The 71,806-nt window shown below is 34.1% G+C and overlaps 7 protein-coding genes across 11 annotated transcripts; 5 read left to right on the forward strand and 2 right to left on the reverse strand.

Moving 5' to 3' along the window:
* Positions 1–287: 287 nt before the first annotated feature.
* LOC121237854 (squamosa promoter-binding-like protein 13A) lies at positions 288–4,168 on the reverse strand. Of its 2 annotated transcripts, none has more exons than XM_041134755.1 (4): positions 3,797–4,168; positions 2,866–3,347; positions 1,820–1,953; positions 288–1,129 (listed from the first exon to the last, which is right to left on the reverse strand). In XM_041134755.1, exons 2-4 carry the CDS (start codon positions 3,276–3,278, stop codon positions 507–509), a joined length of 1,170 nt encoding a protein of 389 aa, XP_040990689.1. In that variant the 5' UTR covers positions 3,279–3,347; positions 3,797–4,168; the 3' UTR covers positions 288–506. The 2 variants fall into 2 exon arrangements, with proteins under 2 accessions (XP_040990689.1, XP_040990690.1); XM_041134756.1 differs by having other exon boundaries at positions 2,866–3,374.
* Positions 4,169–7,123: 2,955 nt separating this feature from the next.
* On the forward strand, positions 7,124–10,576 carry LOC121237868 (SUMO-activating enzyme subunit 1B-1-like). The gene is made up of 10 exons (XM_041134774.1): positions 7,124–7,335; positions 7,517–7,568; positions 7,673–7,868; positions 8,136–8,215; positions 8,303–8,419; positions 9,092–9,142; positions 9,590–9,656; positions 9,832–9,935; positions 10,022–10,126; positions 10,212–10,576. Exons 1-10 carry the CDS (start codon positions 7,253–7,255, stop codon positions 10,326–10,328), a joined length of 972 nt encoding a protein of 323 aa, XP_040990708.1. The 5' UTR covers positions 7,124–7,252; the 3' UTR covers positions 10,329–10,576.
* A 4,524-nt stretch (positions 10,577–15,100) lies between these two features.
* LOC121236636 (pentatricopeptide repeat-containing protein At2g13600-like) lies at positions 15,101–18,028 on the forward strand. The gene is made up of 2 exons (XM_041133073.1): positions 15,101–16,949; positions 17,107–18,028. Exons 1-2 carry the CDS (start codon positions 15,285–15,287, stop codon positions 17,293–17,295), a joined length of 1,854 nt encoding a protein of 617 aa, XP_040989007.1. The 5' UTR covers positions 15,101–15,284; the 3' UTR covers positions 17,296–18,028.
* A 5,493-nt stretch (positions 18,029–23,521) lies between these two features.
* On the forward strand, positions 23,522–26,029 carry LOC121237314 (pentatricopeptide repeat-containing protein At1g79080, chloroplastic). Its single transcript, XM_041134004.1, has one exon. It carries the CDS (start codon positions 23,905–23,907, stop codon positions 25,609–25,611), a length of 1,707 nt encoding a protein of 568 aa, XP_040989938.1. The 5' UTR covers positions 23,522–23,904; the 3' UTR covers positions 25,612–26,029.
* A 3,855-nt stretch (positions 26,030–29,884) lies between these two features.
* Positions 29,885–36,608, forward strand: LOC121237789. Of its 2 annotated transcripts, none has more exons than XM_041134666.1 (3): positions 29,885–30,285; positions 32,542–32,706; positions 36,289–36,608. In XM_041134666.1, the coding sequence occupies exons 1-3, from the start codon at positions 30,039–30,041 to the stop codon at positions 36,321–36,323; spliced, it is 447 nt and encodes a 148-aa protein (XP_040990600.1). In that variant the 5' UTR covers positions 29,885–30,038; the 3' UTR covers positions 36,324–36,608. The 2 variants fall into 2 exon arrangements, with proteins under 2 accessions (XP_040990600.1, XP_040990602.1); XM_041134668.1 differs by having other exon boundaries at positions 32,542–32,607.
* Positions 36,609–37,611: 1,003 nt separating this feature from the next.
* LOC121237788 (O-methyltransferase MdmC-like) lies at positions 37,612–44,490 on the reverse strand. Of its 3 annotated transcripts, none has more exons than XR_005934975.1 (10): positions 44,400–44,490; positions 43,302–43,703; positions 43,082–43,135; positions 41,211–41,294; positions 38,974–39,099; positions 38,711–38,778; positions 38,401–38,470; positions 38,065–38,129; positions 37,910–37,987; positions 37,612–37,816 (listed from the first exon to the last, which is right to left on the reverse strand). XR_005934975.1 is itself a non-coding variant. In XM_041134665.1 (10 exons), exons 2-10 carry the CDS (start codon positions 43,641–43,643, stop codon positions 37,766–37,768), a joined length of 939 nt encoding a protein of 312 aa, XP_040990599.1. In that variant the 5' UTR covers positions 43,644–43,703; positions 44,400–44,490; the 3' UTR covers positions 37,612–37,765. The 3 variants fall into 3 exon arrangements, 1 of the variants encoding a protein (XP_040990599.1); XR_005934974.1 differs by lacking the exon at positions 44,400–44,490 and adding an exon at positions 44,105–44,344 and having other exon boundaries at positions 43,302–43,707; XM_041134665.1 differs by having other exon boundaries at positions 38,065–38,124; positions 38,395–38,470.
* A 1,009-nt stretch (positions 44,491–45,499) lies between these two features.
* On the forward strand, positions 45,500–47,443 carry LOC121237837 (heme-binding protein 2-like). The gene is made up of 2 exons (XM_041134728.1): positions 45,500–45,836; positions 46,834–47,443. Exons 1-2 carry the CDS (start codon positions 45,571–45,573, stop codon positions 47,267–47,269), a joined length of 702 nt encoding a protein of 233 aa, XP_040990662.1. The 5' UTR covers positions 45,500–45,570; the 3' UTR covers positions 47,270–47,443.
* The last annotated feature ends 24,363 nt before the right edge of the window (positions 47,444–71,806 follow it).

Here is a 71,806-nt window from a genome sequence, read left to right on the forward strand (position 1 = left end):
ACCTCTCAACATCTCTTGATGTGGCATTAAATGATAGGTTCACAAGTTAAACATAATAAATAGTCTCTAATTATTTAATACCACGTGATGAGATGATGATGGTAAAAGAAATGATGAGTAGCATTACTCTTTTATACAAGGGAACTCAAAAGTCAAAATCTCATGTTACATGGGAATAGGGAGCTATAGAAGTATACAACTAACAGGATTTGATAAAATATGTTGCCATCATGGGTGAGTAAACATGGAACTTTAGAAAGGGGAAAACAAAACAAAGGAAACTTGAATTTTCCACACAATCAGCTCAGCATCAAAATGCAGAGCCATGGTATTTACTCACATAAACATAAGGATAGTATAATTACTTTCAATAGTATAATTACTTTCACGGATCAAAGGAATTTAATAAACAAACATCTTACATTTAGAGAGAAGAAACCTGCAATTGATCGACCCCAAAAGAATCCAGAATCATATTGCAAGAAGGTAAAATCAGAATAATGTCTTTACTCCCAATTGAAGGGAAATGTTTGAGGGGTTTCATTCACTTGTGATTCCTCGGATCCCATGTGAAACCTTCCACGGCAATGAATGTTACTGTCACTGCCACTGGACATCAGAACTGAATTCATGGGGTCTAAGCTGTTTACATGTAAACTTGAGCCTAGGGGCTGCACCAGGGAGACTGAGTTAGGATGCACTTCGTGGTTCAAAGCGTGCCCAGATGACTGTGCCTGAGGTGATGACAGAAGAGAGAGAGCACAATCCGAATCATGGACTTGTGTCGTTAACCTGTCACCAAACATTTTGCTCCTAGCCGCACCACTTTCTGATAAAGCAATGGTCTTCAGAAGTGGCTGGCAGACAGGAGCTTCAAGAGATGAATGGTGGTTTAGCATGGTGCTGCCGCCCTGCAAGAATGACCTTTGCTTCCCTCCAAGATGATTGGCGCTGTGAGTACTGGGGGAGGATCCAAGAAACAGTTTTTCTTTATCTAGTAGCCATAATTGTTGCTGCTGGTTATGAAGTCTGGCATCTGCTGCACTATTGAGAACTCCAGCCCAGGCTGGGCTCACCATGGTGGTGGAGGGATATACATGTGAACTGGAGAATGGTGTCAACTGGATGCCTGAAAAAATAATTAAAGAAAAAAGAAAAGAATAAATATATTTACTGAGAGAAGTTTATATTGTTAAGATCATCTACAGTCTTTTGGTGCTCTTCTCAACATTACTATAGTATAGGTTCCTAATAGACTGTCAACAACCGGTCAAAATCAGTTTGGGATTAGAACTACCTTCGTTTGTAAGCTGAACTTGAAGCAACTTTGAAGAGGAACCAACTATAAAAACAACGTTAAATGCTAATATCCATGTGCATTTCATAGTCATGCTGGATTGAATAAATTCATGAATATTTGCAGTTAAAATGATTTCCAAAATGGGGAACTTTTTGCCTTTAGAAGTAGTTTAAAAGAGCTACTGTGCAGTTTGAAAATCATATTAATAATCATAATTTTCTCTAGCAGGAAAAAGGAAAACAATAGCTGTCTTAGCAGAGATTGAAATAGGCATCTAGACATGACTGTAGTGGCTACTAGCTCCTCAACTTACCATTAGTCAAAGAAAATAATGGAGCACTCAACTGGATGTTCAACACAAACAGTTCTAGAGGATTTTTTTTTTTTTCCCCTTCATAAGAGTTCTAGAGGAAAATATTAGTCCCAAAAGCTTAATTGTGTATGTATGTGCATGCATACCAGCACACATTTCTACTTCAGTGCTGACAACGGGTTCAATCATCTATTGTCAAAGCTAACCTTGGTAATTGGACAAGAAGTTCCCAGATCGAGACAGGGGTTCTGGCTGAGGCTTTCTCCGCCTTCGATTGTGTCCATCAAGACGTTTTCTACAGCTTCTCTTTCCCTCATCAAATTCCTCCAGCGAATGGAACCTATGAAAAGAGTGGTGGAAGCTCAGGAACTAGGCTTGCAAGGAGTAATGGAGCAGTCTAGAAGGTTTCTATGCATAATAACTTAAGAAATGGAGTATCATTGAGATATCGCCTAAAATTTATATTCATCACATTTGCACAAGAGGAACAGTGTGAGGAAGAATCCAGGCTAGTCATCTGCAAAGATCTTATGAAAATTTTGATAGGAAGCTTCTGGTTTCTCATTAATTTCAGCTGCCTTTGTCATTGCCTCTACTTTTGAGCATATAAAATTGAATAATAATTTATGTTAGAGGGTGACCTTTTGTTGGATGAGCCATCTACAGGCATGAATAGATAAAGAGCGTTAAGGATAAGTCACAGCTAGCATATAATGAGAAGGTTTTAAGGCCATGTGAGAGTGCTCCTAGACACAGCATATGGAAAAAATATATATATAAATAAACTCAGCTCCTCAGTGGCTCTTTCACATGATATAAATATATTTTTCTTTCAGTTAGCAATCTCTGTGTACTAATCTACTCTTTATCTTGCTATTATATGCAGAAAGGATGCTTCTGTCCAATTCTTGCTGCTTAAGATTACACCTCTCAAAGAAAGTAACACCAGATATCCCTAAAAGCAAGAGACCGCAAGGTGCAGTTCCGATGCTTTTTTTTATAAGCCTCAAGTGACAGGTCGAAGATCTTAGATAAGTTCAGATGCTTTTAATTAGCAAACACTCTAGATCTGAATGATAGACAAGGACACAAAAAGCTACCAGAAAAGGAAGAATACCCAATTAACAAAAAGTAGATTATAACTCATTGGCCAAAGGAATACACATTCCTAAAACAGAATTCAAGTAATCAACTGCACAGCTGATGTGACTTACACAAGCTGGAACCACATATACCATCACTCGTATAGTACCTGCTGCACTGCTGGCAGAACCGTTGCTTACGGCCACAAATGGTTACTTGTGGAGTCTTCGAATGGAGCTCGCAGACCTTGTGGCGCCTATGGTAGTCCCTACAATTACTGAGGTCTGAAGTGCACCCATCAACTAGGCACGACACTGGCTGGTTACCATTGTTAGCTGCTCTTGCTCTCTTTGATGACCCAGAAGCTGGAGATGATATTTTTGAGACTTCGGGCTCCTTCCATTTATTCAGTAGCTCATTGGCCGAATTACCCAACTGTCCAAGCTTCAAATCTACTGAAAACTCCACTTTACTGGTCCTGTGACCACCAAAGCTACTTGACCCGCCTACCGTTTGTGTGTTGGGAAATGTTTCTCGTTCTAGTTCTGTCAAACCCCAAGGTGCTTTCAAGTGCCAGTCCATACAAACTCTCTTACTTCTAGATTTCTTCTACTTCTCCACACACCTGATCTCCCCAACCTTTTAAAGCTTCTGTTTCCACTATGAAATTGAGTCACCCTTGGAGAAATTATTACACAACAGCATCAAATTGAAACAGGAGCAACAAGTCAAGAATTGCAAATCATTTGGGGAATAAGCATTGTTTTAGGAACCCAAACAATCGAAAATATGACAAAAATGAATTTGCATACATCTTTATGGGGTAGCTTGAAATTGTATCAAATTTCAAACAAAGCAACAGTAGAAAGTAAAAAATAAAATCTAAAATAACTATAAATAGAGCCGCAAAGCTACAAGTGCAAAAGGAATCTTTGAAAAATCACCATTTTTAGCTGAAATAAAAGGCCAAAAAATAGTTTAATACAAGAAACTATATCAGAAACAGAAAGTTTACGTTTTAATTAAAAAAAACAAAAAATTGCAAACAAGGGTAAGAACTAGAATAAAGAAACAAGAGAAAGAAGTCACAGAATACTTACAGGCAATCACAGCAAAGGAAGAACAGTTTGCTCTTTCCAGCCACTCATTCACTAACAAGGATTGCAGCATTTACAACCAATGAAGTAGCTAGTAAAACCTGAGGCTGTGCATATTAAGCAGAATAGCTCAGTAGTGAGGAAGTATCATCAAGTATGTGAGGAGCTCCAATGGGGGGAAGGGGAGGGGGGGGACCAAGAGGAGATTAGATTTGTTGGGTTTTCTAAGTTAACTTTATAGCTTTTTTAGTATTTTCTATTCTCCATACTTAGGGTTTGTTTCTACTATGGGTTGAGAGAAGAGAAGGCCAATGGGGGCTGCCTCCCTACCCAGTTGGTTGCTTTCAACTTTTGTGAGCCAGGGGAAAGAAAGTACAAGAGATTGATGCTTAAGATAAAGCATGGTGACATTGTGTTTCACATTTCATGTCATGTCTTCTCTTTTTTTCTTTCGTTTTTTCTTTTTTCATATCTCTTTTCCATTTTTTTTAAAAAAAAAATGTTAATCAATTTAAACATATTAAATATAAAATAATTTTTCTCATCAGCTATTATTTATTATATACATTTCATACTTTATAAAAAAATATAAAAAAAAAATAAAGTACAGAAAATATATAATAAATAATAACTAATATATAACAAAACTTTTAAATATATTATCTATGTAAAATTTTATCAAGTTCTCAAATTTTTTTTAATAAAATATTATTTACCAATTTATAAGTATTAAAAGGGAATCTTGAGGCTTGCCTCAAAGACTTTTCGTGGAGAGTGGAGAGTATGGCCAAGCCTACCTTAATCATTATTTATGGAGGGCCCCCATAAAGTACGCTGATTATTTTGCTGGCTTCTCTTGATGGCAACGGATAGCTGCTTGGGACTGTTTCAGCTGATTTTTTTTAAATCTTATCCACGTGGCACCAACTTATTTGTTAAAAGAAATCCATTCAAATTGGGCCATTTATATTCCAACGTGCTCATGGCTCACGTCATATTTTATTGGCCTCTACCTCGTATCATGCGTTACTGAAATTAGGATTCACATTTTCAAGATTTTTATTTGAATTTTAAGATATAGTGGGTAAAAGAGAAAGACATATAGAAGAGATTTGATAATTTAAATTGGGAAATAACCTAGTGATAAAGTGATAAAATCAAAATAATTTTATAAGTTAATTTGATATAATTTGTTAGATAATAAAATTATTTTTATTATAAAATAGATCTAACAGATCAGATGAAATCAGGTCAATCTGATTACTTTCATTGCTCCTCATTACTCAAAAGTCATATTCAAAGTCTTATTTCAACATGCTCGGAACTCAGGACATATTATCGAGTTTATGGCCCATATATACGTAATTCATTTGGCACATGACTCTTGACTGGTTATTAGGCATATGTCCATGCCCATGACATGTTATCATACTTTACCGTTCATGTCATGTTTTCTAGGACTCATTTCTTTAGCATTTATTTAGCATGGTTGTGTTTGTCTTGAAAGGTGAAAACTGAAGAGATTCATTTACATTATAATTATTATTTGAATATGCTTAGACTCAATGTGCAAGATAGACTTCAATTGATTCGGAAATAAAGCATGCATATCATGAGGCCATGTTCAACTTCCTTTCGTAATACTTATATTAAGGAGAATTTGAATCTCAACTACCTACTTGAAAAAGATATGTCCTAAACCACTAGATGATGGGGCATACTTGCCTGACCACCATCATACTGTTAAGATATAAAATAAATAATAAAATTTATTTTTTTTAAAAGTGATACTATGTGAAATCACTATTTATCTCAAAAATTTAAATTTATGAAAATATGTAGATTTTATTATTTATTTTATATCTTAATACTCTATATCACGTGCAGGTCAGACTCTCTCTCACGGATGGCCCAATACGTGTAATATTTAATTAAATGAGGTAGAGTATAAAATCATAGTTTGAACTTAGAACATCTGCTCTAATATCATGTGTAATAATCATTTATCCCAAAAACTTAACCTTATGTGAAAAGTTATATTTTATTATTTATTTTATATATTATCACAAATTATTTTCACAGTATGAACATCTTTTTGAAACTTTCAATATAATGTGATATGCATCTACACTATTGGTTGCTTTAAATTACTTTTTCTATGGTTAAGATTAATATTGATGGTGTAGGACTAAAGGTAGTATTGTGGACTGTCAAGGAGGCACAGAAGCAGCTTATTCTTTTTAGGAACAATTCACTTACTTCAATGTCCTATTGGCATGTTAAAAGTCCCATGTCTGCAACTTCTTCACACAAGAAGATGCAGACACAAAAATTTAGTCATGCAAAAGAACTTTGGACCACGCGTACATGTCATCCCCCCCTTTTTTTTTTTTTTTTTTTTTTCCTAAATTGTGGGACTAGGAGTGAAAAAAAAATATATTTGGATAGGTTTAGGAACGGTCCAGTTTGGTTCGAGTTCGGTCCCCATTTTCACGTTTTGAAAATAGGTTTGAACCAAATCGGACCAGAATATATATATACATTTATTTATATTATATTATATGCTAACTTATTATAACACAAATTTTTAATCTTAAACATGATTATTAATATTAAGTTATTAATATTAATCAAACCGGACTGAAACTGAAAAAATCAAATTGAACTAGATTGAAATTGAAAAAATCGAAAGTTTCAATTTCGGTGATAAATCAATCCATATCTACTTTTAGATTTCCAAAATTGTGTATATCGGTTCGGTTATAAAATATATTCAAAATCGGACCAAATCGAACTAGTTACACCCATATGTGAGACAATAACGTGTGGGCCCCGATAATTAAGATTAACAAAATATTTGAGAGGAAAATTTTATTTCTTTTAAATAATTTATGATTATCTAATTTTTCTCCGTACCTTTTAAAGATTTTTTTTTTCTTTTAAAAAGAGAGGAATAGACTTGAGATAGTTAAAAAAATGACACAAAATTTTAATGATACACTTACAATTATTTTACAACTCATTTTAAATCAACTAGTGTAATTTTGATATTTTATAATTTTTAATTTTACATAAATACCCTTCGTTTCAAGTAGAGTGAGAAAATAATTATAGATTAATTATAAATTTATTATTATAAAAACTCCCAAAGCTTTAAGTTATCATCTTCATTGCAAATACTTGAAATGGATATAATTGGGCTGGATTTAACCAGCCCAATAGTCTCTTTTTTATAATTTGTAATGAAGGTCCAAGGAAAAGAAGGCCCAAATGGTAAGCGAGTGAGCCCAGAGTTTCCAAAACCGGATCGTGAGTTCTTCTCGCTACGACGCTGCTGCTGCTGTTCCTTTACTTTACCCTTCGAGCTATTCTGGGGTTTCAATTCCGATTATCAGGGTTTCCTTTTTGGTTCCGCACTCGTTGGAGGCTTTGAATTCGTGGAATAGGCTGCAGTAAGGAATGGACGGCGAGGTGTTGACGGAGCAGGAGACTGCACTCTATGACCGCCAAATTAGGGTTTGGGGTGTTGATACACAAAGAAGGTAATTATATGTGTGTGTGTTATTTATCTCTGCTCATGTTTTTTTTTATTCAATGATATTAAATATTACAGTGTATGGTTTGCTTTTCTTATCAATAATTTGTGTAACAATTTGTTAATTTTCGTGTTGAAATATTTAATTTGAAGTTTCTCTTTTTTCTTTTTTAATTTTCTTGCCCTAGACTGAGCAAAGCTCATATATTGGTATGTGGAATGAAAGGGACTGTTGCTGAGGTAAATCTGAGTTTCTTTAACAATTTTCATGGAACCGTCTTCGATGAAGCTGGCTTATTTCTCTCTCAGTAATTTTAGTGTCAATTCGATATTTTTATGGGTAGTTTTGCAAGAACATTGTTCTAGCGGGAGTTAGTAGTTTGACATTGGTGGATGATCGGGTCGCGACTGAAGAAGCTATCTCTGCGAACTTTTTGATACCTCCTGATGAGAATGCGTATGGTGGAAAGACGCTTGCCGAGCTTTGTTGTGATTCTTTGAAAGACTTCAACCCGATGGTTCGTGTTTCAGTAGAAAAAGGTTTATTCCTTTTTGCTTTTGCATCCTTTTAATATTTTTCAGTTCTCGTTCAACTTGCTAGTGTTATAGTTGAAGATTCTTATCATGTGTATAATATTTGTACAAAAATTTCCATGTTAATGAATTTACAAACTCCGACAGCATCAACTTGGTTTAACTAATGATCTACATTTATTGTTACTTGGTGGGTACAAAAGATTATCTACATTTATTGGTGCAAGTAAATGTGAAAAATATATTATTAAAACTCAATTTCCAATCTTGCAGGTGACATTTCGAGCTTTGGTGGGGATTTCTTTGATAATTATGATGTCGTAGTTGCCAGTTGTTGCTCCCTTGCAACCAAAGTACTCTACAAAAACATGATTCCTTTAATATGTATTCATTGCTTCTGTATAAGTTTCTTTGACATGTTCCAAAACTCTCGGCTGCAGAAATCAATCAATGAGAAATGCCGGAAGTTATCAAAGCATATAGCATTCTATACAGTTGATTGTAGAGACTCTTGTGGTGAAATATTTGTCGACCTGCAACACCATAGATATTCAAAGGTGATCATCTTACTCCATCTAAATCTTCACTTTTCTCTGTTGCTAGGGGTCGTTTGTTTGTTTGTTTTTTTTCCTCTGTATTATTGTGTTATTTTAGCTTCACTTTGTTCTGTCACTATTTGACTTCAAACGTAGCAATACCAAATTTTGTTTCACTGTGGGTGCTGCTTTGTTGGCTTAATTTTCTTGCTTTATGTACATGGCTGTTTTATTTGTTTTATTAACTGTTGATTTGGATGAAAAATAACACTAGCATGACTGCTACTGTTTACTTATTTGAAAAAAAGGCATTAGTGCATGCCATGTCTGCTGCATCAAACAATTTTAACATTTACTTCTTTTTATACAGTGTACTCATATGATATCTCTGGTGGATATGTCACTGTGAGCTTGTTACTTTAGATTGGTATTCAAGCCCTAGGAGTTAACAGAAAATGGAACCTGACTCTCTGTACTAATATCAAGAGTCTCAACTGAATTGCTATGGCTCTGGAATGGTTAATAGCTCATATGATAGTGCTAAAATGTTTCTGCTTGACCCATGCTTCGACCAGTATTTTGTATGCTTTAGCTTTTTAGCAGCTTTACCATTTAATTTTTTTTTTTTAGATTTTATGCTCATTGACAGAAGCAGTACTTATTTTAATGCTTTTTGTTATAATTTCTTGGCAGAAAAAACTTGACGAGAACATCAAGTGCCAACTTCAGTATCCAAGTATCGAGGTATGGCTTTATGGTTCTTTCCATTGATGCTGTTGAATTACTCTATCTACATACCCTACTCGTACTACATCCCATTTTTCCAATGAGCTTTTATTTACCCATTCATTAGTATGGAGGTGGAGAGGGGGGATTTATTGTAAAATTTGAATCTAACCCTAACGTTCCCATTTGAGTGCCATGCGATCGCCACTCTACACCAACAGCTGTGATTTCTTTAAGCTTCATAGACGTATCCTAACATATGAACGTACCAGGAATAAGGAGTCAGGGCCCCTATATGAAGTTGAAACAGAATAAGTTTATTGAATAAGATGTATCAGTTTATATTGAATAAGTTGAAACAGAATAAGTTTATTGAATAAGATGTATCAGTGTTTAGCACTTTTTTCTGACTACAGCTAATGCGTGCTTCAGAGAAAGTTTCTGATTATAATACTTCCATTGCAGGAAGCGATTTCAGTACCCTGGCGGGCACTTCCAAGGAAAGTGACAAAGCTATACTTTGCCATGAGAGGTCTGGTAAATTATATAATTGTAGCTTCTAAGTTAAATATAATGAAAAAAATTTATGTTGCTTATCATCCCCCTTATTTTGTTTTCACTTGTGCATTTGAGATTGGCTTTAATTGGTACAAATTGTCTACATCCATAGAATGGTAATGACTAAATTATCCTCACTCTTGTTCCAGTGATGGAAAGGTTTGAAGAGGTTGAGGGGCGTAATCCAGGGGATGTTTCAAGTGCAGATCTTCCTGGTATCCTGAAGCTGAAAAAGGAACTTTGTGAGGCAAATGTATTATACTTGGAATTTGTTCTTTATTTTTTTTTTGTAATCACATTTTTCATCTTCTCACCCTTGCTTACATAATTCTGTGGCAGTCACTGAATGAATCTCATGTTCCTGACAAACTCCTTGAAAGATTGGTAATGGGTACTAGAGAATTCCCTCCAGTTTGTGCCATCATTGGAGGAATCCTTGGACAGGTGCCATATCAAGTTACTTTGTTACCAGTGTGTTTTCAGAATGTTTAACACATTGTTATGACATTTTTCATCATGATATTCATAGGAGGTTATCAAAGCGATCTCAGGCAAAGGGGAACCCCTAAAAAATTTCTTCTTCTTCGATGCTATGGATGGAAAAGGCATAATAGAAGACATTTCAAACCCTGAGAGTGGAAGTTGATCTGCCTTTCTGAGGGAAGCTTTTGAAAGAGAGGTATTACTAGAAGCATTTGTGATAGCTTCTTTGCAGTTAATTGGAGAATTTCGGTCACAGATTTACACAGATTTATCCAAGAAACTAACCCCTTCTGGAGGATATATTGTTGTTGTTCCTAACGTTTGAAGCTTAGATTGTAGGACATACTGATATTTCTGCAATTCTTGCACTGACTTTTTAAGTTATGACACTTTATGGCTGACATTTTCATATTCTTAATGTGCACATTTAAGTTGTATATGTGTATTAAGAGCTGGAAAATCGATCTATGGTGCGTGCTAGTAGTCCTGTGAAAAGTTTGAGAGGCCATTCTGTTTTACAGTTTAATAAAAACACACCGTGAATAGTAAGTTGCCATAAAGTCACCGTTCATTTGCTCAATTTGTCCTGCTTGAAGGGAATAAGACCATGTTAATAATATTTGTATTTTCTTTCTTAACTGATGCCCTACTTGAATATAATACATACTTGTAATTTGACTATTTTCGTATGTATAAAATCATTGAAATTACCAAGTATAAAACTATTATAGGCAATGACAATATATATAAGGGTTGATACAATTCATTTGTGACGAGAACCTTTTAAGCTTCTAAAGTTTATGAATTGTAAAATTCTATTATAAGTCGGGGTGTAAAGCATACAATCTATTTCATATAAAGGTAGTGTTATTCAGCCCCCTTCACTTAGTCCCCTTAAGTGTACCTTTAGTATATTTTGATTTTGTTCTTTTTTTTTTTTTTTTTTTTTTTAAAAAAGAGTAATGCTATTCATCATTCAAATTTTAATCATCCTTTCATCATCTTATGATGTGGCATTAGATGATTGGAGATTATTTATTATATTTCATTTGTGAATCTATCATCTAATGCTATTTCATGAGATGATGAGAAAAATAATGATGAATAGATTTTTTCTTTAAAATAAAATAAAATGCTTTAGCGGTAACTTTGAGTAGTATACTTGACGGGACTAGCTAGTATTTTTTTTCATGTAAATACTTATTAGGTGTGTTCTATACATCGATTTGAAAATAAAATAAATCTTTATGAATTAGAAATGGAAGATGTGGCTTTGCAATAGATGAGATAATTTATACTTGACATCATCCAAAGACTCCCAAATTTGTCGGAATTTTAAGAACGTAAAATGAGAGAGATAAATATAAAAAGTAGTTCTACAGCATTTAAGATCTTTCAAAGTGATTTTCTCTAAAACAATTAAATGCTAAACAAATATTGTAAATCTTATTTCATGTATTCACCTCTCTATTTTAAATTTTAAAATTCACACAAAAATGTTGAGGGATAAGTAGAAGGAGTCCTACTTCCGAACAAGAGGGGGGGAAAACATAAAGGAGAGGACAAAGTGTTTTATTTTTATTTTTATTTTTAAAAAGATGAGGGCAGGTGAAAAACATATCACCTAGGCTATTAATACCAACGAAAAAGGAACTAAAAAACTAAAAGCAAAGGGAATTCTCAGATCCGAGTAACAAAAAGGGAGAGCATTTAAGATTGCCTGGTCATGCTTATCATCATTATTTTATCTGTAAATTCAAACCTGATTGATGGGTCTAAATTCCTTCCGTTACTGAAAAATAGAAAAAAAGAAAATTTACAGATAAAAAAAAATTATATAAATAAATTTATAAATTGACATCGTTTCATTAAATCTATTATATTTAATTTATAATAAAAATAAATTTATAATCTGACGTATCACATTAAATTACATTAATTTGTAGATTTATTATTGTATAATGTCTATATAGATAAAGTATTTTTCAAAAAAAAAAAATTTCAAAAATACGAAAAACCAGAACGTGGGTGGTTCTTATCCCGCTATAATCTGATCCTCGTATTCAAATCAAAATCAAAAAACCTCTTTACTTCTCGATTCAATTCAAAAAGCCATCTTTTACGTGCGATATCGATACAAAAGCAAAGATAGAATGAATGAAAATGGAATATCGTGGGACCCCACCATGAATGACCACTCTTCTCATATAGTAGAGAAAGAAGACGATGGAGATAATATTAAACTGCACCAGAAGTTCGAGGTTTTGCAGCAAGAATGGGAATCCTACATCCAGTCTATCCCCAGAACAGTACGTAGATATTCAACAGATAATTCGGCAGCCATGGCTAAAGCTGTTGATCAACTGCTTGACAGCTCCCCAAGAAACCTCATATCTTCGCTTCAGCAGAAATTGTCTCCTCCGAAAGGAGGGTACTGGAAGATAAGGACAAATAATTTGGCAGCAGAAGAGATGCTTAGAGAGCGAAGATCGGTGATCGAGAGCGGAAGGTTGAAAGGGCGGCGTCTTTTTCAGGCAGTGGAGGATGAAACTGAGATGGGTTTGCGAGCTGGGAGATCATCAGATGATGATTATGATCAGAAGGTATATAAGTATGGTAGGATTAATGGTATTAATTTGGTTCAAGAGATCAGTACTGAATTAGTAAGATCGGTGCCTTTTTATGATTCTGATCATGAACATGATGAATCTGGTGTGAGCAATGAACTGCCTGGAGGTTGTTTTCCTTGTTCTTCTTCTTCATCTTCATCATCATCATCTCCTTCTCATCAAAATGTGGAAATACAAGCAGTGGAGGAGGAAAAGAAAGTGCAGGAAATGAGGAGAGTTGCTAATTTTGGCGGAAATGGTAATATTAATAATGGGAGAAGCTGGATGGTTTTCATGGGTTGGTTTGCTTTTGCTTCGATTATATATGCAGTTTTCATTGCCCCAATGAGGATCTTTGGTGGATATGGAGATCATGAACATCATGAGATGTTTCTTGTTCCAACATGAAATCAATCTCTCTCTCTCTCTCTCTCACTCATTGTAATTCCTGTGAATTTTTCGTTTTTAGATGGTGAGTACTGATGCTAGAGAAGTTATACTTTTGATCTTCGATCTTTATCTATGGATGCGGATGAATTGAATTTCTCTTTCAATTTACATTCATTATTTTGAAATCGTACTTCAAAATTCAGTAGTACTTGGGAGTTTCAAGAAACCAAGAAAAATCCAGCACATATGTTTCTGATCTCTTCTCCTTATCATAAACAGTAATATAATCTTTACCTACAACGTGCACCTATCCATGCATCAATCATTTTTTAAAACAAAAATATCTTTAGTTCTGATTTCTAATAATAACTCTGATTTTATTTCAATTTTCAACATCAAGCATGCATGCAAAACAAACTGATCAAATTAGCCAGAGCCTAAAATTGACTCCGTCAAAGTTCTAAATTCTGAAATTTTTAGAATCATATTTCACTCGATCCTTGTTGGGGTAAATGTATAGCACCAGGTACAGTCCACCATAAAGCTTCATTAGGAAGCAAGAGGGAAAATAAAACTTAGATAGGCAAGAGCTGAAGGAAGAAGGCAAGTCGGACACACAAAGAGTGAGGTGATATGAAACTGTTTTTCCTCACCACTCTCGAAGGCCTCAATAATAGAGGATCTCATCGGATGAAAATGATTATCATCTTCAACTTCATGATGAGAGACTTCATGGATATTATTATTTTCTTTAGGCTCTATTATACATTAAGATACAAGAGATCATGAGAGACTGTAAAATATTTTTATCATAGTCAATTTGCCCTCCAAACGATCCCTAGACGTAGATATTTTGTTAAATCACATAAATCTGCGTATCTTTTTATTTATTTACATTTTATGTATTTTTTTTCTATTTATTACTATGGATATAGGTACGGACGTCGTACCGATACCCCAAACCGTCATTATGGGCTGCAAATCCCAATGCGTGAAGCTCGAACTACTATTGTGGGCCGGAGATGATTATTTCTCTCGTTCCAACATGGTGTGCAATTATATGCAGTAAGACCCCATACACAAATCATACCATCCTTCCATCCACACACTCTAGTTATTATAGAGATAGAAGTCGATTGTTTGTGACATCCCAAGTGAAACATGACCTGCATGGCATTGTTAATATGACCAACATTGATATATTACAACAACCATAAGAAAGAAAAATGATGGGCTTGAGCCCGTCCCGTACGTAGCATTAACAATGTTACATTTTAGGTGTTACGACTAGAATTTCTCATTCGGAAAATGTAGAATCTCTCGTATGCAATAGGTGAATTTTTGCATGCATATTGCAAAAGATTCATGATTATATTTTTGTCGCAAATTCAATCGAAAAATATTACATTTCGAAAGAAATTTTATAGAAGTAAATCCATAAATTAATATGATATATATTAAATGAGTAATATTACTCATCATCTCAATTATCATCATCCTCGCATGATATGACATTAGATTATTAGAGATTATTTATTATATTTTACTTTTGAACTTATCATCTAATACTACAGCATAGGATGATGAGAAGATGATGAATAGATTTTTTCATGTTAAATCTATTTTATAATAAAATTAATTTTACAATCTAACATACCACAAAGTTATATAATATGTGAGTTTCCTTACGTGAGATATTATTTCTCAATTTAACAATTTGTAGAGTCATAGACAGCTGGAAAATCTAAAGAGAAATACTTTCGTCATAAAATAATTATACAAAAGTAAATCTATAAATTGGGATAACTTGATGTAGTACGTCAAATTATAAAATTAATTTTAGTGTAAAATAAATCTAATGAGTATCGTAAAATCATATCAATTTATAAATTTATTTTTATATAATCTTTTTATGTCTATAACAGTTCTCAAATCTAAAACATTCTCTAAATTGTCATTGGTAGGCTGCTCTAAGTGGCGTCGTTTCTTCTTCTTCTTCGTCCTGAATTTCTGTCAGTTTCCTTCCAGCTTTCGTCTATAAGATCGACGCTTTCAAGTTCAAGTCTTGACAAAGGCTCGAGCACGAAAAACAAAACTGGGTGCTAAAACCATAGGATCATATGGTTCCAAAGCTTCCTACCAACCTTCCCAGTCAGCTAGGCCTTAAATTCATGAAGGCAGCATGCGATTCTGGTGATTTGCCACGCGCGCGCAACCTGTTCGATAAAATTGGCGAACCAGACCTACGCACGTGGACTGTCTTAATCTCAGCTTACACTAGACATGGACTTCCTAAGGATTCTATAAAGATTTACTCTTTATTGAGAGCACGGGAAATCAATCCCGATAAGCTAGTACTTCTGTCGGTCGCAAAGGCATGTTCCACTTTGAGGGACACTATAAAAGCCAAAGAGGTTTACGAGGATGCGATTCGATTCGGGTTTCATTCAGATACGTTATTGGGTAATGCGTTGATTGATATGTTTGCTAAATGTAAGTGTGTTGAAGATGCGAGACGGGTTTTTGATGATATACCAGTGAAAGATGTGGTTTCTTGGACCACTTTGACGTCTTGTTACGTTACTTGTTGCCTACCTCGACGAGGTTTGGACGAATTTCGCGAGATGGTGTTAAATAGAGTGAGACCGAATGCGGTGACAGTTTCTTCTATTCTGCCAGCGTGCTCTGAACTCAGAACTTTGAAATTGGGAAGAGAGATTCATGGGTTTGTAGTGAAGCATGGAATGCAAGAGAATTTATTTGTTTGTAGTGCGCTTGTTAGCATGTATGCTAATTGTCTAAGCATGAGGCAAGCCCAATTGGTATTTGATAACATGTCTCAACGAGATATTGTGTTGTGGAATGTAATCTTAACAGCATACTTCTCAAACAAAGAATGTGAGAAGGGTCTTGATTTATTTTATAAGATGAAATTCGACGGTGTCCAATTGAACGATGCTTCATGGAATGCTGTTATTGGTGGATGCACACAAAATGGGAGAACTGAACAGGCGCTGGAGATGCTTGGACAGATGCAAAATTCTGGTTTCAGACCTAATCAGATAACTATTACCAGTGTCTTACCAGCTTGCACAGATTTTGAAAGATTGGGGACTGGCAAAGAGATTCATGGCTATATCTTTAGGAATTGGTTTATTGAGGACTTAACGACCACAACAGCTGTGGTTTTCATGTATGCTAAATGTGGTGATTTGGAACTCGCACGAAAGGTCTTCAGTCTGATGCCAAAAAAGGATACTGTTGCTTGGAACACAATCATCATTGCAAACTCTATGCATGGGAAAGGAGAAGAAGCCTTGTTGCTTTTTCAGAAAATGTTGGACTCAGGAACCAAGCCTAATTCTGTTACTTTTAATGGTGTTTTGTCTGGTTGTAGTCATTCACTACTTGTTGACGAAGGCTTCTTAATTTTTAATTCAATTAGAGATTACTCAATAGAACCTGATGCAGATCACTACTCCTGCATAGTTGATATACTTAGCCGAGCTGGTCGCCTGGAAGAAGCATATGATTTTATACAGAAAATGCCTTTAGAACCAACTGCTGGTGCTTGGGGAGCATTGCTTGGTGCATGTAGAGTACATAAGAACATGGAATTAGCAAAAATTGCAGCAAACCGGCTTTTCGAGATTGAACCTAATAACCCTGGAAACTATGTACTATTATCCAATACTTTTGCCTCTGCCAAACTATGGGACGAAGCCTCAGAAATTAGAAACTTGATGAGAGACAGAGGAATTACAAAAGAACCAGGCTATAGTTGGGTCTAGGTATAGCCTGGTTCTAGGTGAGAAACAGTGTTTAATGTTTAAATATTAATGATAAGAAAAATGAACAGTCTGTAAGTGATAAGATCTGTAAATCTTTGGACGATTTATATGAAAAAAGGAGATTGTCTTGGTATGTAATTCCCAACACTGAAAGCTTCATGCTGCCTTTGGAATACTTAATTTGATTGGGATATCATCAATTTGTGTCATTAAGAATTTGAGGATATGTGGAACTGTAATAATGCCATTATTAAGACCAAGACTGTTTTATGCAAATCATGGTCAAAGATCAATGGGTATGGCCATTCCAGGGATGCGAATTGTTCATCACACTTTTTAGTAAATTTCCAACTCCACCTAATGGGAGATATGCTATCCAGGAGGGGCACACGTGGCAGAGGATCGAAGCGGTTTCTAGTTAAAGAGATAATAGTGGAGAGCATGAGGAACAGCCCATCTTGATCTGCATATGCTTGATTTCAAAGTAACTGATGAAGTGTCAATTAATAATTAGAAGCTGAATATAGATTTTGGGATGATTTCGAGTGTGACTAATGGATGAGAGCAAGAAGGTTAGTTTTTGAAACGAAAAGAGTTATCATATAACTTTGCTGGACTAGCTTATTAGTAGAATCATTAGCCTAAACTTTCATGGCAGCAACACTGCTTGGCTTCCAAGGTGGTTGGGTGAGAGCTGGTTGTCTAATGTACTGTCAACTGCCACACAAATCTTGAAGTTCTGAGGCATACATTTGACATGAGAGGGGATCTTTCTAACTAGGATTCCATTTCCAAGTTGACTAGACTGTAAAGCTCTAAATTCTAATGGCAGCAGCAGCAATCGGGTTTAATGATGTAAATCACGAATTTTCTTTTATATAAGTGGCATTCTTTTGATGTTCTCGAAATAAATTGTGAACGCTTAACCTGAATGTACTTAACTCCTAAACAAGCTATGATGTTCTGGGGTCATTTGTATTACCTCAATGTAATTGACTATACTGCAACAATGCAGAAATGTAGTGTGAATTCATTATTAGCTGAGAAAATGAACTGCAGTAATTATTTTCATATTACCCTTTTTCTTGATCAATTGAGGTTTGAAGGTTCTTTCTCTCTCATTATGACTGAGTTTTTTGTCTTCCTATATTCATTGTGCTTTTAAGAATGTGTTTGTTTTTAAATTTTATGACAAACTGTTCATTCAATTGCATCAATGAAAAAAGATCTCCAAAATCTGCTAGTTGTGTCCCCTTTACTAAGCTTATGTTCTGTTTCTCTAGGGAGGATTTGATTCAGTGATGTTAACCTGAAAATTCAAGGTAAAATTCTACTCTTATGAAGACTTGCCCTTTTTGACTCTTTGATGGAGCATTTGGATTTCATTCAACTTGGTTTGTGAGATGAAGTGTAGCTGTGGAGGTTTCCGATCCAGGATTCTCCACAATGAAGCTTGCAACCCAGAGGGAGGATGGTACAGTTTGCTAGTATTTTGTTGAACTTGCTGCATCAACAAATGGCTTGATAAACACAAGAGAACAGCTTTGTAGGTAAAGCTCCTCAAGCACCTAGTGAACCTAATTGATGTTGGCTATGGTGGGAATGTTTTTTTTAAGCTGTTGATTTATCATAGCCATATTTATTTTAATTTCCTTTTAGTAATCAGTTATTGCAGTTACCATGAATAAATACTTAGTGCTAGAGATATGTTTGATAGAGAACGGCTTGGTATTGTGACTATTGTTGCTAAAAATTCTTAGTGTGATAGTTTATTGTTGTTGGTTAAGAGTGAAGGCCACAAGTTGGGAATAGGGTTTTATAAGGTAAAAAATCTTGACAATATTTGTTACCTCAAGGTCATCTTTAGCCATAAGACAAAGATTGGTCAATTCTTCATTGCTTGCTTTGCTGTTCGAGCTACTAGAATCATCATTCCATGTAGCTTTCATTGTTTTCTTGCCTTTTTTTCGATCTTTCTTTAGTAGAGGACAATTCGCCTTGATATGTCCTGGCTTATTGCATTTGTAACAAGTTAAAGAGTAATTTTTACTTGTATCTTTCTTGGAAAACTTTTTGAAAGATTTCCTTGAATGAGCTTTATTTCTCTTTAAGAATCTCTTAAATCTCCTTATTAACATTACAATTTCTTCATATTTGTCTTTAGTTTTCTCATCTTCATCACTTTCACTTTCATGAGGAATAACTTTAAGGAGTGGTTTGGATTCAGAGATGAGTTGAGATGGTTTGTGAATAGTAGAATAAAAGTTGAATTATTTATTAAATTTTGTGTGGAAATTTGATAAAGTTGTTTTGGGATTTGAAAAGGTTGAATTGTTTATTATATTTTGTGTGGGAATTTGAGAAAATTGTAATGATGAGATGAGATGAGTTGAGATGAGTTGATGTGGGTTTTAAATGCAAACGAGGCCTTGTCAAGCTCTTCTTTAGCTGTTCTTCTACTTTTCCTATTTTCAATGTGTACTCATGGGTAATAAGTGACCCGATGAGTTTATTTACCTCGAGTTTCATAAGGTCTCTAGTTTCAAGAATCACCATCACTTTTGATTCCCAGCATTTTGGCAGAGAATTGAGAATTTTTCTTACTATCACCAAGTTGGAATAAACCTTTCCGAGAGTTGTCAAGTTGTTTATAATGTTAGTAAAACTAGTGTACATAGTAGAAATATATTTATCATCATTCATTTTAAACATTTCATATTCAGGAGAAAGAATAAAAAATTTTGATTCATTGACTTGTGAAGTTTCTTCACAAGTTACTTCCAGTTTATCCCAAATTTCTTTTGCCAACTTACAAGTTATTATTCTATTGAACTCATTTTTATTGAGAGCACAATATAAGAAACTTATAGTCGTTGAATTCAATGTTAGAGATCTCTCGTCTTCACGATCCAACTTTTCTTCTTTTTTAACCTTTGCTCCATCAACAACTTTTATTGGGATATAAGGTTCGTTTACAACACATTTTCAAATTTCTCGACCTTGAGCCTGAAGGAATATTTTCATTCTACCTTTCCAGAATGTACAATTGTCTCCACAAAATAGTAGAGGTCGACCACTGGATTAACCTTCACCGAAAGTAGATGAAATGTTAGCGATAAGATCTTTAACTCAAAAGATAGTTAATTTGACAAAAGAGCATCTTGCTCTGATACCAATTGTTACCCAAATGACTAACACAAGAAGGGGTGAATTTGGTTGTTTTTAAAAAAATTAACGATTATAAACCAAATACACAATATAAAATGTAAATAAAATACGAAACAACAGTAAATCTAAAGAGTAAGGGTAAGGAGAAGCAAATTCAGTATTTTAACGAGGTTCAGCCCCACTGCCTACGTCCTCGCCTCAAGGCACCCCTTGAGAATTCCCAAATTCACTATTTAACCTCTTTCAGGTGGAGATAAAAACTAATTACACATTTGAGCAGTACCGCTTCAAAGAATCTATGTAGAACACCTTCTATATTTACAATCACTTTACACGTAGTGATTCAACTATTCCTTTTATAGAACTCCTACTACATGCACAATGGTTATTGTTAAGGATCCTACGGTAGCAGGACTCTCATCCAAACAAACACAATCCATTAGCAAAAAAATTCAAATAGATGAGATGCTACTCAAAAGAATTTTATATTTTAAAACCAACTTGGAATATAGAAATAAATTTGTATTGGATAATCACCCTTAACTCTATCAGGTGTTTGCATCACATTATATCGACAACAGAAATAGAATTGTTACAGAGGATATGAATGTAAAAACCAATTACATCTCAAAGGATATGACTAAGACTATATTTAAAATACAAAATTTTGTTGCGTAGCATCTCATCTATTTGAATTTGATTACTATATTTTGGATGAGAGTCCTGCTACTGTAGGATCCTTAACAATTATACACACCATTTTATTGATACAAGAGCTGATAATGGGTAAGCCATAAGAAAACACTCCTTAATGAGCAAAATGAAATAATACAACGCAAACTATATCTCTCTCAAAACGAACAAGTATTAAGGCTCAATGCTTAGAGAAGAGAGATTGAAAACTTTTGATGAATAAATGTTGTAAAACTTATAATTGATGTGTAGTGTTATTATTTTGAAGATCTCAAGTGAGGTATTTATAAACATATGAGACTTCCTTTTCAAATTTCAAAATATTCAAATGTCAAAAAGGAGCACCATTCATTTTTCAAAGACTTATATAAAAGTTTCTCATGTTTGCAATTGTCAAAGACAATATTATTCATTTTTTAAAATTTTCAAACCAAATCTTCTATTTTTTGTATATGTCAAAAAAAGTATCAATCACTTCTAAAAATTTTCAAACAAAATCAACTACCTTTTTTATATGTCAAAAATAACATTAATCACTTTTCAAACTTGTCATGCATATGTGAGAAATGACAATCAATCATCTTTCAAATTTTCAAAAGAGAAAATCTGGGGACCGGTCCGGTTGATCTTCCTCAATAACAAGCCCTCCAATAGCAGTTTGAAACATAAGCATTTTATTTTAATTACCCTGGATTTGCCTACACTAGAACATAACAAACCAACAAACATGTGTTTCCTTGTCTTCGTATTCCAACCCAAACCCATCTCCATCCCACTCCATCCTAACCCAAACTCATCTCCACCCCATTCATCCCCGATGGTAGAGAGCATGATGAGCACGTAGTGGGTGACGACAATCGTGGTGGGCGACTAGAAGTGTAATGGGCGACGACAAGATCTCGAAGATGGTGACAGCAAGATCTCGAAAGGGTGACAACAATTGTGGGTCTCCGTTTGGTGGTGGCAATGGCAAGATCTCAGTAGAGGCCGTGACAAGAAAAGAGTAGGGGATTTCCCCAAGGATTCATGCCCTGTAATTCTTGTACTTTGTGGAAATAGTATTGTAGAAAGCTTTAAATCTCTGAAATTACTTGTTTTTTTCAATGAGCCTTTCTAGGGAGAAATGATAAAACAATTAGGCCATTAGCAAGACTATTTTTAGTAATCATGTGACGACCGGCTTGCTTGCTTACAAGTAAACACGAGCAAACATTTTTGGGCTTGCATAAGGAAACATATAAATAGTTAAATCTTCAAAAGCAAGTCTCTCGTATCTAGGGGAATACAACGTTTGCATGCAAGGATGGAATATGCAGAATCCAGTTTCAATTTTCTGTATGCTAAAATGGAGAAGTGCATCCACAAAAGCTACTACAATTTGCATGGGAAATTCCGGTGGGGGAAGGATTTCAAGAAAGAGAGAACCTGGAGTAAAGCGATTCGATTTTAATCACTTGTATTGTTGTGTATTGTCCTCATTCACCACTTTCTTACTTGTCTTGTGCTTATTGGAGTGCTGTTTTTCTCCTATAAACAACAGGGATGTCTAGAAGCATTTCCCTTTTCAAAAATCAAAATTTTATTCATATTGTGCATATGTGAAAGATAACAATCAATCATCTTTCAAAAATTCAAGTTTCAAACTTTTAATTTTCAAATATATCATACACATGTGGAATATGCAACTTGATGCTTTATGGAAAAATATTATTTTTTAGCCTTAATCCTATTTAGATTTTTGAAGAGATGTACAAAATTTACTCTAAAAACTTTATTTGTAAGCTTGTTTCCTCTCTTAATCATGCTTGATATGTTGATGTGCTTGACTCTATTATGTGTACAACTTAAGCTTGAGATTTATTTATGCTTGAACTTATTTGTTATCATTAAAATCTATATGTAGATATATAATTATATGATCCTTGAAATCTTGGGCTCAACAATTCCACGTCTGGAAAGTTTATAAGTTTGTTTCTATAAGATCTTTTTGTAGATCAGAATATTTCTTTTGAGTTCCAAATAATTTTTTTCTAAAAGCTCAAGTCATTTGGGATTAGAACTTTATTTAATTTTCATTTGAAACATACAACCAACTTAAAAAATTAAGATCGAACGTGAAAAAAGGGAGGAGTGAAATATGAGGTGAGAATGGTGATAGTTGGAAATTAAGATATGATTATTGAAGCTGTAATATTTGTTTTTTTTTTTTTTGAAAAAGCTGTGATATTTTATTTAGCTAGTAAATGTACTGGATTGTTTGGATTGGTTTTAAAAAGTTCTAACAGCTTTCTAGAATTTTTTTCTCTCTAAAAGTAAAAAATATATAAAATATATATATTTTTTATTCAAGTTCATGTTCTAAGTTCTATTTTTACTATTAAAAATATAAGAATTGCTATAAATACAAATAAATTATTTAAAGTAAGTTTATAAACTGATGAGACTTTATAAAATTCGTTAGATTTATTTTATAATAAAATAATTTTATAATCTGATATATTATATTAAATTGTATCAATTTGTAAGGTTATAGTATTTCTTAAAAAATATTATTTAAAACAGTATAAACTAAAGTATTTATCTAAAATTATTATTTAAAAAAGAACAAACAAACAAAGCAATTGAGAGCGGTGTTCTGGAAGCGTGTGAGGGCGCGTGGCGAACACCAATCCCCAACGCTTGGATAACGAGAGACGGAGGTGTGGATGGAACCGGAGTAATGTGAGACGCAAAAATCCATTGCACGAAAAATAGAGCACTGTTGTGCTCAAGTACTTGCTCTCTCTCTCTGTCTCTCTCTCTCTTTTTTCAGAAGAATCGAGATTTATAGAGAAACATCGTCGAGTGAAATCCAGCGTATGTTGATCCATTTTTTATCTTCTATCTCTTCCTCTTCTGTTCTCTCTGAACCTTTATTTTGTTTTCTGGAAAGCAGTCTCTGGACCTTGGATTATTGACCTCATATAGTTCTTTCTCTTTCTATATGCTTTTTAATTTGTTCATACTGAAGTGAACATATTGAGTGTTGTATATATAATAGGACCAGTTAAAAATCTCTACTGTGTAAACTACGTTTGATTCTTTACCCATGGCAACCGTACTGAATTCAGTGTCCCCAGTTGGTAACCCATCACCAGAAGGTATCAGAAGGGGTAATTATGGGTTCTTCTCACACATCCCAAATCTCCATACTTTTTCACTAAACAAGGGATTTTCTAAAGTTTTGGCATCCACCCAGATCACCATTTCTCCAAAAGATACTGTTTTCACTCTCCCCAACTGGAGGTATGGGAAGAGCGACTCAAGAAGTAGGGAACTTAGACTCAATGACGCGTTTCTTCATTTAGAGTATATGGTAAGGAAGGGCCAAAAGCCTGATATAGCTCAAGCAACTCAGCTCTTGTATGATCTGTGCAAAGCAAATAAGATGAGGAAAGCGGTTGGAGTAATGGAGATGGTGATTGGTTCTGGCATTATACCTGATGCAGCTTCATTCACGTACTTGATCAACTATTTGTGTAAAAGAGGGAATGTTGGGTATGCAATGCAATTGGTTGAAAAAATGGAGGAGCATGGCTTCCCAACCAATACTGTTACCTACAATTCGCTTGTTAGAGGACTTTGTATGCATGGAAACTTGAACCAGAGCTTGCTGCTTTTGGATCGATTGATGCAGAAGGGGCTGATCCCAAATGCATTCACATACTCCTTCTTGCTTGAGGCTGCTTATAAGGAAAAAGGAGTGAATGAAGCCATGAAACTATTGGATGATGTAATTGCGAAGGGTGGGAAGCCTAATTTGGTTTGTTACAACATATTGTTAACTGGGTTGTGCAGGGAAGGAAGGATTGAAGAGGCGATCCGTTACTTCAGGGATTTCCCTTTAAAGGGGTTCAACCCAAATGTTGTGAGTTATAACATTTTGTTGAGGAGTTTGTGCCATGAGGGGCGGTGGGAAGAAGCAAATGAGCTTCTGGCTGGGATGGTTGGCGAGGAGCGCTCGCCATCAATTGTGACTTATAACATATTGATTGGTTCGCTTGCTCTGCATGGCAGAATTAAACATGCTCTTGAGGTTTTGGATGAGATGATGAAGGGACCGTTCAGGCCTACAGCAGCTACTTACACCCCGATAATTGCTCGTCTCTGCACAGAGGGGAAGGTAGATCTTGTGGTTAAGCATTTAGACCAAATGATGCATCATCACTGTAATCCTAATGAAGGAACCTACAATGCGATTGCTCTGCTCTGTGGTGTGGGGATGGTGCAAGAGGCATTCTCTATAATTCAAAGCTTGGGTAATAAGCATGATGCCTCCATGCATGACTACTACAGAAGTGTGATTACAAGCTTGTGTAGGAAAGGGAACACTTATCCAGCATTTCAGATTTTATATGAGATGACAAAGCTTGGATTTAAGCCAGATTCTTATACCTATTCCTCTTTAATCAGAGGATTGTGTACAGAGAGAATGCTAGATCAGGCCATGGAGATATTCTGGATAATGGAAGAAAATAACTGTAGACCTGATACTGACAATTTCAATGCACTTATACTTGGGTTTTGCAAATCTAAAAGAACAGATTTGTCTTTGGAGATTTTTGAGATTATGATTGGGAAAGGGTATATTCCCAATGAAACAACTTATACCATTCTTGTGGAAGGGATCGCCCATGAAAAAGAAACAGAGCTGGCAGCTGACGTTTTGAAAGAGCTGCAACTTAGACAGGTGGTGAGTCAGAGTACAGTGGAAAGACTTGTTATGCAGTATGACCTCGAGGGTTTGCTGATATAGATAACATGAGGATACCGGGAGTATAGAATGAAGCAAACAGGACCATGGGTCGTGTAGGATAAAGATTCTATTGTTTGGTTTTGGGAGCTGTAGATTGCACAATGAAACAAAGCCACTTTTGAAAGATTGATATTGTATTTCAAATGTTTAGAAGTAATTGAGTTCATGCCTAGGATCTCAGCTTTGCTGTAACGAGGTTTTAATTTGCTTCAAGGCACTTTGTTTGTGAGTACTTTTACTCATTCAACACAATAATTTTAGTCTAACAGCTGATATGGTATTGGTGGGTCAGCATAATCTTTGGAGCTCCTTTGTAGTTGTAACTGCTTAACCTTCCTATCTGTTATTTCATATATTTAATTGCTGTTACAAAAAAAAAGTTTAAATTTAAAGAAGAGAAAATAAAGATTTATATATTGCTTTGTGCTCTTGAGCTTTTTCTATACTCGCAAGCTTTAAAAGTTCACTGTGATTTGTAGAGTGTCAGATGGTAACAGGATCATACACTGGGAAGCTGGTTGAGTGAGTGAGGGAGGGAGGGAGGGAGGGAGGAGACCATTGAGTGACCACGGTCACTGCCATGTTGCGTTCCCTTTTTCTTCCTAGTAACGAATACGATGCAGGGCTTCCCTTTAAAGCATGAAACACCGTACCATTGGGTTACCACATTTACTTATATGCTTCATCATTTTGACATTGTTTGCGGGAATTTGAGCAACTTAATGTGAACGTAGACAAAAGGTCGAATGGCTAGCGAAAACCAGAACCATAAACATTTCCAGAATCACTAATCTACTGCTTCCTAATGACCGCCGTCACAAGTGCACTTGGTCCCCGGGGAATGGAAGGTGGTATTATAGATAAAAAAAAGGCACATATTCCCCACAACTAGGGAAGAATTCATGGCAATTCACCTTTGCAACTCACATATTGAAACAAGTAGGCATCTTTCTAGTTTCCAGTTTTATAGGTTGTTCTGATGAGAAATCACAGTGGCCGGTGGACATCTTAAATCTTGCTTGGAAGCCAACCATGGATCCATCCGAAATCTTGCACCCTAATCCAACTCTTTGATCTCAACTCAGATGACCTTCTTCACTTTCCACAAGCTGTCAATGAAATGGATTTAGAATGGTGGGCACATGCTCTTCTAGTTTGGCAGCTGTGTGACAAAAGACAATACTGCAGAGAAAGCTGACGCTTTCGTCTCAATGTCATTTAGCTGGCATCACAGATAAAAACAGTAGTGCAGAACACTTTGCAAGCTCGGGGCAATCTCTTCCCCATCTCCAAACAAGTCCCCATATGGCACCTCCATCCGAGAATCTTGTAAAACCAGATCACAATAATGTTTCTGTTTATGATATGTTTTCCATGCATGCAGCAGTTTTTCTAAACCATCCATGCATAGGCTAGGAAAGTTTAGATTTCAAACCCCAGCATAGGAGAAGCAAATGCAGCTTAATAGCTTTTTCCGAATTAGACAATAAAAGGGTCCTGGATTATCATTTCTTTTGCAGAGTGATATCTGAGCTATCGATTTAAGTACTTGACTTTCTGATTTGAAATTTAGGTTGCAATGTGCTTATTCCATGTAACTTTCAGGTGAAAAATGAACACATTCACCCCAACTTTTCAATTCGTTTGGATGCTTGAGATGGTCTCACCGTACGAGACGGTTTCACCTAATCTGTGTTTCAACTCAAGCCGTTTGGATTCGAAAAATATTTTATTTTATTTTATCTTATTTCATCTTATTATTATAATTTTTATAAATTTTTAAACAAAATATAATAAATAATTCAATTTTTTCAAATCTTAAAATAATAATAATATTAAAAAATAATATTCTAATAATATTTTTTTTAACTTTTATCTTCATCTAAAACCCTCTCATCTCATCTCTAAATTCGAACCAGTCGAAATTGCCATAGCCTGAGCTTTGAGTTTGAAAACTTCAGGTACTTCTGGATTGGCCAAATTTTGTGAAACACAAAACTATCTCAGCCTCAATTTTAAGTTTTCCCATTTCTGTTCATTGAGAAGACCCTTCACTGACTATACAATAAACTTGTCTATAGAGTCTTAGGTTGCGTTTGATTTTCAAACTCATTTAAGTTCAATCTAATTTTAACTTGAATCTAACATTCAAACATTCAACTTTTAAATTATTAAACTCATCCCAACTCAAAACCTTCTTACACGTGGGATCCATAATTTTTTTTAACTTAAAACATCTTTATACGTGAGACTCACAACTTTTTTCAATTGCTCATAAAAGTATTAAACTCATTTTAACATCGAAACATACTATTTACTCAATTTAAATGAACTCTACATAACTCATTTCACTACTTAACTCACTATTATTTAAAATTCAATTTAACATCCAAATACAACTTAAAAATATCTGAACAATTATGTTGCTAAACAGAATCTCTCTCGTAACTGCAGGCTTACATGCACACCACATCATTGACTCCCCGGTGGTACATGTAAACTTCACGCACACCACATCTAACCACAAATCTCTAAGATATGCCCATTCCCACCATCGCCGCCATGTGAGCCCCAAACGTTGGCAATAAGCGATGAGATGAAAGAAGAAGCTAGACAAGGCCACTATAGTTCCCCATTCACAGTTGCAACCTTAAAACTCCAACTTCATAATCTATATATTGGAATATAAAACAAACTTTCTTCCTTACCTCTATCAAGGCCAAGGAACAACCGATTAAATTAATTGTACGTGTATCAAGGCCAAGGAACAACTTTTAAACTGTCGGTTTGTTTTGATTTACATTTTATATTGTTAATTGATCAATGCCACACATATAATCATTTTTACAATCTTTTATACAATCATGTTTGAAATTGATAGTACTTATGTAAAATTATATTACTTTTATAAGTTATTTTATAAAATTGTTCGTCATTTAACAACATATAAAAGATTGTGAAAAAAATTATATGTGCATCATTTTTCTTGTTTAATTATAATTTTAATATGTCGATGATAGATAAAAAAAAAAAAAAAAAAAAAAAAGCTACTACAGTTGTAAAGAGATTCTATAAAAGTAAATAAACTCACAAATTAGCATGATTTCTGTTAATGCCTTAATTTACACAACAAATCGAGAGGACAGAATTATCTCCGACCCACGATGATGATTTGGTTTTCGATATGGTGTTCTTCGCATTCATCCATAACATAAATAGCAAGTACAAATAAAGAGAGACATAGAGATTTAGATGATTCAGCCTAATGCCTATGTCCACGGGTTGTTTGGGGGTGAAACCTATTATAATGGGTGCTTTTACAATCCCTTATGGTCTCACATATCTCATAATATAATAAGGGAATTTAGGAAATATGTTTTGGTGTTATAGTGGAGTTTGGCGTAGGGAGCTTCTGTGGAGAGATCTTGTGTGTAGAGAGCTTGTTGAGAGTCCGTTCGTTTTGTGGAGGATCTCCTCATATATATAGAAGTCCAACTTGCTTTGTGAAGCTTTTTCCTGTTAGAAATTTGAGTTATTTTCCTCTTATGAGTTTATGTGTCTTTCCTCTTAGGAGTTTGAATTAGCTTGTCATATCTCTTCTTGGTTTTATCTCTTAGCTTGGTCTTCGGCTTTATCTTGAGTATAAATTATAGGCTGCTGATTTGACCCCTACAGACGCCTGTGATTCTTAAGGATGATTTACTGAACAAGAAGGCATTGCGAATCTTCAAGTCAATAATCTGCAGAATAAATTTTGAAAATTGATCTCTGGTTTCTAATTCAGTTCCTGATTTTCTGTTTATTTTGTGCTAAGCGGTGAAGAGCACAACTTGAGGAGATAGGCGGGAGATACACTCAACTGCATTTGATGTGACTATAGAGTTCTACTTTGGCTGGAGATGTACTCAATTGCATTAAGTGTGAGCGTGAAGCTATGTTTTTTAAGGGAGATGTACTCGATCGTATTAAATGTGAGCATAAAGCTCTACTTTGGCGGGAGACGTTAGATCTATTTTATAATAAAAATAATTTTACAATCTAACATATTATATTATGACATTATTTATTTTTGTACAATAGCTAAAGTATTTTTTTTTTAAAATTATGAAATGTAAGAGTTATTTGAAAAGTTAGTCCTCTACTTTTCATTTATTTACATTTTTTTTCAAAAAAAATATATTTTTTATTTATAATTTTTTTACCATTTTATGAATGATGGATTTATAAACGAAATATAATAAATTATCTTCGATTATCTAATATCGGGATTATGAGAATTGAGATGAATAACGATTACTCTTTTCTCGGCAGTCCGAGGAGTATTTGGGTGATGACATAGATGTAAATGTTGGATTTGATTGGGAGGACGAACAAATCCCCAGCAGCCAAAGAACCGATAATTGGAAGATCTCTGCTGAGCCAAATTAATGGAAACCGCGGACGACAGCAATTGCGATATCATTGAGGATGATGGCAGTGTTTCTTTTCAAAATCAGACTCATGTTTTCCCGAATCCACAATCTGAATCCGATGTTGTTAAGAGCTCTTCTGATGCTGTGTCCAGAGGGCTGTCTTCGACGCTCGCCACTGTAATTAGGGACTTCGATTCCAGAGCTGAGGACGCTCTCAGAAGCCAGGACCAGCTCTCCTCCGCCCTCCATCGACTTACTCGAGGTTTAATTTGCACCTGGATCACTCTCGCATTTTACTTTTTTATTTTGTATTTTATTTTTTGTGTGTGCAAGTGTACTTGTAGAAGTGAATTGCAGTATGATATGAATAAGCGGCACCAAAATCCTTCAACTAGTACAACTTCCCTTACTCATCATTACTGGATTTCTAACTTGTAAATCAGAGCCAAACTGTATCATTCAAAGTGCGTGCATATTCATGGGTATTTGTAAGTATCGGTGCATTGGCGCATTCTAGACTTTCACATATTTCGTCCCTTTATGATATCCTGGGGGACCTTCGGTGTTTGGAGGTTAGAAGCATCGAGCGCTTCCACAGTGATGGCTTTTGACTTATGTTCTAGAAAAGGATGCACTCTCTCTAAGCTTGAGATAAGGAAGAGGTGTGCAGATGGGGTACTTGAATGGCCTGATAGGCTAGTGAGTTCTTACTAGTGGGCATTTGGAACCATTTTGTATGGCATAAGATGGGAGATTCTGGGCCTGGGGGCTCAGTTCTAGCATGATATTTGGCATGGAGAGTACTCTGTAATTAGCATTTCTTACTTTGTTTGATATAAATGAGGACAAAGATGTATTTCTGGCTACATGTTTGGGCAGGTCTTCAATAACCATCATCATCAAAATCTGAAATTTGATTTGGAGTTGGATAGAGTTGGTAAACTTTTGGTTGCATATCTTACATTGTATGGGATGAAGGTGGGGGTGTGGGTGGGCAAGGGAGGATGTGGTAGTTGTAGAGGCACTGGGTACTGATAATTGTAAAGAACACGTGATATAAATTACAACAGATCAAGGAATGGTATATTTCAAGACATAAGAAACCTGGAAATACGGTCCAGAGTTGATTGACTTGCTTGTGATTTTTCAAATCTCTTAATGGAGTCATAAAGTCTTATTTATCTTAAAGTTTGAATGCCGTTGGTATTTGTTTAATGTTCTTCATTTGTTCTAGACATTTTGTAAGCTACAATATTTCTGTATTTTTAGATTTTCTGGGCTGACTGTACAATGGTCCCTGAGTTATCAATAATGTTTTGGTCGTTTTATTAGTAGTTTAAGTATATTCCAGCTTAGTTTACTTGTTAACTCGACTAGGCCTTAATTCTCATTGGGGCTGCCAATGTGGATTTTTTTTTTCACTCCGCATGGCTCTGTAGGGATTGTACTTTTGTTTAAATCTATAACAAGAAATAGCCATATTTCAAATAGAAAAAGACATGGCCCAATTACCCTGTACATACAGGACAAACACCTAATTGAAATAGAAAAAGATATAAAAGAAAGTCATGAAAACTTTGCCCATATCTATAGTGGCTGCACAAAGATAGAGTATCAAAGAAATAAATTCTAAGTTCTTCCATTGCTCACAATCTTCAAAGAATGTTAACTGTAGCCTTTTACAGATAGGAGTAACTAACACTATAACTTCAGATGAGGGTTTGAGTTGCATTGAGTTAAAGTTTCGGGGATAAACGACAAGAGAGTAATAATTCGTGGACGAAAACTGTAATTATCCCTGGAAAATAATAACTGGATAATTGTTTGATAGAAAATGCTTGTCTACTTAATGAGCCTTTGCTTGCATTTATTATATGATGTAAAATTTTGATTTGTTCCGGATTAATATATATATATATATATATATATATATATATATATATATATATAGAATCCCTAATGTTGGCTGTCAATGATTTAAGAAAATTATATAGAATCACCTCATTCTATGATTGCACCTGATCCCACCTATTTATGCAATTTCTTCTTCCCGCGATATGAGATTTGGTTTAAATTAGCTCAGTTATGCAAGGCCCGAAGGGGCCCCACCCGGAAATTGACCTGGTTTCCATTATCTTCCTAAATTGCTTCAGTTTTTTGCAGTAAACCTTTCATCCAGAATTGTATTATCTTACATATTGCCTTATAACTGAGACTGACAATCGGTTGTCAGAGCAGCAAGCCCAAAAATGATTTTGAAGGATAGCTTTCACAGAACCTTTTGACAGGATACCTTAGAAACCATAAATATGGACAATGGTCTTAATTAGTCAATAGAGGACCATGATACTTTGCTGGTACATGGCTTATAGACTTGTAAATTCTGTAGTTCCTTGTTATGGATGTATGTGAGATAATTTAGTTACACTCAGATTCTATGCTGTGCCTTTTCCTTGTGTAAATAGAAATTATATGTTTTGAAGTATTATATTGACATAAGTACCACATGCTTTGACAGAACTTGATCAACTGTTAGAAGATGCACCATTACCATTCATCATGCAGCATGCTGCCAAGATTTCAGGTGTTAGAAAGAGAGTTTCATCACTGAATTCAGTTTTAAAATCCATACAACATCGTTTTGATAATATAGATCGAATGCTATCTATGGGCGTGTTACACGGTACTCACAATTCTCCCTGAATGGCATGCTAATGTCCTTTTGTTTTCATCATCAATGAGTTTTTACTCTTTCAGTACTTATCTTCATTCTTGTAATATATTCAGTGATTAGTATACTACGTTAGGTGTAGTCTACATCAATGGGTACCATTAGAATTTCTCAAATTCCTTCTATATCTTGTCCATTGCAAGGGCAGTATTATTTTACGAGTAAAGCTAATAGATGTGTTAAATTCTAAAGTTATATGTTAATTGCAAGGGGATCATATTTATTTTGTGACAAGTAAAAGTATTATATAATATCAATAAGAGTAACCAAGTACACTAAATGTATACAAGAAAATCCCTAACCCATACTAGAGAGCTCTTACTGCCCCAAAAAGCCCGCGAAAAACTACCCAAAATACAACAAGCCTAAGTTAGAATAAATCATACCTCCCCAACTCCAACCCAATGTTGCCCATAGCCCAACCTCCACTCGAAATACCCTCTGTGCGAAAGACGTTCTAACCTCTATGCCTTCGACTTGAGCTACCGCTCTTAACGTCATAGTTGATTGCACAAAAAAGACGCTTCAACTCTCTGCTTTTCTTAAAGCTTGATTTGGTATCACGCGAGTGGCTCGTCTCAATTGCAGTGATTAGAGCATTAAACTGGTTTTCACATCCTCCATGTGAGATTCCCACAATATGCTGAATCTCATTAACCTTATGCAAAACCCAATCTGAAGATGATCCATCTATATTGTTTAATGGAGGAAGAGATACCAAAGGGACAACGTCTTCCCCCGACATAGCGCCCGACATAGTTCCAAACGACACCAACGATAAACCCTTGTTCAAATCTTGTGCCTCCTCAACAACTCCATTGGTACTCTCCATTAGAGATTCTGGGTTGGCAGCCAATCCCTTCACCTCTGGTGACCTTGTATGGTGCAACTTCGACTAACCCTAACGTCAGTGTTACACCATGATCACGTGATGGAACTAGAGCCAAGGGTCCCATCGTTGTAATCTCTGTCTTCCCACCGTGCTCTAAGCCTTCCATAGATTTTGCTCCTGTCGTGGACTTCTCAGATACCCAACCTGTCACCTTCTCCGCCATTATGACTGGGGACAAGTTAGTAACCTCACTCAAGTGTTCCGTAGAAACTTGCATGCATTTCTGTTACTGTTGTCACCGACGAAGGAATGCTGGCTTGGGGGTCTTCGGGATTGACAACGGAGGTTACCGGTGCCGAGATAAGGGTCTCCTCTGGCCGGTGTAATAGAAGTGGGTCCATAGGCCCAAGACTTCTGTTGGACCGTGAAACTGGTCCAGAAGTGGAGCCCTTCTCAAACACGGGCCCGTGGAGCTTTGGCCTCCATTTCAGGTTTGGGAGGCAAAATGGGCTTATGCGGCCCAACCCAAGTTTGGCCTTCCCTTTGTCTGGCCTCAAACTATTACACCCAACAGACTTCCTTTTTCCTATTTTTAGGGGGCGCATACGTTGGTCCAAGCCCAGGCCCAAACCTTTGATTATCTTAAAAATCCAACACTTAATTTCCTTTCTAAACAATTTCAAATCCTCCTTTACGCTTGTTACCTCCTTTTTCAGACTATGCAGATATCTCTGCAACTCGTTTTCTCCTGGACAGCTATCCATTTTAGGTAACTCGTGTCTTGCTCCTTCCCTCTTCAGACCAAGTCCCACTGAAAGTTCCCCTGCCATGCCTCCCTTTTTGTGTTTTTGTTCAACTACCAAAGGATGACTCGGAACTCCATGCGCTGCCGCCCTCTTCCCTGCACCACCCACCACCACCTCTGTGTCCATCTTAGACTGCCTCACAATCTCCTTCCCCTTCTCTACCTCTTTGTCCATTTGTGGTGCAAGGATTGGAGCCTTCTTAGCCAAATTCTGTTTTAACTCCATAGAAAAGCTCTTCCAACCCTTTCCTTCCACTCCTTCTGGGATTGCTAAGAGACCATGACCCCCCTACTACCACCATAGTCAGTTACTTCCAAAAAATGCCCATAAGCGTTCGACCTCCTATGAGCAAACAGAGCTTTGATTCCATCCCTATATGTCTTGAAGAAGTCTTTCCTTCCCTTCGATAAAACACATTCTTCCACTGTATTGGCTAGCCAACAAGCACTGGCTTGTCTGGGCACTATCCCCTTTAAGAATGCCCATGATTATCCCAAAGCTGTGGAAACAATCAAGAAAGCTAAATGATTCCGGTGAAAGGTCACCAAAACAAACTTCCCATCGTTGGAGTGAGACCCCGGAAAAAACCAAATTTGCGCTGCGAAAACTGAGAAACTGCTCAAAAACTCGATCGCCAGAGATGGTACCGGCGTCAAAAGGCCCTTATTGGAGTCGCCAGTCTTGTCTGTGGTGGTGGAGGTGCCGGAAACACAAATCAAAAGCCAGAGGGATGGCCGATGATGGAACACAGATCCCAGAGTCGGATCTAAGCAAAGAAACCGTGTCGCCGAAGGGCTGACCAATGTCGGACGACCCTCGGCGAGACGCTGGGGGTCGGCGATCTTGTCTGTGCCGGCGGTGCAAAGTCACTCGCCAGACTAGAGTGGGTGGGTGAGTGACGGAGTTGTCACGGGTGTTCTCTCTGATGAAGAAGAGACGATGATGGAGGCTACGGTTTAGAGAGAGACAGCGATGGAGTGAGACGGGGATGGAGGCTAGGGTTTAGAAAGGCCGATGGCGAGAGAAGGACAGCACCGGAAGGACGAAGGCTAGGGTTACGACTCTCTCTGGACGAAGGATACGTGCAAGGGGATCACATAATAGACCATTTTCAACATTGCTTGTTGAACGGTACCCTTAGGTCCCGTTTGGTTTCATAAATGGTGTCAATCTATCTCATCCCATCTCAACATCCAAATACTATTCAAACACAAACACTTTTCAATTTCAAAATTTCAACTTTTTCATCTAATCATTACAACTTTTCCAAACAAAAAACAAATTCAAATTTTTTTCAAATCCCAAAACAAAAGTAATATTAAAAAATTATATTCTAACAATGTTTTAACTTTATAATAATTTTATTCAACTTTTTCTCTCACCTTTCCCAAAACTCCAAAAAACATCTTAACTAAAACCATTTCACTACTATTCACAAATTGTCTTACTGCTATTTTCAGATTTCTCATCTCATTTGTGTAACCAAATGAGGCCTTATGGGTCTACCTAATGGCCTTCAAGTCTTAATCCACAATATCTATTTTATATGTGCTGAACATCCGTCTTTGTCATAGTTTAGTCTTTAGATACTTCCATAAAACTAATATGTTGATTAGTATAGGCACGTCAATATGGTTCAACACTTTACTGTATAAGCTGTGCTTTGAAGAATACTAGGAAATAAGTTAGATGCACTACTTTTTTTTGACTGAAGTCGGATAACCTAATAGCTACGAAAATAATATTATGCACTTTTAAGCTCTCACAAGTGAAGAATTTTGTGGATTGTAATCGGAAACCTGATTAAACTCATGATTGATGATTTGTCAATTTGTTTTACTTTGTTTTCTTATTACTTCCCATTCTTGGAACTGAAAAAGGTTGTGTATCATGCAGAGAAAATGGGGGTTGAAAGTTCTGGACAACATTAGCATTGGTCATGTATTACAGGTGCTTGGAATCTTTGGTACATGTTCGATTTTTATTCTTCCTCCTTTTACTCATTCCATGAGAATTATTTCTGTTGTGATGGTGACTGCAAGTAAATGAATTATGATTTTTCCCCAAGAATTGCAAACTTCGGTTCTTGGACAAATTTGTGCTTTCCGTCCACATATCACACACATAGGTTCAGTTTATAGACTTCGAATACACAATGTCTAAGCATTAATGTGAAAAGAACCACGGTTTTTATAAACAAGTTTTTTTCCTTGTCATTTTCATTTTCATTTTTTAAATAAAATCTGGCCGACTACCACCTTGGTCTGTAAATTTTGGTCATTGGAAGCCTTTTGCTCCCAATTTTTATGGAAGATGTCGGGAGTTAAAGTCGCCTTGTATCTCAACCAAGGCTTCTTCAATCTTTTTTCTCCATTCACTTAGAAGCATGCCTTTATCGCCTCTTTTGTCGAGGATTTGAAGAAAGGAGTGAGTTTCTAAATCAAACTCCCCAAAATAATGATAGCAGTGCGTCTCGTCAATCCGCCAAATGGTTAGCCATCTATGGGGATCCTCTCATTGTTTGGGTTCAACCGAGGAATATAGGTAGAGACCAACTTATTAAGCCGATATAATTATTTTTATTTTCATCAGGACTACCTTTTTTGTATTGTTATAAGAGTAATTAGTAAGTAATTTCTTACTTATTATTTTATATAAATATTTTTTAACAGCATGATATTTTGTAATAAGATAGAGATTACTTCGTGTCATCCATATTTGTCAATGGCTCGTCACGAGCCATATCTTGGGCAGCTCCATGGCTGTGTGCCCATTTAGCTTCCTTTTCGGAATCCCTCGGCCAAAACCATAAAAGTAATTGCAGCACAGTAGGACGGACACCTGAAAAAAACTCAATCCAAAGAGTGTCTTCTGAATCATAAAAAGGAAGGCAATTCACATTCCCCCATCCACAACAATAAGTTTATAAATGAGATTTCCAGTCAATTATTTCCAATCATTATGATCATCAAAGTTCTCTTAACACAGAAAACCTTGAGATACTTTACGGATTACACGGACTAAATATGATCGAACCTGCTAAAGAGATCGACAAAAATAAAGTGTGTATAAGCATCAAATTGTCTACATTTTTTCAAAAAATGTCAAACAGTATCTAAATAATTGGGAAAACTAGCTTATAATTCACAAGAAAAAATCTATTCATCATTAATTTTCTTGTCATCTTTTTATTATTCCATGATGTGGTATTAGATGATAGGTTCACAAATGAAATATAATAAATAGTTTATAATCATTTAATACCACATCATAAGATGATGAAAATTCAGATAATGAGTAGCATTACTCGTACTTGATCGATCACCGAAGATATTATTATAAGCCATGTCGATGAATAAAAAATCAGCTTTTGCTATGAGGTCATCTTTTTTTGGCATATGGTCATGCCATCTCCAATAGGTACCTAAACAGTCCAAAAAAGTTTTTAAGGTTATGGAGCAACTAAAAGGAGTCTTGCAAGAGCTTGTCAAAACATAGGCAGCAAGTTCAGACCTACCATACTAATGTTTACACGCTTGTCCTCCAGTAGACGCTTGTTGAAATTCCTGATACTAACTGTCTTGGCATCATTTACCTACTCAAAAGAAGACTTTGAAAAAATCAATTTCATTCCAAACAGGCAAATTTATAAAATAAGAATCATTGACTCACCATGGGGTCAACAACTTTTCCATGCCAAAGGACATTATCAATCACAATGAGACCCCAGTCCTCACCTGCAAAAGGAATCTAACAATTAAATCCTTACCAACTGCTTGCAGGATAATGAATCAGAAAATTTGTGAAAGAAGTCAAATGGGATGGGCAAATGGATTTGTTACAGAATTTTTTTTTTTTTTTGGTTTAATGTCGGGAAACCTCTCCAAGGCAGGGCCCTTCGGACCCACCCCTACAGAGTAAACCCCGGGTCTTGTGCACTGCACCCTCAAAAGTTTCCCTACACGGAAGGCTTCGTTACAGATTAATTGTAAAAATAGTTACTCTTACCAGTTGTAGAAGCAGTTCAAAGTATTCCTGATTCATCCTCTTCTCGGCATCAACAAATGCAAAATCATAGCTGAGTAAAATGTGAATAGTTGCAAAAACAATAATTTGTTATCTCTGTCACTCGGAAATAGCGAAAAATGCCAAAAATAAAGTTTTTGGTGAGAAATGATATGGTAACAGGACTTCAAATGTATGGCTATAAAATGTTCACACATATATGGACTCAATTCTCAGTGACAATTGCACAACATCGACAACAAGCTGTTTATGAAAAATGTAATACAATTTTAACATTGAATGCTGTGTTTACCTGCAAGCTTCACCATTCAGAATCATTGATTTTAGTGCATCAGCAGCAAGTCCATATCTAACATCCACCTAATGGAAATAAATTGTTTGAGAGGATAGAGAAAAAATTAAAAGAACTAGAAGTATCAGAAACAGTAATGATAGGATTGCATTGCTTGAGAATATTATAGGCTCTTCCAGTTTAATTGATGTGGTTTTAGTACACTTGAATTAGTACAAACTGTATATGCCACATAAAAAAATTAAAAACGAGATAACTACTACCTTGTGCAAAACCCCCGCACGCTCATAGTACTTCTTTGCAATCTCAAGAGACTTGGCATCTCTTTCGCAGGCAACTAAATGACCTGATTCTGGGAGGACCAATGCAATTGCCAATGATGAATATCCCTGAATAAATCACATATTGCATTAAGAGTTAAGGTGGTAAGAAACTACTTCATTGAATTTGTAAAAAATAAACCTCTATACTACATGGTAAAAAATGAAGTCATGAAAATAAAAAAGGGAGCTTCACTCTGGGTATTTATAATATATTCATTACCTTAAATAAACATAGACATCCATGATATTGATGAAAAGGAAAAAAAAAAGAGCGTGTTGGACCAACCAGGTAGCAGTATATTTCGGGAGTTCATTTAACCTGGATGAAAAGGTTCTACCAGGTTCACCAAAAAAAAAAAAAAAAAAAAAAAAAAAAAAAAAAAAAAAAAAAAAAAAAAAGAAGAAGAAGAAGAAGAAAAGAAGAAAGGTTCTACCAAATACTATTTGAAACTAGGATGTACTTTGAAGAAAAAAGAAAGGGGTAAAAGAAGAAATGAAGAGAAACAATGTAAGCATGTTGGTCACAGTAATGTTGAGTGGATATTGAGTTGGTAACTTCCCACCATGTTATACCTACAAGGGAGTTTTTCACTAAATACAAAGCACAATAACTTTCTAGTATGGAAATACATGACTGGCATAACAGCCAGTACAAGGAAACTATTTTAGAAGTCAAATTCCAAGCAGGCAAAGAAAACAAGGAGTTGCACTATCCATGTATGATACCACAAAATAAATTGTTTTTAAGTCCTAGTTCGATCTTGATGAGCTGCCAGTATTTGACGTAACCAAGTTTTGTTTTTAATAAAAAAGTGATTTTCTCTTGGAAGAAAACATGAGGTGGGAAATGCCAAGTTTGAGATTTCTCAATGATTTTCTTACGGATGCAAATCAAAGAGAATTTATGAGGTTCGGGTTGGATATTTCCACTTTAGCATCAGATTTACATGGACACGCGACTTTGTTCAATTCATAATTTTGGTGAGAAAATTGCATTAATTTTGAGTAAGGTAATTCCTTGTATTGGGCCCATTGTTGGCATAGATCTCAAGCTTTTGGTATAGAGTTGATAAGATACTACAATATATTTTACAAAAGCAGTTTATTCATATCCGTCCCACGGTTTCCCCTTCAAGTTGAAAGCAATTTCCACATAAATATTGGCTTTATGTACACAATTCATTTGTTCTGTGATTGAATTGTGTTCTCTGATTGGTGATTTTGGTTAGAATATCTTTTGAGATTGCTTGAGATTTTCTATTGGGTTTTAATTTTCATAAGTTTAAGGTGTGGAGTTGTTATATCACCAGTTGCCTCAAAAGTTTGGGCTCATTTGTTTTCAAAGATGAGATGAGATGAGTTGAGATTAAAGTTAAAAAGTTAAATAAAATATTGTTAGAATATATTTTTTAATATTATTTTTGTTTTGGGATTTGAAAAAGTTGAATTGTTTATTTTATTTTGTATGAGGATTTGGAAAAGTTGTAATGATGAGATGGGATGAGATGAGATGAGATGTTTTTTGAAAACAAACGAAGCCTAAGTTGATGAGAAGATGTGAATTTTGTCATTTAAGTGATATCCAACCATAGTGATCAGCAGCAAATATGATTCAAATAGAAAATTGACTCCAAAGTGGTCTTTGTTGGTCTAGTGAGCAAAGGTATACTGCTGTCTGGTGGTAAGTTGTTTAGAATAAAGGTACTTGTTCAATGTATAGAAGGTAAATAAATTTCTTCTAAAGACTTCTATGCCACTAACCTTAATGGAACAACAGAAATGTTTACCACACGTTATTTGTGAGAGCCAAATGGTCAGCAATTTTTTCCAGTATGTATGGGTATTACTTGTGAAGTGTTACCAAACTAGATGCAATTTTGATAAATACTTGCGTTGAGCATATGCCAGCATATGTAATTCTATTTCAAATACTTGAGAATGTATAATGCAGATATTTTAGTAAGTTTCATTACTTCACATTAAGAACTTTGAAATTTTGCTTACATAGGTATATGTAACAAACTAGACTAGAGAACTTAGAAACCAAAGGACCTAATCTCATGGAAACTTGTCTCAGATTATAACAATAAGTAGAAACCAATACTTGTGTAATCAGAAAAAATGCATTGAGTAGTCTGCTGAAATGAGTCAGTTAAATTCAAATGAGATATACGTACAGTATAAACACCAACTTCAATGCACCGCTCTGCCTTAAGAATCTGAACAAGCATTGCAAGAAGCTGTGCCTGATCAGGAGATACCTATTAAGAGCAGTATGATGTCAAATTTCATGCACACAAGGAATTAAAATCAAACATTGGACATTCCGTACAACATTCTACTGAGAGAAACTAATTTATCCTAAGAGTTTAAGGCATTGATTGAATTCACTGAGATAATGATCATCCACCAGTTAAATTGCATACAACTGCTTAAAAATTCTGTAATAGAAGTATAATTGATCAGGACCCATGAAAATAAAATATTTGAAACTAATGTACCAAAAGGGACATCACGTTCTCTAATAGAAGAACGTTATTAAGACCAATGTACTTTCAACAAACGTATCTTCATCTTGAATCAATTAAGCTGACACAAGTTAGTAAGACTAATGTACTTTCAACACAGATGCCTTCTTCTGTGCAGAATTGTAGCTGACACAAGTTACTTAATTGGGAAAAAAAAAAAAAGAAGTCTCTGCACGCTTAATCAAGAGCTTCTTTCCTTCATTTCAGCTCAAGCTTTATGACTGTTGCATTTGATAGAAATTATTATTATGTATCTGTACCGATAGAAGATGGAAGCATATAAGGAAGGGGTGGCCATGTTTTGCAAACCAAATTCACTTTGTAGTTGGTGAGTGCATTCATATCAGATTTTGGCAGGACGTGTGGTGTGGAGACCATGCATTGGAAAGGGTCTTCCCAGCCTTATACCGTATTGCAGTTAATAGGGAGACTTCAGTTGCTGACGTGCGTTTATTCTCTCATGGTGCGCACCTGTGGAATATCCTTTTTAATAGGGATTTCCATGATTGGGAATTACCTATGGTTTCAAAATTTTTTAGCTTACTATATTCCATGGAGATTGCATTGGCACGGCAAGATAGTTTGAAGTGGAGGTCTAATAATCACAAGTTATGTACAGTTAAGGCGTATTATAGCATTTTGACAACACAACTTGATATTACTCCGTTCCCTTGGAAGAATATTTGGAGATCTCATGTGCCTTCTAAAGTAGCTTTTTTTGTTTGGAGTGCTGCTCTTAGGAAGATATTGACCACGGACAATTTGAGGAAGAGAGGATGTATAGTGTTGGATTGATGCTACATGTGTAAGAAGAATGGAAAATCTGTGGACTATCTCTTACTACACTGTGAGGTAACAAGGGCATTGTGGGATGAGATCTTTCTAAGGGTTGATGTTGCTTGGGTTATGTCTATGAGGGTGGTGGATTTGTTGGGATGTTGGTCAAAGTTGCAAGGCTGTCATCATGACAGCCGTGTGGAAGATGATTCCATTGTGTATTATGTGGTGTATTTGGACGGAAAGGAATGCGCGCTGCTTTGAAGATAAGGAACGCACAATGACCGAGTTGAAGAATTTTTTTTCTCCACACTCTAATGTGTTGGTTTTCCACTATTGTATTACATGGGGACAATGTTCACGAATTCTTGTCTTTAATTTATCGCTTTTAGAATGTATTTAGGAGTTCCTATGTATACTTCCTGTGTATAGGAGCTATGTCTATTTCCTTCATATATATAATATCTATCCTTTACTGATCAAAAAAGTAAATAAATAAATAAAAGGTGGCTTCAGAGCAAATACTCCCATGCAAACCACAAACTGAAATTCAGGCACCAGCCAAACCCAACCAAATTCAAAATAGACTAATAGGAGGAACTAGAAGCCTCTGCATACTATAATAATTAAGATTTGCATACTATAATAATTAAGATTCTTGGATGTATTTAAATCAGTGTTCAGAATTCTGCATCATGCAATCACAAATAATATTAATAACAGAAGGGAGCAGAAATGAATGCCTGCATCTGACAACCACGCATAGAGGCAGTCTCCTCTCGAAGTTGCCGTAGAATCTGAAATAAAACCTCCAAAAACATTACAAAAGGCAAGTATATAAAAACTAATTGATAAATTGTTACATATAATATATAAATATATATATATATATATATTTATATCCAAACAAGATAATATTTCTTGAGTAAAACTAGAGGGTGAAATAGGAAATAACTTCAATACCTCTGGCTCTCGAGTGTTGGCAAGGATGTAATCATAAAGGCATGGAGTAACACTAATAACCTGCTTATTGCCGTACTTTTCATCATTAACAACAACAAATGCATTGGTGGAGCATCTTCTTAAGAACTGGTTTGACTTACTGTTGCATGTCCGTAAGCCAAGGCGACCACTACTGCACCTCTCGGAGGAGGCCTTGACTGTTGAAGAAGTAACAACAGCAGTAATTGCAGATACTGGATGGAAGTTTAGCATTAGTCTTGGAGATCTCCGTGGGCAAGCTAGATGTTGAGAGGATAACAAAGACCAACAACGATGAAGCACCAAGCTGCTGCTGCTGGCCATTCATGAATGAACTAAAGGCAAGACAAGATAACGTCTAACAACAACAGCTGAACCGACTAGCTGATATTCAAAACAAGACAAATGTAGAACATCAATAGTTTGAATTGAGCAGTGTTAGTAGCTAAGCTACCTGGGAGTTTTGCGGTAGGCTTAGGACTTATCCTCTCTTTTCTAAATATTTAGACTTGGCAAAAAAAAAAAAAAAAATTACTTAATTTCACTTTTACTACTTAGAAGTGATAAGAATCCCAACTAAGCTAATATTTCAACTACTAGAAATACAACTAAGAAGTCTATGCCTATTAAAGAATCCATAATAATAGAGATTCCTCCATTAAGGAAATGCATATTAAATCTTCTTCAGAACATGGCCATAAGAAATTAACGTTAGGAAATTATTCAAACACCTGGGCGGCAAGTAAAACGGAGAATAATAACGAACGAAAATAATCCCAAACCTGAATTTATGACAAATGGGTATCTACTACAAATGAATGAACATACAGTTGGAAGGTTGCTCAAGTTCTAGAGCTATTTATAATACACTAAAGAGGAGGAAGAGCTCAAAACAGGTGGCAGGAGTGGTTGGTAAAAAAAAGTGACATAAACCATCAAATTCGGTAGATTTTAATGGCGTACTCCACCTTTACGTTCGCAGTCATATCCGCAAGTAAAAAGCTAGTATGTTCCAGTTCTTAAGCTTATAGAACATGGATGAAGATCAAAGAACAAGAACAAGTCGACGAATAACGTTACCTCGGATGCGCGCGTTAACACGTTACAAAATGCATTTCATATCCACCCGCTCACTCTATTATGTAGTATATGATTCTAATAAAGAAGAGTATTCTTATTGTGGTGCACATATAGAGGAAGAAAAGTTTTGTTATGTACAAGTAAGTTTACATATTAATCTGTGTATTAATACTGTTATCTTCATATTCTAAATTTAAATTAGCATTGTTTTTAATAAAGTTTACTTTCTGACCAATCATATTGAATGGGTACGTATATTAGTGCGCAGAATCGCTTATAACTAGATTTTTCCGAAAAAGAAATGAGTTATGGTTTAAAATTTCCCGTCGGAGCCAAGCAGCATCCTTTCTTAATGCCCTATTTTATTGGAATAAGAAATTATTTGTATATAAATTTGTACACCCTCTTTAATAAAATTGAATAAATTTAAAATTTGGGTGAAAAAGTCTATTTTTTAATAAAAGGTTTAACTATTATTTAAAATAAGTGTGCCCAATTTATAATTTTGTAGCTTTAAAATTATATTTAACATTACTCAATTTATCTAATTATATTTTCTTTTAAAAAATGATATTTACAGTTTTAAGATGTGTAAGTCTTACGTAATATTTTTGAAAAAAAATAGATAAATTTAAGATTCATATAAAAAAATATATCTTTTTTAATGATGAATTTCATTTTTTTTAGAAAAAGTTTGTGAGATTGCGTTTGGTTAGTAAGATGATATTAGATATTCTATAAATAGTAATGAAAAAATAATAATAGAATAATAAATCGTAATAAAAACTATATGAAAAATAATAATAAAATAATAAATAATAATACTGAAAATATTTTACTATCTAAACTAGCCTATACATATATTAAAACCGTATCTAACATTACTCTTGACAAAAAAACAAAATTAGAGGGCAGTTTTTCCTCAACTATTCTATTTGAAGTTCAATATAGGAAATAACTCCAATCCTTTGCCTTCTGCTTCCCAAACTTGTCCACGTCATGCAAACAAGTCCTGTAAAAACGAGTGGACGTAAAACATTGATTCATACGTTGGATTATTCTCTAGTAATATCTATCTATAAAGCAAACCTTTTTCATTGCATCTAATCTTCACTCTTCACTTTGTTGTACCGACGCCACATCTCCTCCATCCTCTATCTCTGATATAACCATGGCTGCTTTCAGCATCTTCAAGCTTTCACTTCTCTTGAGCCTCCTATCGAATTCGCACCACCTGGGTCTCTGGTCTGGTGCTAGTAATCGTGAAAGCGTAGGGATATCTCCACCATCGTGTAGCCGCATCGAGTGCCCCAGTTATGACGTGGTTCATGTTGGCAATGGCTTTGAGATTCGCCGCTATAATTCCACTGTCTGGATGTCTACCTCGCCCATCCAAGATATTTCCCTGGTCGAAGCTACCAGAACTGGCTTCTTGCAGTAAGATCCTTTAATTTCCATACACACACACACACACACACACACACACATATATATATATATATATATATATATATATATATATGTTAGCGTTTTCATTTTATTAATTAATTTCACTGGTTATATATATATATGGATCGAAGAAGTTGCTTAAATATTATTTTAAATAATTAAATTTATATATTCTCGTCCGTTTAGGTTTTAAGTGAGAGTTTATTTATTTAATTAACATGGTATTAAAACAAAGATGCTGATTTTGAAATTCTCAAACTAATAACTTGGCTTTTCATATAATCTTAATCACAGTATTCATTAATGTTCAGGGATTTTTGTGGTTGGAAGGATAGAACTTTTGGTGTTGATCAATACATATTTTCCACATATATTCTACTGCTTGCTTTCAATCATCTGCATACCCATATAAAAACCATATCAATATGCAATAATAATTGAGTTCTCGTTTCTTGTTACTCATGTTGGGCGTGGAGCCTGGTTTTGTTTAGACAATGAAAGAATTTTATCTCATCTCATCTCATTTTATCATTATAATTTTTTTAAATTTCTACACAAAATATATTAAACAATTCAACTTTTTCAAATCTCAAAATAATAATAATATTATAATAACATTTTACTCAATTTTTAACTTTCATTTAAAACTACCTCATCTCATCTTATTATCCAAATGTAGTCTTAATCATCCGGCCCGACAAAGATCAACAGCAGCATTTTTTGGTGGGTTTTTAATGATTTCACCCACTTTTGACTCTTGATCCGACCCCAACTCGATCGTTGGATTAGGATTTCCTTATATCTTGTATTATACCTTGTACTGCCGCTATTCCGTTTTTTGTTATTATTAGAAATACAATTTGTTGAAACTACGTACGTACGCGGATGTAAGCACATTATGAAACCACGCTAAATCCTGTCTCGTATGTAATTAATTCCATTTTTCGTTCCTAACAGTTACTTAAATTTGTCTAATGTCTGGAAGGCTGTTTGACTACATCCAAGGAAAGAACGATTATGAACAGAAGATAGAGATGACAGCCCCAGTGATAACCGAAGTTTCACCAAGCGATGGACCTTTATGCGAATCATCATTTGTCATCAGCTTTTCTGTACCAAAACTTAACCAAGCAAACCCACCTCCAGCAAAAGGACTCCATCTCCAGAGATGGGAACCAGTGTATGCAGCAGTGAGACAATTCAGTGGATTTGTGGCCGACTCGGATGTCGGAGAGGAAGCCGCCGCCTTGCAAGCAAGCCTTGCCGGCACTGTTTGGTCTGCTGCTATTGAGAAAAGCCATGGAGCTGATCACTCATCAGGCTACACTGTCGCGCAGTACAATTCCCCATTTGAATTTGATGATAGGGTGAATGAGATATGGATGTTGTTTAACATCCAAGACGAGCTTACATTAATGTAGGATGAATTTATGAGAAGATGATCGATGACTCAACTGTACTGAAAACATTAGTTAAAGAGTTATAGTCTCATGTATGTAGAGAAGCTTAATCTGCTGGGTTACTTCAAATATTGTACTGCTAAATATCTTAATTTCTCTCTAATATGAAATAAACATATAATGAACTAATGACCATTGTGCTGTAATGATCTATAGAGTTTGACGACCATATAGTTTAGATCTCCAGATCATTCGGTCTAGATTATGAACACAACATAGAAGAAGAGAAGTTATGCACCCACAAAAAGATTATACAAAAGTAATCATACAAATTGACATGGCTCCATGTGAGCCGTCAAATCTGCATTACAATAAAAATAATTTTATAATCTGACAGACCACATCAAGACACAATAGTTTGTGAGATTACTTTTGTGTAATCACTTTGTAGCTACTAGCTAGAGTATTTCTCCAAAAGAAAGAATGAGAATCTTAAAACAGAAACACAGAATTAAGACTGATTATGGGTTTTGATTGGGGAGAGACTCCAATGATTAAGTGAATAACTATATTTTCTCATTGGTAGAAGATGAAAGTCCTGCTTGGTTTAGTTTTGTGTGGCTTTTCCTTTTGTTGCATTCTCAGGAACCTCAAATTACCCTATTAATGTTTTGTTAAGGGCATGCTCCAAAAATTCTGATTGACATGATGACTAGTGCTTGAATAATCTTGAGTGATTTTCTCCTCCATCTCACCCTTTAATGGCTATAATGTATTGTGCCTCTTTTTGCCAACCCCTCATGTTCTAGTTGAGCAACTTTTGAATCTATTTTCCTTTCATTCTGTTATTGGGCATTGTCTGCTAGCTTTCATATGGGCCTAACCAGGTGACAATAGGCATATCATAACATATGAGGTTTTTTTTATTGTATTAGTTTAGAATTCTATCTTTGCCTAAAAATATTCCTACTTTAGAACTCATGATTTGAATTCCAACATTTAGTCTATCATCCTCTACAGCAGAAAAAATATTAGGAAGTCTTGGAAGATTTCATGATGTGATACTCTCATCTTATTACAAGATGTCATGCCATTGAAATTGCTGACATGAACACTTAGGTTCAGTTTGGATGGTGTTTTGGACATCCAGATGGTTAATATTTCATCTTTATTTCATCTCTATTTCATCTATAAATTTTCAAACTCATCTCAAACAAATCCCATATAGTCAAAATTATCTTATTTCATTTCACTATTTAAACATATAATTTTTTATAAATTATCTTATCTCATCTCATCTTAAATAAAAAAATCTTATTACTATTCAATACATCTTATCGCATCTCATCTGAACTGTCTATCCAAACCAGGCCTAACTTTTAGGAGAAGTTTGTATTCGCAAGCCATCTCAACTCATCTCAACTCATTTCAACTCATCTCACTACTATTCATTATTATTCATCAACTTTAACTCATAAATCTCACTATTATTCACAATCCATCTTACTACTATTCACACTTCATCTCAACTCATCTTAACTCATTTTCGAATCCAAACGAGACCTTAATGACTTATCATCCAGCTATAGGATGGAAATACCACGTGCCCAAACCATCAACCTATCTAACAATAATCGTGCAGCAGATTGAATGTACAAATTAAATTTATTTTTCTTTTTAAAAATCCTATGCTTTTTCAAAAGTTTTAAAAATGACAAGTGAAAATCTTCAAACAGTGGGCCTCACAAACCCATGGGGTGGTCGAACCAACCTGAAAAGGCTATTTGGGGGTGGCTCAATCTCGCATGGCCACCAAACATGGCTATGAGAGCCACGTCCAATGGTCAAAGGATGACAACTCATACTGTCATGTCAGGTTCAGATCATGTCAAGCCTTGTTTGTGTCATACATAATTAATCATAATTCAGCCCATTTAATTAAACGAATCAAATCCTTCAATCCTAACTTGCTAATTTCTGGTTTGAATCATGTTGGGTTCATAGGTTTGAATGTCATTTGTTGGATTCAAAGTCATATCAAATCAAGTTTATCATATGTTATTGGATCATAATCCAACCCCTTTATTTAAAAGGGTCAAACATTTCAATCATAAATTGCTAATTCCATGTCGGATTCTGTGTTGTATGAAGGATTATCAGCCCTATCCAACCCATGTTGGTGACTGGCGTGGCCCAACCCCAAATGGTCACAATGGCCATGGGTGGTCATGTTTCGAGTAGTTAGCCATATTTATATCCCTATACTTTTAGGCTTTAAAAACAATAGAAATGTGATTTTCTGGATAAGGGATTTTAATCTAATTTCAATCAAGACATTATGTATAGTGATCACACAGAAAAATAAGAATCTTCGTTTCAATTTTTCTATTCAATTTACTGATATATCACCTTTACTAATAATGATGATTCTAGACTTAAACTCAATTATGTAACTGTTTTGATCTAGTACAGGCATATATACTAAAATCCTACTAGTACTAGGCACATACAATACATAAGTAAAATAATAAAACCATTTACATAAAATTTACATGTACATTGCCCCTAGACATTGCAATATTTGTTATTACCCATATATGTTCACTTGTTTGTTTCTCTTCAAATTTGACAAATAGCTCATTGTTTCAGCAAATATGTCTTGTTCCAGTAAAGTCAACTCGTCATGAATCTGACATTAGTTCCATGAGCATTACTTCCAAAAATGTCATCATCCTTACTTTCTTTCACTTTTTCTCTATTAGTACATTGTGATTGATAATGTCCATTCTTTCTACACTTAAAATAGTTTCCATTAAATGGTTTACTTTGCATCTTTTTCAACTATTTCTTTTTCTTGAACTGTTTTCGCTTTATCTTGTTCTGCGGAGAATGTATGTCTTAAGCCATCACTAAATTGAATAATCCTTGTTCTGCGGAGAATGTGTGTCTTAAGCCATCACTAAATTGAATAATCCTTTCTCTTTGTTCCTCCTCTTTATCATTTCTTCTACAAGTACCAAAAGTACTGAGAGTGAAGTCATTGTTATTTTCTTTCCACTAAGTGTTGAGGAAGTAACAAACCAAGATGAAGGAACACTATTGAATATAATTGTAACTTACATTTTATCAGTAAGAGGATGACCAACATCAAATAATTCTATCATAATCAATTCCATTTTAAGTACATGATAGCTCACGTTTTCATCATCTTTCATGTAAGTCCTATTATAGTTATCTAACAATAATTGTACGTTAAGTATCAGACCTTAATCTATACTTACATTCAATGTATCCATCATTTCCTTATCAGTTTTATAATACTTGGAAAGAGGAATCATTTAATCATTCATGCAATGTAAAATCAATGCTCTTGTCCAAACAATGTGTTGTTCCCATTTGTTTTTGGTTTTTATGCCGCTTCCACTTCCACTTTGGTCATTTTCCATATTTTTTTTTGGTTTTGACGTTGTTAATGCATATAAGGTCTTTTATGGGTTAGAAGAAAAATTATAAACCTTTTCCTTACTCGAAAATTTCTTCCATTTAATTTTTTTAATCCCCAAGGAATCAATATTTTTCTTTGTTGTCATAAATAATAAACCTTAAATTAACAACAAAAATGTAGAAATAATAGATGTGTTCTATTACAAATATTGAAATGCAGTTGTTCAAACTGTGAAAAAATTAAATAATCATAAATGAATAATAATAACCGTTAAATTTAACCCAAGGTGGTTATTTAGAAATTATCTTGTTATACTTCGAACAAAGAGAATAATGGAAGTGGTGCCTTGATCAAGAATTACCACAGAGTCAAGGAGTTTCTGGCAATTTTTTCGAACAACAGGTACTTTATAGACATTTGGCACTGAGTCAAGAGTGTAACGACTTTTGAACAGACCAAATGAGACTTGAAATGACTTAGAACGACTAAAAACACCAAAATTAGTCCGAACAGGTTTAGAAAACCGAGTCAAACGGTTCAAATCAGGGTTCAAGTGCAACAAACCAGCTTTTGGCGTGGTCAACGGCCGGATGCACTTCTTGATCAGCCGCTTTGTCTTAATCTCGGCTCACGGCTTCATAATGAGGGTCGGCTTCATAATGAGGGTCGGCTCACAGGCGAGAGTCTTGAGCTTGGGCTTCCTTTTGAGTCCAGTATGCTACAAGATTACAAACTTATGCAAAATGGGCCCGAATCATAATCCTTTTACGGGCAATTTGGTGCCACTTAGATCCAGATAAAACGACACCATTTGGTGTTGCCAAAATGACATCGTGCTACTTCTTTTGAGCGGCTTTTGAGGTTCTTGGAATGGCTTCATTTATTGCCTCGTGTGTAACAACGTCATTTACTATTGGATTTGGAACTTAAAATGCGGACAAATTGAAATTGTCATTTTGGTCCTTTTTTTCCTCAATCGGCTGAACGACAATGTCATTGAGCTAAGAATTGTTTGAATTCTGAGGGCCGTTGGTCTAAATGACACCGTTTAGACCAATAGTATATTCTTCTTACTTGCACGCACCGAAGGCCGATTTTGAAAACCTCCAACTATCACTCTCTTCCAACAAGTTGGACGACGACGGTGCTATGTCTAAAGTGTCCCTGATACTCTCAAATCCTAGAGGTAGTGAGAGATTCCAATGACCGGCTAAAAAAGTTTTTGAATCTTCTTGGCCTTTCTCTGTTTTAGTTTGAGTACTTTTGCCCATTTGAGTGAAGATTCTCCAGTAGTTTTTTTCAAAATAATAACTAGTGACCAAGTTTGGTAGATTACTAGTATCTTCGAGCCCTCCCACCATAAGTTGGAAGAGTTTCGTTGTAGAATCTGAAATTCTTTGCAAATGGTTGTAATATGCAAGTGTGGTTGTCAAACAAGCACTTGCCTATTGATGATCTTCTCTATATGAGAATAAAACCCATCTTTCACGACAAGGCTCTAATATCAATGTAACAAATTAAGAACGAAAATAGAATGTGTTTGCACAATATGGTGGCAATCATGTGAAGGTATTTGTTCCACGAGTTGATGATGGATAAAGGAATTGCGAGTACATTTATTGTGAACAAACGATCCCTATTTATAGAATATAAGACACTAATTGGATAAGGTCACAACTCTTTACAAGCGATATAACTGTTTGACTCAATCAAATGGTTGTCTCTTGACACGTCCTCAATCAACACCCTTATGGAAACCATCACCATAGAAAGGGTGTAATACGAGAATGGCTCTCGACAAGACCAATTAGTCTTTTTATTTTTATTTTATTCATTTTTCTCATATTTTTAAACTTTAAAAAAAAATCACAACATCATTAAAAAATACTTCATTAATCACTAAGTAAAAAAATTAAAAAAAAGTTTATCAAGATCCATCATATCCTCCATAAGAGTAGCTTTTCTCAACGGTCTAAATCAAAAGAATACACCATTTGATTTGTGATCACTACCCTTCAAATCTACAAACTCTACATAGGGAGCATGCAAACTTTTCATGAGACAAGACTGTACGTACGTACGTACGTTCTTCGCTCAAGCTTGCCAGATTACATGAGACTGTGTTCGGCCTATATGGTAGTTGGATTAGCCCACTTTCCTTCCAAATATTATCCAATTTTATTTCCTCGACAGAGCGGCCTGCACGCTTCTCCTATGGCCCCATGCATCTATGATTGTGATCATAGGCTTACTATATATATATATATATATAAAAGAATTGTTTTTTTTTAAGAAAAAGAATTATTACTTATATAAATAGATTATATATAAGAAATCTATAAACTGATATAATTTTATAGAATCTACTATATCTACTTTATAACAAAAATAACTTTAGAATCTGACGTACCACGTCAATATATATCAGTTTGTGGATTTAGTACTTTTGTGTAATTCTTTTGTATCTATAACATTTTCCTATATATATTAGCTATCTCAACCAAATTCAACTCTACTCGGCTTAGCATTTGAATATAATTTTTGCCCACAAATTAATGACATCTTATTTGCAAAATAAGATTTTCAAGTCCGGTGACTTTCAAAACCCCACAACACGCTGCATCTCATTACCTGGCAAACCGAGTTTGAAGAGAAAATCATAAACCAGGCAGTTTGGCTTAAATCAGAAAACGAGAGAAAAGGCTGGAAAAGGATACACACATAGAACAAATTACATATTTCGCAAATTTCCTTGGGTTGAATATTACTTTTTGCAACTTTTCTCTTGCGGAAAAGACCCGATTTGCCAGGTAATTAGGTAAGTGGTGTGGGGTCTTAAACCGACTTCAGAGTAGATTTTCTCTTTCACATCTTGGCACAGCCAGCAGGTATAAGAAACTGGAGTGATGAATATACACACACGATACACACTCGAAGAAAATGGTTGGTTCTAATTTCTTCTTATTTCATTGAAAACAAACTCATGGACCCGTCAGAATCTTTCTAATGTTTTGTGATTTCAATATGTAATTTGAAGCTCCGGTTTGGATTCAAAATTTATCTCAACTCATCATTATAAATTTTTTAAATTTCAGTACAAAATATAATAAACAATTCAACTTTTTCAAATTTCAAAATAATAATAATATTAAAAAATAATATTCTAACAATATTTTATCATCTCAACTCAACTCAGTTTAACATTCAAACGCAGCCTTACGCTCCGGTTTGGATCCGAAATTCATCTCATCTCATCATTACAACTTTTCTAAATTTTCACACAAAATATAAAAAATAATTCAATTTTTTCAGATCTTAAAACAATAATAATATTAAAAAATAATATGCTAATAATATTTTATTCAACTCATCTAAAATTATCTCAATTCATTTCAACACATTCCTAAATCCAAACATGACCAAATATGCGATTTCAACGTTTGGCTTCATAAAATTTCAGAATCCTAGACTGGGTGGTCTTTGAGGGTGGGAGATTTGGGAAGAGGAACATGGAGAGATTCTGACGTTTATTTAAAAACAAAATTACAGACATAGCTGACATGCATGTAGACGGTGTGGGGGTGTAGCAGGACTCGATGTGAAATGGATAATGGTATTTGGCATGGGCTATTAGCCCAAAAGGGAAGTACTTTGCTCAGAAAACAAACAGCTGTAAAAAAATGATAATAATATTATATTTCAGTAGTACTTGTTCCCTAATTAATCCAAATAAATAATTATGATGTTTCAAGCCTGATCATCAATACACAGTTGAAGCCATATATATAAAGATATATATATATATATATGTATGACCACAAACAATCAGATTGGAAATGAAAACGGGAAATTATACAAGGACCTTATATCCGAATAGTACGTATATACTACAAGAAAAATGATATTTTGCGATCAGTTATTTCTAACGAAATGATTATTTTCAGTTAAAATGAGTCTGTTTTCTTCGTAAATAATCATTTTCGTAACAAAACAATAGTCACAAATACCTATTTTTCTTGTAGCTAGTAAATTTGATATCGCCTAATATCTCATTATGAGGACCCTAGAAATTAAGGAATTATCTTTGGTCCTTAAAACGATTTCATTTTCTCTTAAAACAAACAGTGGTTTTAAAAAGTGGCATGTAAATATTGAAGTACTATTTTTGGTCAAGCTGGCCGCAGTGAGATACTATGACTTGGGAGAGTTTATATTCTGATAATTCAGAGGATAAAGATGGATCATATGGGCGGTAGACTTATGCCGAAAGGGAATGCATGGATGCATGCAGCCACCTTGACTAATTGACTCAAACGTGTCGGCTTTCATGCACGCGCGCGCGCTCAGCCATCAATATACATATAGCTAGAGCAACTAGGGCGCACCTTCTTTTTGACTACTACCAGTAGTAATAGTACTACCACCACCCATATATATATATATATATATATATATATGTGCATGCACGCTTAATTCCTACCCACCTATCTCTATCTATATCTATGTAGATTGTCACTTTCCAGCACATTTCCTCATCTTCAATATTAATGCAAAAGTCTCGTTGACAGAATCATGCCGCATGTCTTCATGATCTTCTTTCTGTGGATAGGCAGTAGTACTACTTCAAAGTGGATATTTTAACTAGATCTCAATTTTATCTTAAGATGATCATCAGATATATTCGAAATGATATATATGTCTAGTTCGGCATGATTCTCTCTATCCTCTCTTTATATAATATCTACCTACTATTTATGTTATTTGTAACGAAAATGATTATTTATAACGAAAATATATAAACTAATCATCCTTAATACCTACTTTTGGAATATTTATCCAACGCATTAATGGAGGATAATGTTTTTGTATCAAAGAAAGTGAGATTAATCAACAATGAAATCAAATCATGGTTGATGACATAATCATGATCATCAAGAACATCTTTGAAATTGACAACTTCTCATATTTATAATGCGATCGATCCCTAGCAGCTCCTAACTATATATTGACTAGTATAGGATCAGGCCGCGTCTTTCCAAGTTCCAACCTGCAAATAATCGCCATGATTCCTTTAAGAATATTACATATACATGATCAGTTTTCGATGGCTCTAATTTTCTAATTTGCCCCTGTTCTAAAAAAATTAATTAATTAAATTAGATCACACCATTTTTTTTTAATTTTTTATTAAGTACTGATCATGCACGTGTTTAATTAATTAGTTATATTGGAGTACGTAGTATTTTAGGGTCGTTATCCCACCCTTTTTGTTTTTAATAACATTTCAGCTTGCAATAAATTAAAAAATAATTAATGGATAAAAAAATATAGGTCTTTCTCTTTTGTTAGATTTGCTTATGATCTTTTTGATCGTGATCTATTAGATTAATTTGACAAATTGGGCCAATAAATTGATTTGATCCCTTTTTTTTTTTTTTTTAATCAATAATATATGTAATGAAAAGCAATGCCGAGATGGTGATCTTTGAGCCAGTACTACTCCATATATAGATGAACTGCTTTGGGTTGCCTTCTACATGCAGTAAGAGAGAGAGAGAGATATATATATATATATATATATATATATACACCACGACAGAAAGTGTAAGTGTGAATTGTTATGAATCAATCTGAATCGTTTGTAGAGGTTTTCTAGTACTCTATATGCTATATGTATAGTACTCAAGTGCGTTGGTGAGCTCCCTATAATTCATAGTGGAGGAGTATTTTAGAAGTAGTGCTACTTTCCGTTCCAAGTTTTGTCATCTCCAGTCATACTTAGTGATCTGACACATTTTAAGTAGTTTCTTCTATCTTACTTAAGATATGCTCTACATCGGTACTAAGTGCAACTAAAGATGAAAACATTTAGGATGAATAAAAACATTACTCAAATATATATTAATTATCATATATTATCTATCTCCAGACATGAAATATATATATATAGAAAGATCAACACATACGCCACTAGTTTGTAAATTAAGACCTCGTTTAAATGTTGAGCTAAGTTGAAATAAGTTGAATTCTTTATTAATAGTAATGAATTAATATGGTGGAGTGGGTTTTATAGAGCCCACCTAAGATGAGTTTAGATGTATTTATAGGAAGTTGAAAAAGATTATGAGTCTCACATGTAAAGAGGTTTTAAGTTGAGTGATATTTATTGATTTGAGAGTTGTGTATATAGATGTTAGAATAGGTCTAAAACAGAAACTAATTGAGTTGAACTCATTTAAGGATCCAAACGAAACCTAAGACTGCGTTTAGATATTGAATTGAGTTGAACTGAATTGAGCTCATTATGAATAGTAGTGAATTGAGATGGTAGAGTGAGTTTTGTGGAGTCCACTTAAGATAAGTCTAAATGTGTTTGGATGTTAAGATGAATTTAGATATATTTATGAAAAATTGAAAAATGTTGTGGGTTCCACGTATAAAGAAGTTTTGAGTTGAGATAAGTTTAATAATTTGAAAGTTGAGTGTTTGGATGTTAGACTCAGTTTAAAATTAAACTAAATTTAGTTGATCTTAACTGCTTCGTTTGGAACTATAACTTATCTCAACTCATCTCAACTTATCTCAATTCATCATTACAACTTTTTCAGATCTCAATATAAAATATAATAAACAATTCAACTTTCTCAAATTTCAAAATAATAATAATATTAAAAAAATAATATTTTAACAATATTTTATCATCTCAACTTAACTCAACTCAACTCACTTTAACATCTAAACACAACCTAAATATGTCAACCTAACGGGGCCTAAGCCTACCAAGCCTAGACCAAGATCTCCTAGAATTCTTGTGGACGTGCATGAGGAATAAATTAACATGAGTTCCACAATTATATTTAACGTTCATATATTTTATGATACTCAATTCATGATACTCACTTTATGTATTTGCTTCTCTTCTTTCGAAAATCATAAAACTCGAACTCGGGCTCTAGTTAATTAGGACATCCAAACCAGCTATTGATTCATATGCAATTATCTCTAATTAGTTAATGGGTTAATTACATTTTGCCCTCTCGAACTTTTACTTAATTCACAATGTGCCTCCGAAACTACTAACTGCATCAAAGTGGACTCTCAAACTTTCAAAAATTCTCAATCCCCCATTCCGTCTACTAGCAACGTTAAATCTAACGAAAAGTCACTACAAAAATATAATTTTCATATAATTTATTATCATTGACTATATAAAATATAAAATAATATATGCTATCAATTAATAATAGATCATTAATCATTAACCATATATATAAATTATTTTATACCTAAGTTGCAAACAAGTATGAATAATCTATATACACAATAAAATTATTTAATATTCATTAACCATATATAAATTAATGATTTAGGATTTATTATAAATTGATAGCATATATTATTTTATATTGTATATGGTCTATGGTCAACGATAATAAATTAGATAAAAATTATATATTTGCAATGAATGTTATGCACATGAGCAGCATGTATAGTGAATTTTCATTAGATTTAACGTTGTTAGTAGACAGAATGGGGGATTGAGAAATTTTGAAAGTTCAATGGTCCACTTTGATGCAATTAGTAGTTTCAGAGGCATATCGTGAATTGAGTAAAAGTTTGAGTAGGTAAAGTGTAATTCATTACAACATAAAGGGTCTTTTGGGACGAAAATTTTCGTCCCAAAATACCCCAATTTCGTCCCAAAAAAATTTTTGGGACCAAAAAAATTCGTCCCAAAGTCGTTCCAATATCACTGTGCCAAAAGGTATTTTGGGACGAAAATCACTATTTCGTCCCAAAAAATTTCTTTTGGGACGAAATTGAAGGAAACCGTTCGAACACGTTCGAACGAAAATTTTTTTTGTCACGGTTTAAATTCGTCCTAGAAAATAGTTCGAACGGAAAAAATTTTAAGTTCGAACAGTAGTGACGTGTTTGAACGATTTTGAAATATGTTCAAACACACATGAATTCGTTCGAACGTTATGAATTGTCTTTGTGTTCGAACGTTAATTGGTTAGGTCGAACGGTATATGGGTTCGAGCGGTATAGGCTATGTTCGAACACGACTGAAATTATTTACGTTCGAACGTTGTGTGATCTTTCGAACTCTACGAACATAAATTTCGTTCGAACATTACGTTTATGTTCGAACGCTATTGTCGTTACATAGAGTTCGAACGATATCTCTTTAATTTAAATCAATAATAGAAAACTAAATAGACATTCATACTATTTGAAAAAATACATTAGAAACTGTTTAACACTCACAAAAGTGTTAAAATAAGCGCAAACTAAATAAATAACAGTCAAGACGAGCATTGTTCGTACATAAATAGATAATCCCAAAATCCATCAGTTGCTTGGAGGCCTGTACTGTTGCATAAGCTGCTGCATTTGGAGTTGCATCTGTCTTCTGAACTCTTCTTGTTGTTCTTCATGTTGTTTGAGGCACATCTCCATATCTACTTGTTTCGCCAATTAAGCCTCTAACTTATGCTGTCTTGCAGTCAATTCTTCGATTCTGGAATTCGCATTCTCTAGCGCTATAGAAGTCATAGATGCATTCCCAGAAGAAGAGGAAGAGGGACCAGGCTTTACACAACGACCCAAACCTCTCAAATATCCTGAACGTTGACCCAAGACTTGTGTAAAAATCTCAATATCACTTGTTGAGGAATTTTGATCTGACACAGATTCAGCACGTAGGGCAATCATTTTATCCTAGCCATATATAAGATAAAAAATTAATATCGTCATAAATATTCTAATATATTTAATTAAAACAGGTTATAAAACTTATATAATTTTTACGGGCATCAGGATGAGTCCACTCTCCATTACGATCAGTGTGCGATGCAGCATATAATTTTGTCAGATCATAATTAATATCTGAATCTTGCTACTATAAATGTGTTAAGATATAAAGTCATTATGATTCATCCAAATAATTAATTATATCCAATAAAAAAAATAGCAATACCAATTTCTTAGAAAGGCGATGGAAAAATCTTGAGGCTGCATGATGATTAATCTTCAATTTTGATCTATTTGTTTTGTTTATAGAACTTCGCTCCTGCAAAGAAATTAAAAATATTATGAACCGAAATGACAGATAGGACAAGTAAAATAATTAAATTTCATTATACCTGATATGATGGATCCTCAAACATGTCACAAAGTTTTTCCCACTTAGAAGGTTGGACATCCTAGAAAGGATGTTGGCGTGCATCTTCCTTCTTCTCAAACTTATTATAATGCTCATGACACCTCGCCTTATATTTGGGGAATGCATTACCCATAAGCTCTTCCACAGTCTTACGCTCCTCTCTCCAACCAAAATTTAATTCGAAATCATCCTTAAAAAAATAGTCACAAACACATTATCATTTATAATATTCTAAATTTAAGTAAAATATAGAAATTTATTCTACTAAATCAATATTTTAAACATTACCAAACAACGCTTCTTGATAAGCTCTTTAACATCTTGGGAGACTTTCTTCCATGAAGTCGTTGCCAAAGGTGCGTAAGTTCGTGTAAGAGCACCCGCATGTGATGCAAGCCAAGCTGCTGGTTGTCCTTCGCCCCCAGTATGTTCGTCAGGAATATTAACCTTGATCTTACCCACCTTCCGATATTTTTCCAACGTCACCCCTCCAGTGGTGCCTCGACCTTGACGAGATTGTACTGTAGATTCTATAAAATATAACATTGTAATCAATTTCATTTATATCTCTATTATAGGACCTTAATTAATAACTTTTATGAGTATTAGATTTTTACCTTGTTCTGTAAAATCAATCTCTAATGGTGACAATGAAAGAGATATAGGAACAGGTGGAGATGGGTTGCGAACTTCCTTCCTCTTTGGCGGCATAATTTCAAACTACTGATACATTCAATAAGTAAAATATTTTTCATCAAGTATAATGTTAACACATAATTGGTCAATCAGAATCTCTATCAGTTTCATTTGACAATTCGCTCTCATCATCTGTAGATACTTCAGATGATTCAACATTTTCCTCAACTTTCGCATCAACAATTTCAGCCTCAATATTTTCTCTATTTAATGGAATCATCTCATACTGGCTCAAATCCACAAACAAATTTAAGGTGAGTTGACTCTCTTGGTATGCTTCTTGAGTAGAAGAGTCATCTTCTTCTTCATCTTGTCCTTCCGCCTGAGGGATAACATCATATATATTTCTTGGAGAATATTTTTGAACTACTCGCCATTGATTTCCTAACTTCAGGTCATCTAAGTAGAATACTTGAGATGCTTGAGAAGCCAAAATAAAAGGATCATCTTTATACCATTTTTTTGATGTATTAACACTCAAAAAATATTCATCATCACGGACTCCAGTACGAGGATTGCTTAAATCCCACCAATCACACTTAAACAGATACACCGCAAGCTCTCCCAAATATTTCATTCCAATTATATCAACATAAGTACAACTGGTCAAGTACTATGACTAGTACTCATGTTCCCAAAAGGATTAAATCTATCTGTTGCCAACCCAAGTCTTACGTTACGCGGTTCTTCAGCAAATCATGGGTGTTTCTGATCAAATTCCTTCCACACCTGGGAGTCAGCAGGATGTGACAAAATATTATCGTTCCTTACTCTGTCTGATGAGTGTCATGTCATATCTACAGCCGTTGCACATGACATAAATAATCGTTGTAATCTAGGTATCAATGGAAAGTGGCGTATGACCTTTTGCGGAACATTTGCCTTGTCCGATGTCCATCTTGACTCGTGGCATATAGGACACTCGTTCAACTGCTCATTCTCTCGCCAAAATAATATGCAGTCATTCTTACATGCATGTATTACGTTGTAATCAAATCCGAGTCCTCGTTTCAACTTTTTTGCTTCAGAGAAGTTACGAGGTAAAGTACTGTCTGTCGGCAGTGCCTCTTTAAACAGTTCAAGTAACATATTGACTGCCTTAATAGATAATCGACACATTGATTTTATGTGAAGCAATCTTACGGTAAACGACAACTTACTATGTCTTCTGCATCCTGGATATAGCTCACGCTGTGAATCATTCCACAAGCGTGCAAAAGTGTTATGGCCCCCATCATTTGAGCTTGATGTGTCCGTGTCACCTTCATCCATAAACATTCCCGCACCGATGTCACCTAACATTTCCTCCATATCCTCATCGTAATCATCTCCAACAATCTCTGGTTGTACATCTTCATCGATCTCTTCTTCTTCATGTGGAGCTTCAAATGAAGTTGGATATGGTTCACCGCATAAGACCCAATCAGTATAACCCTTATCAATACCTTTGACAAACAGATGCTCTCTCACCAAGTCTATCTTATGAGAACGCAAATTCCTGCATTCTCTGCATGGGCATCTGATACGCCCATCACTATCACATGTACCCAATGCAAACTCCAAGAATTTCTTAACACCTTCAGCATATACATTGTAATTCTGACTCAATCGATCGCTAACTCTCATCCAACTCTTATCCATGCCAACTATATTCATTACAAACAATATTGTAATGCATCAGCAAACAACTATGTATCATGTACCAATTAATGAGTATGCCACCTTTCACCGGGTAGTTGGTCCTATCCCGTTCGGTATTGTAAGATCATAGTCGCCAACCTATGATCTATTATCTGTCACGTCTAACAAAATTTCGGCAGCATCTCCCCATAGTTCTCCAAATATGCTCGTTTGGTTGTGTGCACTGACGATTAACACGTCGTTGCACCATCACCGAAACTGCATATCCAGAGAACAATGGATGAATCTACCAAAATCATAATGTTGGACGACAACAGATATAGTTCTATAGTTTGCGAGAATGATCTTACAATCCCAAACTGTCCACTCTGGACAATTTAAGAGTTATCAATCAAGCATTTATCCGGATTGATAACTCTCGAACGGGTCTAAGGTTTATTTTGATGAACAAACAATGCAAAATATGCTAATATATGTCAAACAATAACAACATATTATTTATACAACAATACAACAAAAACTTAATTAGTAGGTATTATTTCAAGATTTATTCCAGATTTTAATTTAAATATTAGTTTTACCTGTTTATAATTAAGTATTTTAATTTAAAGATTTAGTAGTATTTTAATTTGAATATTAATTTTATTAATTTATAATTAAGTATTTGAGTATTATTAAATCTTAACTATTTATATTTTAATTTAAAGATTTAGTAGTATTTTAATTTGAATATTAATTTTATTAATTTATAATTAAGTATTTAAGTATTATTAAATCTTAACTATTTATATTTTAATGTAAAGATTTAGTAGTATTTTAATTTGAATATTAATTTTATTAATTTATCTTTAAGTATTTAAGTATTATTAAATCTTAACTATTTCTATTTTAATTTAAAGATTTAGTAGTATTTTAATTTGAATATTAATTTTATTTATTTAGAATTAACAATATTAAATGGTAGTTGGTCCTAATTATTTGTGATTTAGTAGTACATATAATTTATAACTATCCCAAACTATTTGTATTCTGTATACGTTATTGATATAATGTCATTACCCGTTCGAACGATGAGAACCTATGTTCAAACAAAATGAATACGTTCGAACGGTAATCCTAGCCCGTTCGAATGTATTCATTCCAGACTCCAGTCTTCTTCAACATCGCCGAAAACTCCATTAATTACAAACTCTAATAAACACAACAACAATCTCAAAGCATACAACTTTCTAACATTGCAAAATATTAAGTTCAAACCATACATTTCTATTTTAAAAGAAATACCTGAATTTTTGAAGATGAAAAGGAAATAATCCGAGAATAATCACAAACTATTCTACAAGTAATAATCCGAGAATAATGGAATGAGATGAACAATTTTATTGAGCTTAAGGGCTAGTTTGAGAAAGAATACCTCTGATATGCGAAGGGGTAATCTTCGGGCAACCACACGGAGCGACAGCGCAGGAGGAGAGAAACAGAATTGTGAGGTTCTGTCGTGTTTTTGAAGAACATTTCATGTTCGAACGGTTATTTACTAACCGTTCGAACGTGAAAATATTAAGCTGGAGAAAATTCCCTCCTAATTTTCACGTTCGAACGTAACAAAAGTATGTTCGAACGTTATTGATTTATTACCGCTCGAAAATTAAATGTTCGAACTTTAATTTCTAACTGTTCAAACGGTATTGTAAATGTTTATTTATATTTTTTTTTCATTATACCTTTGAATAAAAGAACAACATTAATAGATATAGACATATTAGATGATACTATAGTTTAATTGGCGGGATATTTTCCCACCACTGCAATAATCCGTTCGAATTATAACAAATTACGTTTGAACGGTAATCCAGCTGTCTTTAACTGGCGGGATGTTTTCCCGCCATTTGCCTTGTCCGCTTGAATGTTTTTTTTTACGTTCAAACGTTAACATATGTGTTCGAACAGTTTACGAGTACCGTTCGAACACATATCCTTTATGTTTAAATATAACTTTTTCATCATTAAATGAAAAGTATTATAACATCATATGTATTAGTTATATATACTATCATATATAATGTAATATATATTATCATATATATAGTAATCTATACTAAATATATAGTATATATAGTAATATATATTATCATATATATAGTGACCTATACTATCATATATATTATTAAGATCATATGTATTAGTAATATATACTCACATATATATAGCCTCAAATATACTAAGGTCACATAATAAAGTGTAGAGAAATTTATAAGATGATAGTATATTAGTAAGCTATACTTTATATATATATGTTGTATAATATCATATATAACTTTAGTAGGTAAAGTATAATGGAATATATAATATGACATATATTAGTTAAGTATAAACTCATACCATATAGCACTACATGCTATTATATGGTACTATATATATATTAATATCTCATATATAACACTTTGATAGTAAAGTATTATGATATATTACTATTATACTATAAAAAAATATTTTATAAGTTATTATGCTTTCATTTAAAGTATTCCACTATCATAATATATATTATAATATTACATATATATTACAGTATATATAATCTACTATAATAGTATATATATTATAACAATTTATAGGAATATAAATATAGTATACATTTAATATATTTTTTAATAAACTTACAAAACTTCTGTTCGAACGTGAAATAGTAACGGTCGAACAGTTTTATATTAACGTTTGAACTTTAACTATTAACGTTCAAACGGTTATGCACGTATAAGTTATCGCAGGCAGCGATTTCTCTCACGCCGCCGTCCCCACCGTTTGAAAAAGCGAAAAAACGTTTGAAAGCACTACATTCACCGCCGTCTGCCGTCGTGATCAGCACATACGTCAATCACTTTTCCTCCCAAGTAAAGGTATGTATTTTCAAACTCATTTTACCGTTTATTTTATAATTTTATGGTTTTATTTGTTTTTTTTATAAATTACATTTTTTCATCAATAATTACCGTAGAACATCATAAATCTATCGTAGGATGTTTAGAAATGAAGAGTACTTTGTTTTTAGTCGAAGAAACCACGGAATCGATTAATTTTTGAGTATTTTCATGGCCACTGAGTTGACTCAGCCATGGTCGAGTTAGATTTGTTTTACATTCGAACGGTATTAACCAGTCCGTTCGAACGGGTAAACCTGTACGTTCGAACTTGATCGACACGTTCGAACGTTATTAATTGTCCGTTCGACCATATATTTAGACGTTTGAACGCTAATTATTAAATTCAATCCATTAACATTTTATTAGCTTATTAAATTGTTTTCATCGTTTAATTGATTATATGTTCTATCAATTAATTTATTAAATTGCTATTAGTATATAATTTTATAAATTTTTTAGTCGTAATTAGATTTTATCACTAATCTTGAATGTATATTTTATTTTTAAAATTTCAGGATCATAATAATGTCTTATCGGGGCCGTAAACGTGGTAGATCAGGAGAACCTTCCATCCAAACAGTTCGAGAGCGGACCGTTTTACTTGAGCGATAGGTAAAACTGTCTGATTTTGTCGCTCTTATATGGGAGGGAATGTTCCCTCCCATCAGTATTCAATGATCGTGGTTGGGCACCAATCTTAGATCAGCGAGAAGAAGGAATGGAGCTCGTTTCCTTCATTGAGATCGTTACTGAGTTCTATAAAGAGCTCGGTGTTGCTAGCCCAGACGATGGAGGGGCATATAGGATCTGTGTCCGAGGAGCTCCTGTTATATTTTCAGCGGACGGACTCGCTGCATATCTGGGTATTCCTAGGCTTCTTGATGCCTATCCAAACCTGCCGCCTAGAGAGTCTTGTCCTTCAGGTGATGCAGCTATGTCTCAGGACGAGGGACTAGATTACACATATAAGATCGATACACTTGCTGATCACGAGGTCAGAGACTTGATTGTTGGTCCAGATGCTCCAGTGTACAATGGCTCTAAGAGTATTAGGCAGACAGATTTATCTTCTTTCTTCAAGATTATGAATTTGATCATTGCCAATAATATTGACCCACGGCAGCACAAGACCGAGGTCGGCATGGATCGAGCGAGATTTATGATACGGGTCGCTCGTGGCATCCCGATCGACCTCGTTGGTTATATATTTGAGAGAATCCGATCAGAGGCACAGTTCATTACGACAGATATACTTCCGTTTGGGATCCTCATCACTCGATTTTTGCTACATGCCGGGGTTGTGTCCGAACCTGCCGAGCGTTCCCGATTTCCGATGGCACTGATCAACAGCACCACCCTATCACGGAGCACGGGACACTCTAGATTTCGTTTTCGTGGGGCTGTTCCTGATAGGGCTGAGATTCATAGAGATGCGCAGCCGGGAGATACTGGAGTATCGGCTGGTGAGACATCTACACAGGCTGAGACATCACGCACATATATTCGCGAGGAGATGGCTGACATATTGCGTGCTGAGATCAGCGTACACACATCAGCAATGATTGATGCAGTGCGTACTGCAGTGCATACTGCCATGTCTGAGTTGCGTACAAAGATTATGGCTACCGTCTCTGGGTTACGTACAGAGGTTATTGAGTTACGTACAGCAATTAATGCCAATAATGCAACTCAGGTCACAGTTAGTACTCGACTGACACAGGTAGAGACACAATTAGCTGCAGTCGAGGATGTGTGTAGAGACCTCGCATCACAATAGTTTTTATCTTTTATTTATATTTTCTTTTGTTGTAATTATGAACAATATATATGGCATTTTGATAATTTGCTTTATTTGGTTGATTAATATATATGTGGTTGATAATATTTATTTAACTAAAAATCTTATTTAACGTAAAAGAAATCATTAAAATATTTTAAAATTAATTACATAAAATTAATTAATGAATTTGTATATATGATAGATATTTTTTATATTTTGAGTTTCGTACCGAGATTAATATTATACCTTCAAATGTATAAATGTGGTGCTTGAATATGTTCTAACTAAATATATTCCGTTCGAACGGTTTAGAAACTTTCCCGCCAAGATTTGCCACCAAATATTTTCCGTTCAAACACAACAAATTCTCGTTCGAACGTTTTTGAACTTTTCCCGCCATAATAAAGTAATTATCCGCCAAATTTTACTGTTCGAACGTATTTTTTCACGTTCGAACGGGAAAAATTTTTTGAGACGATTTAATTCATCACAGAAAATACTGTTCGAACGGTTATTTTGACGTTCGAACGATTTTCTAAATTCATCGATTTTTTGGGACGAAATTTAAATTTCATCTCAAAAAATAACTTTTAATGATGAAAAAAATTTCGTCCCTAAATAATTTCGTCCCAAAATCTCAAATTTATTGTAGTGATTAACCCTTCGTTAAGTTACTACAATGTGATTAGATATATTAATTGTATACTCTCTAAGAATAATATTAACTCTAGATCATGCATCAAGATAACATTTTAATTATTTAATATATTAGGAGAACTTGCATATTTTAATTTATAAATTGGTCATGACCAATAATCTTTTTAATATTGTCTTTTTGAAACAACGAAACCAAACACATGCAAGATATTTCAAAATGGAGCAAAAGAAGATCAAAATATCTCTCCATACATATGCAATTATATATATAATTATATGCATCAAAAATCATATGGTATATATAGTTTCTACGTCGGGAACTTTATCTGAATCGATCTTTTTTTCTTGGTCGTCACGTTTCACCTAATATATATACAACGTGGCCTCCTGAAAATACCACATAGTTTGAGTGTATCGTACGTTATATAGATAAAGACATTTCTTGATTAGAAACAGGCCTACGACCAAAATAATAATAATAATAATTAATAATATTATAATATCACGTGAATCTAGCATTTCTTAAAGCATTAGGGTTGGTTTTTCTATACATGCATATTTAAAATCACATTTTTTAAAAATTGATTTTACATATCAAGAAAAACTCACACATTAAATTATGCATTTTTGAGCCAAATAATAATTAAATATTATTATTTATTTTTTCCTAATTTTTTATTTATATTTTACAATTTAGCACCTACTTTCAAAAATTCTATCCGTTGGTGGAGAGAGAGAAAGAAATAATAAAATAAATTTTAGAGAGTAAACAGTGTATCTTTAAATTTATAGAAATATTGTTCATAATTATACAAATTTTTAGATATTCATAATCTAATACAGCCTAATTTAAGATCATATTATGTAAATATATATACAGATATATAATCCAATACCAGTGCTCTTAGGAACGGCATCAAGATTGAGATATTTATTTCTCTTATTGTGAGTGGCGTGTACGAGTCATACATGTATAAAATTGTACTTTTTAGTATTCTTTATTCAAATTAAGCATATACTTGTTTATAACGTTATAATTACTCATGTTTCATTGAATGAACATAATGAAAAGCTTGTTTTATAAATTTCTTCCGTTGAAACTTTTGGAATAATTTAATTTTGTATATCTACATTAATATTCTCTACAATATTATTGTATTCTTCTTTATTTAATAGTAATAATAATAATTTCTTATTATTAGGGAGCTCATGTGATGAGAGTGAGTTTGGATCACTCATTTAAAGTACTACGTACGTACTGTCTCTTTCCAATTTGCACGTTGAAATTGAATGGAATAGATGGTATTGAAGACTATTCCAAGAGCATGCACGTACGTGTGACGTGTCTATATGCGAAAGAGATATATAATTAATGATGACTTGGGTTGAATGATAATTAATGACAAGTAGTAACGTCTACATTGGCACAAATTCGAATATCCCAATATATTTTTTATTTTTATTTTTATTTTTTTTATTAGGGTAGGTCAACATGAATCATCGGTGCTGCTTTTTTAGGTTGTTCTGATGTCATTGCACAGGTCATTTCTATCTCTAGAATAGTTTCCTTATAAATGAAAATATAATATAAATAAATATATCATTTTTTTTTGGTTACTTTTAAGATTTTTTAGATAAATAATAATTTTATATATTATCATAGTAGATATCTTAAATTCGAAAGATGACTTTATAGTTTATTTTATTTAATTAAATATTTTATGTGTTAAACTTATTTATTAAGAAGAAATCTAACTTATACATGAAGGTGAGTGTTGAGAATATAACAGATAATTAAATTTGTGATAAGTGGTTATTTCATAAAATATAAAATATATATTTTTAACCTAGCAAAAAAAATATAACAAAATTTAAAAAATAAATAAATTTCAATCTAATTCTAAAAAATACATAATGAAAAAACTTATTTGTAAGTATATTATGATGGAAAATAATTTGTATAGTTCTAGAGTATTCAAGTCTTGTTCACTCTGCTTTTGAAAAAAAATAGGCAAATTTAAAAATAAATAAAATATTTATTTTGTTATAGTGGATTGCATTATTTTTTTTAAAGAGAGTACACGAAACTTGTATATCCTAATACTTTTTTTGTATGAGAAGCGTTACAGCTATAAAAAATTTTTATAAAAATAAATTTACAAACTGACATAATTTCATATGATACGTTTGATTTACTTTATAATAAAAGTAATTTTACAATCTAATAAATTACAGACACATCAGTTTATGAATTTACTTTTATAAAATTTATTTGTAATTAAAATATTTATATCTAGATATAAATATCATAAGATTTACGTGTTGTGTCTTTTTAAAAAGGGCAGTGCTACTCTTACCGTTGGATCTCCCGTTAGATGTTTTGTATTTTTGACTTGTTTTTACATATATTTTTTAACACTTTTAAATATTTTTTAAAAAATAAAAAAAATTATAATATTATTAAAAATACTTATTTAATTATTAAGTAAAAATAATAATAATAAAATATCAGTGGTGACTTTCAACGAGATGAGTCAACGGGAAGAGTAGCATTTTACTTTAAAAAAGGGGCTGTTTACTCAGGGAAATTTAGCACATTTATAACATCATGGCTCAAAGGTACATGGGTCACATCAAAAATGGAAGCCCGATCATGCATTCAACCAACTGATGAGCTGTTCTGTGGCAAAATTATTACAAGGTGTACGAAGCGTGTGTGTAATCTTTTTGTTGTTTTTTTTTTTTTTGGAAAAAAAAAAATATAATCTTTTTGTAATGTTCTGGTACTACTGTCATTGTTCTGAATGGGAAAATTAAAGGACAATTTCATCTTTAATTGTGGGGACGTGCTCCACGTATATATGCTGATTCTGCAATTCTATCAGATTGAGGGGGCCTAGTAGGATCTACAAAAGATAAACACGAGGATGGAAAAAAATCAAAATTACCAAATATTCTAAATATTATATTAAAAAAGACAATTTTTGGGGAGGAACATGCCTCTAAGATTCCTTATATATATCTATATATATCTTTATATTACATTGGTCAAAGTATAAGATTTTGTCGGTGCATCATGGTGAAATGAGAAAATTGAGTGCAAAGATATTACATCAATATTTGTTACAAGCGTTTGGTGTAAAAGACGTGCAAACATGACTGACGTGGAGATACTTGATAAGAGAGAGACCAAGCTGATAAGAGTGATGAGAGAGAGCTGAGGAGAGAGAGAGATCAAGCTGTTGGAGTCGATGAGAGAGAGAGAGAGCTGATGAGAGAGAAAGAATTCATTTCAAATCTGACGTGATATGGGTGACTGCACGTCAGTTATATCTACCGACTGTATATAGAAGAACTGAAGAGATTATGTTAGGGGGAAAGATTGATGTTGCATTTGGGCAGTAATGTATTTTTAGATATTCTGTAAAAATTAGTGAAAAAGTAACGATAGAATATTGAATATTAGTGAATAATTGTAAAAAGTAGATAAAAAATAATAATAAAATAACGATTAATAGTGAAGTATTCTCAATACCCAAACTAGACATGATTTTTTTTTGGTTTATAATTGATATTAAAATTTTTTTTTTAAGTATTTGATGACTAATTATTATACAGTATCGTGATATAAATGATGTGACATCTTTTTACTATATGGAATATTATCTATTCATATTTCAAGAATACTTAATAATTATTCGTTAAACTTTAAGTGTTGCGAAGAAAATGAGTACTCCTACCATGTGTACAAAAGATGAACAGGTCAAGATATATATGGGAGTTTGGTTTGAAGAAATTACCCTAATCCATCGTTATATTCGAGAAATACATGTTAACATTAGAGACCTCAATAATTCATCAGTACTAATTATGCACCATGGTTCAAGAAAATAGAGTACATGCGGAGGTTATGGGGAAAGATCATTGATTCTTACATTGATTTGTAATTGATATTGTCATCTTTAGGTATCTTATGGGCAAATCGCTATTAATTTCATGATGCAAATGACTTTGACGTACATCTTATAATAGAGTTGGAATATTATATATTCATATTTCGAAATTACATAATTATTACTCGTTAGATCTTAAGTGTGTTGCAAAGAAAATTATTGCAATCCATGTGCACAAAAGGTAAATTGGTAAGGCATGGGAGCAAAAAGCACTTTATTTATAAAATAATGTTAGATACAGTCATAAAATATGCAACTCTACACATTTTCTTTAAAATAATTTTTTCATGTTAATT

The sequence above is a fragment of the Juglans microcarpa x Juglans regia genome, chromosome 6S, assembly GCF_004785595.1.
Source record: "Juglans microcarpa x Juglans regia isolate MS1-56 chromosome 6S, Jm3101_v1.0, whole genome shotgun sequence".
Taxonomy (NCBI): Eukaryota; Viridiplantae; Streptophyta; class Magnoliopsida; order Fagales; family Juglandaceae; genus Juglans; species Juglans microcarpa x Juglans regia.

Bases quoted from the DNA above. Each gene is read 5' to 3' on its own strand.
- LOC121237868 (XM_041134774.1), top strand. From the start codon at position 7,253: ATGGACGGCGAGGTGTTGACGGAGCAGGAGACTGCACTCTATGACCGC. The intron at 7,569-7,672 runs GTAAATCTGAGT...TTTTATGGGTAG, and splicing joins TGAAAGGGACTGTTGCTGAG to TTTTGCAAGAACATTGTTCT. The intron at 7,869-8,135 runs GTTTATTCCTTT...CCAATCTTGCAG, and splicing joins TCGTGTTTCAGTAGAAAAAG to GTGACATTTCGAGCTTTGGT.
- LOC121237837 (XM_041134728.1), top strand. From the start codon at position 45,571: ATGGCTGCTTTCAGCATCTTCAAGCTTTCACTTCTCTTGAGCCTCCTA. The intron at 45,837-46,833 runs GTAAGATCCTTT...AATGTCTGGAAG, and splicing joins ACCAGAACTGGCTTCTTGCA to GCTGTTTGACTACATCCAAG.
- LOC121237314 (XM_041134004.1), top strand. From the start codon at position 23,905: ATGGCAACCGTACTGAATTCAGTGTCCCCAGTTGGTAACCCATCACCA.
- LOC121236636 (XM_041133073.1), top strand. From the start codon at position 15,285: ATGGTTCCAAAGCTTCCTACCAACCTTCCCAGTCAGCTAGGCCTTAAA. The intron at 16,950-17,106 runs GTCTAGGTATAG...TCCCAACACTGA, and splicing joins AAGAACCAGGCTATAGTTGG to AAGCTTCATGCTGCCTTTGG.
- LOC121237789 (XM_041134666.1), top strand. From the start codon at position 30,039: ATGGAAACCGCGGACGACAGCAATTGCGATATCATTGAGGATGATGGC. The intron at 30,286-32,541 runs GTTTAATTTGCA...ATGCTTTGACAG, and splicing joins CCTCCATCGACTTACTCGAG to AACTTGATCAACTGTTAGAA. The intron at 32,707-36,288 runs GTACTCACAATT...TGTATCATGCAG, and splicing joins ATCTATGGGCGTGTTACACG to AGAAAATGGGGGTTGAAAGT.
- LOC121237854 (XM_041134755.1), bottom strand. From the start codon at position 3,278: ATGGACTGGCACTTGAAAGCACCTTGGGGTTTGACAGAACTAGAACGA. The intron at 1,954-2,865 runs GTACTATACGAG...CTCTTTTCATAG, and splicing joins TTCTGCCAGCAGTGCAGCAG to GTTCCATTCGCTGGAGGAAT. The intron at 1,130-1,819 runs GTTAGCTTTGAC...TTATTTTTTCAG, and splicing joins CTTCTTGTCCAATTACCAAG to GCATCCAGTTGACACCATTC.
- LOC121237788 (XM_041134665.1), bottom strand. From the start codon at position 43,643: ATGGCCAGCAGCAGCAGCTTGGTGCTTCATCGTTGTTGGTCTTTGTTA. The intron at 43,136-43,301 runs GTATTGAAGTTA...GTTTTATTTCAG, and splicing joins CCAACACTCGAGAGCCAGAG to ATTCTACGGCAACTTCGAGA. The intron at 37,988-38,064 runs GTGAGTCAATGA...TCTTTTGAGTAG, and splicing joins GAAAAGTTGTTGACCCCATG to GTAAATGATGCCAAGACAGT.